This window comes from Leucopleurus acutus (genome assembly GCF_964270905.1).
Source record: "Leucopleurus acutus genome assembly, chromosome: 10".
NCBI lineage: Eukaryota > Metazoa > Chordata > Mammalia > Artiodactyla > Delphinidae > Leucopleurus > Leucopleurus acutus.
The window spans coordinates 14953221-15025309 of record NC_139153.1 but is presented as its reverse complement, the minus strand read 5'-3'; positions in this window follow the sequence as shown (position 1 = coordinate 15025309).

Here is a 72089-nt window from a genome sequence, read left to right as displayed (position 1 = left end):
CAGTCTGAATGTATTTTGCCAGCTATATATTTTAGAACAAAAAGAATCTAAATGCAAGAATATGGAATGATAATATTAAATACTCTAGTTTGCCAGCAAAAGTTTTTTTTCTAATGTTTATAAAAGGAGTACCTTGAAATTGGAAGGAAAAAAAGCCTATTATCAACATGAATCTTTTATTAGTTCATCTCAGACATGCTGAAGAACAAACATTTTAAAGATATCATGACAAGTAACTCTACATGAATTATTTTCTGGAATTTGAATTTAAGACCATTCTGTTAGATTTATGACCATTAAACAAGCAGGCCTTTTCTGTAAACTTACATTTTAAGGAAAACAAAATCCCAGCACTATTGCCTCTTTTGTCCAGAAGACAGGTTAACATCCAAAGGTAAAATGATTTGGACATGTTCATTGCCAAGATCAATGTTTAATTTATTCTTTTAAATTGATTCCTCCTTACTCTTTAAACCCACCTACAGTCTTGGCAGTCAGCATCCCCAGAATCATAGTGTTAGATGAGTTCTTAGTGGAAGAAAATTCTAGCCATTCCCAAACTGTAGTCTCCCGATAGGATGAAGTATGACGCTTTCAAGGTACATTCACTAGTTGATGAATAAATTGTATTGTTCTAGGAAATCTGTCATTTGGTTGTTTAGACATATGTTCACTATTCTTCATAGAAATATTGCTGAAGATGGTCCCCTCTACAGCCCACAAAAGCCAATTACTGGGCTTCCCTGGTGGTGCAGTGGTTGGGAGTCGGCCTGCCGATGCAGGGGACGTGGGTTCATGCCCCGGTCCGGGAAGATCCCACATGCCGCGGAGCGGCTGGGCCCGTGAGCCATAGCCGCTGAGCCTGCGCGTCCAGAGCCTGTGCTCCGCAACGGGAGAGGCCACAACAGTGAGAGGCCCGCGTACCGAAAAAAAAAAAAAAAAAAGCCTATTACTTCATGATGGGTTGACAGTCTAACATTTGGTGGGATTCAAAAACCCAATCTTAAAATGAAACCATGATTTTCTGAGAAAGCACATTTAGAATTCTGATGTGCCTTATGGGAAACATATCTTCCTCCTCCCGTATTTGCAACTTCACGGTGGGAAGAGGGGCTTCAGGACCACCACATGACAGGGTATCTCTCACGGTATGTAGGCAGAAGCTCCAGTGAAACATGAGGGGAAGAGTAGAAACAGAAGATCCTACTGAAGGAATTAAAATGACTGTAGGTAAACAGCTTTCTCTCAGTGAAATCCCCTTTATCAGATAAACACTTTTCTACCATATACTGTTTCTCCACTCTTGTCAGACATTTTCTTTCCTTATTTCCTTCTGCTATTTATCTCCACTTTTAATAACCTCTTTAAACTCATCTGTTACTATTCTAGCCTTTCATTTTTAGTGTTCTAGCAGAATAGACCTTCATTTCCCCTTCACCCATGAGCTGTAGCTCCATCTCACCACAGGACCTTTGCATATGCTATTATCTCTTCCTGGAGTTTCCTTTTGCCCTTGCTCATCTACCCTTGCTCCTTTCATCTAGTTAATTTCTATTAACTCTGATTAGGTAAACCCACCCTCTTATATTCTTCCATTGTAGCAATGTCATTCATTCCTAACACTCATCATAGCTACAGTTTTGTTGGGGTTTTTTACATTTATTTGTGTTATTTTCAATAACTTCCTATATTTTCCAATAAACTGCAAGATCCATGAGGACAGGGACCTTGTTTTTGGTTGATCAACACATCGCCAGTACCTAACACGGTGCTGGCACTTGGGAAGCTCTCAATGAATGGGATTTATTTAGAAACAAATAAGCAACAAATAATAAATGTGAATAAATATCTAACAAAATAAGCACACATTATTTAATCACAAAAGATGGAATTAATCATTGAGTTAATGACCATTACTTATATCTTTCCTGAAAGATTGTTCTGTTCTTAGAACCCAGCTTAGACTTTCTGCTAGGCTACTTATTCCTCAAAACAAGCAGACAGTTCTCAGATTTCATCATCTTTTTTATGGAACAGAAAATAACATGAAATTACAGAAGCTTTTATTAAATTATATTTGTAATGCCTATTTTATCTCACATCTACCTACATTTAAAAAAAATCAACCTAGTGGAAAAAAGGTGACAATATGTGACATACATAACTCTACCATCCCATAACCAAGACAATTCTTCCTGCTGACCTTCAGAATTCTTTTAAATACAACGCCACTATGACTAGGCATTGTCATAGTTGCCACTAAGGTTAACTATGAATAATTTTTTTTTTGGAATTATGAGATGAAATTGACTTGCAATTTCTCAAAACAGTAAAGAAAAAAGTCTCTTTCCGTGACCAGCAAGATAAACTTTTTTGGGGAATAACAAAAAGAAGAACACACTTCCTAATTACCCACATTGCTTTGGCTCCAACCATATATTAAGAACAGCTTTACATTTTTTCTATAAATTTGTCATAAAGGGTTTTCACAAAATATATATTCAGTTTAATCTCTTTCTTCTCACAATGTATACCAGACATTTTCTCAGTTATCTCAGATCTCTTAAACATGAATCCTGAAATGTGGGCTCCATCATTTAGATGATAGGATATCTCAGAACGGTCAGTATGGTAGGGAGAATAATGCTTCTTCCCTCCGAGGATGTCCGAGTCCTAATCCCCAGAACCTGTGAAATGTATCCATGTGGCAAAAGGGGCTTTAAAGATGTGATTAAATTAAGGACCTTACGGCATGGGGAGATTAACTTGGATTATCTAGATGGGTTCAGTATAATTAAAAGGATCTTTATAGGTGGAAGCTAGAGGCAGAAGGAGAATCAGATTCGAAGTGATTTGATGTAAGAAAAACTAGATGGGCCATGTCTGGCTTTGACGATGGAAATGGCCACAATCTAACAGATGCAGGCAGCTTCCAGAAGCTGGGAAGGCAAGAAAACAGATTTTCCTCCAGACCCTCCAGAAGGAATGCAGCTCTGCCAAAACCTTGATTTTAGTCCACTGAGATCTATTTTGTGTTTTTGTAAGTCGCTAAGTTTGTGGTACAGCAGTAATAGGAAGCAAATACAGTGAGTTTAAGAAACTTGCCAAGGGCTTCCCTGGTGGCGCAGTGGTTGAGAGTCCGCCAGCTGATGCAGAGGACACGGGTTCGTGCCCCGGTCAAGGAGGGTCCCACATGCCGCAGAGCGGCTAGGCCCGTGAGCCATGGCCGCTGAGCCTGCGAGTCCGGAGCCTGTGCCCCGCGACAGGAGAGGCCACAGTAGTGTGAGGCCCGCATACCACAGGAAAAAAAAAAAGAAACTTGCCAAGTTCATAGAGTGAATGGGGAATCAGAAATAAAACCCACACAGCCTGACAAAAAAAAACATTTTAGGTACTTCCCTGGTGGCACAGTGGTTAAGACTCCACCTGCCAATGCAAGGAACATGGGTTTGAAGATCTGGTCTGGGAAGATCCCACATGCTTTGGAGTAACTAAGTCCGTGCACCACAACTACTGAGCCTGCATGCCATAACTACTGAAACCCACGTGCCTAGAGCCCGTGCTCCTCAACAAGAGAAGCCACTGCACACTGCAACAAAGAGTAGCCCCCGCTCGCTGCAACTAGGGAAAGCCCGCATGCGCAGCAATGAAGACCCAACGCAGCCAAAACTTAATTAATTTTTTAAAAAAGAAAGAAAACCCATTTTGTGTACCTGCTAATTTAAAAACAACTCAAAACTGCACACACAGTGATGAATATACAGACATGGCATGAATATAAATGATTAGATAACTATATATGTTTTAGACACAAACACACACAGACACAAACACACCAACGCAGTACTGCCTCATTCATTTTGATTACCTGAAAATAGCATATCTTTATGATAACGAAAGTGCAGAGAAAAACTTGGTTTCAAAGTGCTACTAAATACTATTTATTACAGCTTGTTTCATGGGATGCTGAAGATACACAGCACACAGTAATAATCAAAAGAAATTACAGTTCTACCAGCATTATCCTCAGGTTATAAACTGATTGTGGATTATGGATTTTACTCTGTGTGTTTGTGTGCGCGCGCGCACACGCGCGCATGTGCACACATGTGTGTACCTACTTTCTTTTAAAGCTTTGGGAATGTTTATAACTGTAATTGTTACTAACGATTGCTCATCAATTCTTCATGATTTAGATATGAGGAATTCTGAAAGCAAAACTAACCACAATGGACAAGAAGTATAACCAGGTACTTAGGAATCTGTAGAGAAATAAGAGAAGGGTGCATCAGTACAAGAATGAGCTTCAGTAGCAAGCGTAATTGGAGAGATGCGTAAGCTCTCCTGAAAATCAGGCTTTGAAATAATTTGCAAGAAACTTTAAAAATGTTTGGAGAGGATCAGAGTGGCTCTCCACTTCCTAGAGCCAGGAAGAAGAGAGATCAATTTGCAACTCCATCATTTTCCAGCTGGCTGATATTGAACCATACACTTAACCTCTCTGAACCTGATTCTCATCTCATAGAAAGACACACTAATATCTACTACACAAGCCTGTCATAATGATTAAATGAGCCAATGCATGTAAATCACTTAGGAGAGGGTAGTTGTTCAGCAGATATTATTTCCTTTCTTCCTCTCATTGATCAAGTCTCATTGATACTTTCCTGCATTCTTTAGAGCAATAAATCCTAAAATCTGCTCTGTCAAATAAGATGTTTTCAAATGATACACAACTTAGGGTTCTATGTCCATTTTAAAATACGCAGTGTTGGGACTTCCCTGGTGATGCAGTGGTTAAGAATCTGCCTGCCAAGGCAGGGGACACGGGTTCGAGTCCTGGTCCAGGAAGATCCCACATGCCACGGAGCAACTAAGCCTGTGCGCCACAACTACTGAGCCTGTGCTCTAGAGCCCACAAGCCACTACTGAGCTCCCGTGCCACAACTACTGAAGCTCGCGCACCTAGAGCCCGTGCTCTGCAACAAGAGAAGCCACTGCAATGAGAAGCCTGCACACCGCAACAAAGAGTAGCCCCCGCTCGCCGCAACTAGAGAAAGCCCACACGCAGCAATGAAGACCCAACGCAGCCATAAATAAATAAATAAATAAACTTATTTTAAAAAAATTAATTAAAAAAATAAAAGCTAACCAGCAATAGACCTCATGCACAGACTCTGTCAACTTGGTAATCTCTGGATTTCCAGTCTATGAAAGGTTTTTTGAAGATATAATTTCTTCTCCCACAGAACAAAAGATGAATGTTACAATAGTGGAAGCATACTTCGACATCATCAAGTGAATGTAACTTATTTGGCCTTCAAGAGTCATTGTTATAGCTGGATAATGAGCCACGGCCTAGAGTTTATGCAGCTTCCCAGCAAATCTGCTTTAGAAATCCATCTTGTTGGACCCCCAGGGATAAAAACAGATGCATACAAATAGAGAGGGAAGTAATCTGTGGTTCTTGCTTGCTTTACTTTATATACTTAAAATTAGGTTCCTTTTAAGGGTCTCTTGAGATAGGAAATTTATGTTCACATAGGTCCCGGAGGGAATACACCATCTAAAATGACTCTAGCAGGCTCCTGAAGTACAACAACAACAATGCCAACTAAAGGATTTGTGTTAAAGTAGGCGGCAGACCACAGGAGATGAAATTATATTTTTGTGTCGGAGAATGGACCACATTGTTAAAGGCCAGTTGATAGAGGCTAGAATAATAATAGCAGCTCAGTTTTAGGAAAAGCAGCATGAATACGGCAGAGCACAAGAACATGTGGGCCTTGGGGTGACATCGGTTTAGGTTTGGGCATTAGTCATGTTGTCTTCTCATTGTGTGGAACTGGAAAAATTACTTAGAATCTCTAAATCTCACTTTAATTCACTATGAATAAAAAGGATAACAATGACACCTACCTCATCCATGGTACATACTAATGGTTAAATAATACTGATTTTTAAAAGTCACTGGTGTGCCTATTCCAAGTGCTATACATGTATTATACCTTCATTACTCCCTCATCTCTCCAAGGTAAATATACTGCCCTTCTTTTTTTTTTTTTGAAATTTTGAAAACTGAGGCTATTTACCTATCCAAGGCCTTGCTGCCAGTACATTTGAAAACTGGGACTTAATCTAACTCCTTCTGACTGTACAAAGTCAAAATTTTTTTCTCCATGTTATTGTTCCTCTGAATCATCATGCCTCTCCCAGAGGGAGGTGTGTGTATATGTGTGTGTGCGTGTGTTGTATGTATATGTGTAAGTGAGCAAGCATTTATGTGTGTGCTCAACCTCTTCCAAAGGAACAACAAAGCCAACATGCCACGCACTTAGGGGTGCTCTTTCAACAGTGGGGATGCATATGTTGTAACCTAGGAATGCTCTCTTAGCTTTAGTGACCCCCTGCACATTATAGTAAGGCAGCTGCTGAAGGAATCTGGTTACATTCACAGTTGCAGAACAGAAGGGAGATAATTAGGCTATGGAGGGAGCAAGCCCATTACCTTGGCCTCATTAGCAACATGCTTTAATCATCAGAGCCAAGCAACCACAAGTGGCTGTGCCCCGTGCAAATGTTCTGCATCTCATTTCCTGAAAATGTCAGTGTTTGAGATTATAAATATTACTTATAATCCTGGGATGATTGTACAGGTACTAATGGAACAGTTTTATGGTATTGATTTTCAATAGCTCATTTGCTGTAATCAGCTTAACTTCATCTGCTGGAAAACGAACTTCTAATTCCAGTCTGAAACATTACAAGAAAATGATTTTAGCCTAGCCTGCCACCACCTTGAATCCTTTATGGAAGTAGACTGGGTATAAATCTTAAATAAATAAATCAACTTTAGACTCTCCCAGATTTTCATGATCTCACAAGATTGATTTCCTTTCCTTTAATATGTTTCTAATAAAAGGGATATTTTCCTTTGAGACATGGTCCATAATCTTTTCCATATTTGTTATCATTCTCACAGACTTTCTCTTTTCAATTTCAAGAGAAGCAATGTTTCTCAGAGGAAGGCAGCTTTAATGAACCATTAAATCTGCACAGAATTGGAGGAATTCTAGGGAGAAGGAATGGTCTTTTGAGTGGACTGGGAAGAACAATACATGAAAGTATCAATAACACACCCCCTCCTCCTCGAAAAGTATGATACCATAGTTGTCTCTCTTACTCCAAGTCTTCTCTTATTTATATATCTAAAGAATTGAAAAGCTATTTGTCTATGAGAAGGAAAATGAACAAGAAATGTGGAAGGTGAACTGGGGTAGCAATAGATAGAACTAATAATAAAAGGCATTATTCAGAATGCAGTATGCACTTTACTAAAAGTTTTACCTACATTATGGTGCTGAATCACTCTAATACCCCAAGATTAAGACTATTATGATAGTCCTATCTTACAGATGTTTAGAGAATCAGATAAACTTTCTGAAAGTCGTTCAGCTAATATAATAGTGTCAGGACTCAAACCAAGGTAGTCCCACTCCAGAGCTCACATGTCTAACCATTGGACTTCACTGCTTGTGAGGATGCAGGATGGAGCACAGGTTTGGAGGTTACTTTTTGTTTCCAATTTTGTCTCTGGATCTTTGGGCAAAGCACATCACAACTGTGAGCCTCAGATCCTCTAGCTTTAAGCCGTAGATAATGCCTGTCTCCTACCGTTGAGATAATACATGTAAAACACTAAGGCTGCTGCCCAGCTCATGGTAAAAACTCAATGAATGGTAACTAAATTTGCTACTATTCTGTTATTAGCTCTGTGACTCTATACAACTTATTAAGCCACTTAAGCCTGGGGACTCTATTATTTAAATAAACATAAGCTTATTGCCTTTTTCTCTTCATCTTGCTGGTGGCTGTGAGGCTCCAAAGAAATAAGCAAACACCTTACAGAGTTGGAAGGTATTTAAAACTGAAAGTAAATATTTTACACAGAGTTGGAAGGCATTTAAGAGTAAAAATAAAGTGCATCTCTATTTGCAATAAATGGAACAACTGATCCCTGTTAATCAAACATCTCTACTCAGTAGGCCTAGACTCAATGGGTTGAGAATGGATTACTTTCAGTGGGGGACAGACATTGAGGGGGGTGTACCATGCTGCCTTTGGAGGTACACTATACACTAGAGGATAAATTCCTTAAGTGTAGTGATGTTATTCCTCTTTATATCATAGAACAGAAGGGGTGTGTGTGTGTGCATGTGTGTGTATATGCGTGCCTTTAAGAGAGAGAGACACACACAAAGAAAAATTGAAATTGATCCAGTCAGCTGATTATTGGATGAGTCAGAATGAGTATTCAATTTCATATCTGTCAAATTCCAAAGCCCATAATAATCATTTCTGAAATGATTATTATGTGCTGAGCTCTCTGCAAAGGGTTCATTCACACACACGTGCACACATACACACACACAGACTTTTTTGTTCAACATACTGCTGTTCTTATCCTCATTTTCTAGATATGGAAACAGACACCCAAAGTGGTTTACTTGCTCAAGGATTAACAAAAGCATATGGCAGAGTCAAGATTCAAATCTAAGTCCATCTGACCACCAAAGCTGTGCCCTTCCTTACCTCTGGAGCCCACGTGAGCCTTGTTGGTGCCTAACCACTAAGAGCACTGGGTGAAGGATCTCTGAGAGGGGGTGGGGAAATGCTGGGAGATCACTAAGCAGGCCGTAGGGCTTGGAGGTAAGGTGGGTGGGGCAGTGGATGAATTGCTGGCTTCTTAATTTTGATTGTGATAACATGGTTGTGGACTCATTTCAGGAGAGTATCAATTCCCTCTCCCAAAATCTCTACTGGAAGAGTGAGAGTGAGGTAAATAATTCAAATGCATGTTCCTGAAGATCAGTACAGTAATTAGAGCTTATAATGACTCCTTAGAAGCTCTCATAATATTAGTACTCCGTGGTTAATGTGTACTTGAAGGGAATGTGCTTTGATCCGTGTGATGAACGCAGTCCAGTAAAGGAAACAGATATTTAAACACATGACTTGGACTCCAGCAGGGTAACTGTTACGCCAGAGATGAGATCACAGATAGAGGAAGTGACCACCTCAGTCTTGGAAACTTAAGGATTCTCAGAGGAGGAAACATTTGATTCAGGACCTGAAAATTGTGTAAGAGTTTTACAGAAAAAGAAGGTGTTGAACAAAGGAAAGTGAAGAAGAAAAGGGGTATAGTGCTGATCAATCAATTAAATTTGCATGTTTAAAAACTATAGAGAACCTTGTAAATAAAAGGCACAGTAAGAAAGTGCTTTATATTTATTAAAACTATATATGGTGGGTATAATGCCTTAATTTTCAAAGTTATTTCATTTATAATATATCATCTGATTCACACAACCCTATGAATAGAAGGAAATGGTGTTCTCTAAGAGTTCTAGTCCATTTGGGCTGCTATAAAAAATATCTTAGTTTGGGTAGCTTATAAACAACAGAAATTTATTTCTCCCAGTTTTGGAGGCTGGGAAGTTTAAAGTCCAGGCACCAGTAGATCTGATGTCTGTTGAGGACCCTCTTCCTCATAGTCTTCTCACTGTGTCCTCACATGGAGGGGCGGGGAAGGGAGCTCTCTGGGTTTTCTTTTATAAAGACATGAATCTCATTCATGAGGCCCCATCCTCATGATTTAAGCACCTCCCAAAGGCCCCACCTCCTAAAACTGTCACACTGGGTGTTAGGTTTCAACATACGAATTTGGGGGACACAAACACTCATTCCATAGCACCAAGGGAATTGAAAAACTATTTAAATGACTGCATCATAAAACCACCAAGTAGTAAAGCTGAACTAGAATCCAGAACCCTTAAACTTTGATCCACTGCTCTGAGTAGATTTAATATAAACAACCTAATTATATTTTAATACTAGGAAAGAAAGCATTATCATACTTTTGGAAAAAAAACTGAGAAAGAAATAACGCATTTTCAGTTCTTTAACGACAAAGGAAAGAATTTCTTATGCCATTAAATTGAGTACTTTTAAAAGCAAGGGGCTTAAAAGTGAGAACTCTATTTCAGAAGCATCATATAATGATGTTCATAGTCAAGAGATGAATAAATTATTCACTCTTCTCTTTGAGAGAAAATCAAAGAACTGATTTTGAAATATTAGACATTTCATAGCAGTAGACTTTTGTGTCTAGTGCCCACTATAATAATTTATCTAATTTGTCTGCAGCTCTACACTCAGACTCTTGATTACTCATAACATCAAGATTTCTTTAGTTACTGCAAAGTCCTGTGTTGCATTGTTGACTTTTAGATTTGTAAGTCAGTCTGAAGTTTTTTCTAACATGAATTGCATTGTATTTTTTTGTAAAAAGTTTTTGTAAAGTTATTCAACTTACATTAGATGTAATCACTTTCTATTTCTTTTAATGATCTCAACTCAACTGTTTTACTCCTCTGTTGTGTATTTGTCACTGATAATAATGAGCTAGCATTAATTGAGCACTTACTACATAACATGTCCTGTGTTAAGAATTGGTTGTAACATTATCTAATAAAATCATCATAACACTTGGTTACTTTGTTGTATTTTACATCTTGCTATCAAAAAAGAATGCCAAGAAAGAGGTAGCTGTTTAGAAGCAGGAAAATTTCTGCCCTTAATTGTGGAGATATGAATTTGAATACCAACTCCGCTGCTAACCAGCTATACAGCATTAGGAAGAAGATATACTATAAACACAATAAAATCATTTTTTCTAACTATAAAACGCATATAATAGTCTCTGATGAGTATGTGAAATAGTGTATGAAAACACCTAAAATAATATGGCAAAGCAGATAGCTCTGTGTCTAGTATTCATCTGGGGCCTAATATTTTCAGTTGGGTTTATTTACCAGTACTTTAATCCACATGAATACTTAGTGTACATAATCCTGAAAATATAAATGAGGGTTTCATTCTCTGCCTAATTAACAGAGTTGACGTTGTAGATCTAATGAAATGATGCACATGAAATGGTTTGTATATTGCAAAGTACTGTGCAGTACTGTACAAATGTAGCTGTTACTACTTTCCCTTGAGCCTAACAGAAGACAGGTAGAAGCTACTTCCTACTTCAAAAATGCATTGTTAGGGAAAAAGTAATGCCAAAGGACCCAGGAATGTGTCCTATGCGTTCAAAACAGGAGAGGACAGTTGTAAGTTAGCCCAGAGAAGATACTATTAAGATGCAACAACTTGGATATATGAGCAATGTTCCCGAGAAGGGCACAGAACATTTTCTGGTTTTTGTTCACTGAAAACCCACCTAGAGAAAACAGGCTACAAAAGAGATTTCTGTGGGATATAAAAATGAACTTCTAGACACTGTCAAGTTGATAAAACCCTGGCGAGGATTATTAAATTAAGTTGTTGAGGCTCCGTCCCTGGAGAACTCCGAGAAGAGAACAGACATCTACCTGTTCTAGAAGGCTGAGACATTTAGCTGCTAGGGAGCAAATTAAAGACTTCCAGCTGGACCAGACGATTTTTCAAGGTCCCTTCCAGCTCAGTCATTTTCTTACTCATCAATTATATTACCTCTGACATCTTTTCACTTTTTAAAAGGGACTCACTATATTTCTTAAAGAATAGCTCATTTCTAAACTTTAAAATTATTGCCCCGATTATATTTTTCATTTACTTTAAACACAAAATAGATATAATGCTCTATAGCCAAATTTAACCTAGAACTCACATTTAGCATTCACTGCTATTTAATGAGTAGAGATAGTCAAACAGGGGACTCCACCTGATAATTCAGTATATGTAAGAATTCCACAATATAACACCTGAAATGACAGAATTATTGCAGTCCTATGATAATAGTTTATTTGGGATACATCTAGTGGTTCAATTTCCAAGTCATATATGATTATGCTTTAGCAAGGATTTATGTTTCCTTGGGATATTTTGTTTGTTGTTTTTTCTTATTTGAAGAACTTGAGTGTGACTTGCTCTGAATTTTACTCTACAATGAATCTTGGGAGATCCATCTTTGTCTCTGACAGCATTTCCTCTAAAAGACACTTCAATGTCCGAATCAATGAACCAAAATGCCACAACCCTGAGAAGAAATTAACTCAAAGTTGTTCATCTTCATAATCCATGTCTTTGGTGGTTTCCATGGTGATTCCCTGGCCAGCAGCATCTTTGCTTACCGATGTCTCACTGTTCAAATGCTCATCTGTCTTAGGAGTTTAAAGTTTGAAAACTAAAGTCCAAGTATAAGATTTTTTTTTCTAAATATCACAGGGAAAGAAAAAAAGACAGTAAAATTCATGTACTACTATAAAATGGGAGTGAGATGGAACAGAGAAATTGTCCTGTCACAGTTCAAATCACTGCATGAGAAATGATTCAGATTTGCACTGTGTTCTATGTTATAGTAATGAAAGGAGGTTTAATTATACTGGAAACAGAACTCTTACCTACTTGACAAACTTTATCTCCCTGTTGGCTCTATGATGTATAATATAAGTTCACATGGTAAGCCACTTATTCTTACCAAGTGCTGATTGTCACAAGTTCACCTGAAAGCTGATATTTGAAAGAAGCTTCAATTCAGAGGAGCCTTTTTGATGAAATGAGAGTACATGGCTGCCAAAGAGATACTACTACTTAAATATTGGCTTCCATGTGTAAAGTTCAGTTGATATCCTGCAACAAAATCACTTACCCTGTAAAATTTCAACTCAGTACCAGTTACCACTGACCTTGCCTCAACTTTGTGCTGCAGAATGAGAAAACAAAGAGCAGCGATACTAGCCAGTGAGGTTGGAAGCAGTGTAGGATCAGGTGTGAAGATGTGGAGAAAGGTTTAAAATCATAGCATGATACCTGGACTCCCATTCAGTGCAGTGCCTAGTGGTTTGTGGAGGCAGGGAGTACGGGAGGAGCTATGCTAGGCTGGACTCACTTGTTCACATTTCTCATCTAACAGCAGAGGAAACTTAGTGACGTAAGTAAATTCTTCAAAATGAGAAAAAAGTAGTGGTAGGACTAAAACTAGACTTAAGAATCTATTCTTTTCCAGCCCATGTAGGAGGAAATAGGTAATAGGGATCAAGAGTTTTGTACAACATAACCCAGATCTCTAGCATTTGTTTTTTAAAATCATGCCATTACACTATACTTTTATTTTGGTAATTATCACTGATTATCACCAGGAAGCCTCTCCTCACCACATCCCACCTCAAGTTCCTAAGTTGTCTGTTCCTTGTCCTTGGACTGAATGCTGGGGAATAAGGGAAAGCTGACTTGGAAAATCCATTGCTCTCATGCTAAACCAAATATGAAATATGTGAAAGGTCTTAACTTCATTGACTTTCTGATCAATGCTAACTTCTAAATCAACTGTACAAGAGCTATTTGCCAATCATACCCAGGAAGAGCACTGCACCAAAGTGTCAGGAAGCTGACACTCTGGGTGGTGGAAAAAGGAATCCTCCCATAAAAGGACAGAATAGCATGCTATTCTCATACGACATCCACAGACAGACAACACAATTTGTTAGGAGTCAGCCATAGGAGGTCAGAAAAAAGAGAGATACATTTCAGCTGGAATGAGGAGAGACTCTGTGGGGGATATGAGGCCTGAGAGAGGAATTGCATTGGGGAGGGAGTGGAGCATGCTGAATATTCATATATGTAAACTTGGGATTCCCACCTCCCAGAGTTATTAGGAAGATAAATTTAGGGATTCATATAAACCATTTCAGCACATTGCCTGTCATGTTAAAAACATTCAGTAGGGACTTCCCTGGTGGTCCAGTGGTTAAGACTCCTTGCTCCCAATGCAGGAGGCCCGGGTTCAATCCCTGGTCCAGGAACTAGATCCCACATGCGGCAACGGAGTTCCCGTGTGCCACAACTATGACTCGGCACAGCCAAATAAATAAATAAATATTTTAAAAAGTTATAAAAACGTTCAATAAATGTTATTTTTATTAATTAATGACCCATACAGAGGTAGAGTAGAAAGAATATTATATAGAGAATCTAAAGCTCTTGGTTCTCAACCCAGTAACTAACTGGGTAAAATGGAAAAATCATTTAATATTTTAGTAACTGTTTTCTCATTGATGATATGAGAGGTTTAACCTAGAATGATCACTAGGATCCACTTTCACCCATAAATTCTATGATTCTGGGACACTGAACCAATGCTTTATTCATCAGTGTTTGCCCACAGCAAGCGTTTTATCTCAGCTAGAGAGAATTTCCTCTGAATCCTGGACTGAGGACTAGTTCAGTCTATGACTTCTGTAACATCTGAACTTTAAACAGTTACATTCAAACATCAGAACACTATTTGCTGACATCACCAGCTGCCTTTCTCACTACCATTAAGGTTTTTTTATTCATCATACAATGGCCATTAATTTGTATTTCATATAAAGCCGAACAACCCAAACTGTTTAAGAAAATAAAAATCTCTATTCTATTTCTTGATGGAAAAGTTAAGTTACAATTCCAGAGAGAAAGAATTAAGAAAGAGAGTTAAAAATTCCATTTAGTGTGTAAGAGTTTTTTAAAGATTAGCCATCAGTGCATGTTGTGAAAATTAAGTATCTTAAATAATGTGGGAGGTTCTCCTTAACCTCCCACAGGAGAGGTTGTCAGGAGATTTTTTTTCCTTTTTTTTCTGTTTGTTTCTACTGAGTAACTATCTTTATGCTTTCCTTGTACCTCATACTGTGAAACAGAAGATTAGTGTTAGGTGTCATTGCATTAATGAAGATTATTATTTACAACAATGGCCAGAAAGTGATTGGAGGATTAACTCCAGTAACTTGAGCAATTAAAATGCTTGTAGGTTCCTTTGAGATTAAAAAATAATAATAATACAGGTTGATAAGAGGAATTTATCTATTCAAGATGTATAGGTATTGCCAGTGTGCCTTGTTCAGGGACCCAAAACTGACTCTCATCAAAAACTCCTTTTGGGGGCTTCCCTGGTGGTGCAGTGGTTGAGAGTCCGCCTGCCGATGCAGAGGACACGGGTTCGTGACCCGGTCCGGGAAAATCCCACATGCCGCGAAGCGGCTGGGCCTGTGAGCCGTGGCCACTGAGCTTGTGCGTGCGGAGCCTGTGCTCCGCAACGGGAGAGGCAACAACAGTGAGAGCCCTGCGTACCAAAAAAAACCAAAAAAACAAAAAACTGCTTTTGGAAAAGACCATGATATTATTATAATTAACACCTTAGATTTAAGAAAATGAATCCCATCTCCAAACAACAACTGGACTTCCACCCTCTTTTCAGATTCTATAATCATAAAATCTAAACATCTTAATAAGAGAATTCCAGGGCAATGTGACATAGAATTTTTAAAAATGAATGGAAATTTATTTTGAGATTTGAGATCGCCCATGACTTTCTGCAACTAAGACATTAATTCTGACCTCCTGAACTTCTTTGGTTACCATCTTTCCTGGGGCTTTGGTTGCTTATTTTTCTCTTCTTTTTTTCTGTGAATCCAGATGACTCCATGGGTGAATTCATCAAATACTTACGGAAGACATACCAATTGTAACTACATTCAGACAACAGAGAAAAAGTGAAAATCTCGCACTCATTTTATAAGGGCATTATACCTAATAATAAAGGATTAAAGGAGATATATATAAAATAATCAATTTATATTTATTATATAATTGATATAATAATATATATAATATCTAATGTTTATAAATATATGTAAATATTTTGCATACTATAATAAGATATAGATATTAAAAGAAAAATCTACAAACCAATACAACTCATAGGCACAAAACATAGGCATAAAAATCCTTTAAAATATAAGCATATCAAGTCTAGTGTTATACACACTGGATAATACACTATAACCAACTGAGGAATGTAAAATTGAATTAATATTTTAAAAAATCATTCAACAGAAATCACCCCATTAACAGAGTAAAGGAGAAAAAAACATCTTAACAGTGAGTAGATGCAGAAAGGCAACTGACAAAATTCCACACCTATTCATACTGAATAAAAGTGTTCAGCAAACAAAAAATAGAACATCTTTGAGATGTAGTGCATTTGCAACTATTCTAAAGCTAACATCATATGCAATTGATAAAGCAAATGCCGTTCTCAAAAAGATCAGGAAAAAACAAAGATGTTTTCCCAGACTACTTCTATTCAACCTTGTGCTGGAGGGCCTGGTTAATATAACAAAAAGGATAAAGAAATAAAAAACATAAAATAATGGAAAGAAGATAACATGATTGTGTACATTAAAAAATCCAAAGTAGGGCTTCCCTGGTGGCACAGTGGTTGAGAGTCCGCCTGCCGATGCAGGGGACACGGGTTCGTGCCCCAATCCGGGAAGATCCCACAGGCCGCGGAGCGGCTAGGCCCATGAGCCATGGTCGCTGAGCCTGCACGTCTGGAGCCTGTGCTCCGCAATGGGAGAGGCCACAACGGTGAGAGGCCCACGTACTGCCAAAAAAAAAAAAAAAAAAAAAAAAAAAAATCCAAAGGAATTTACAGAGAAGCTAACTGAACTAATAAGTGATTTTGGCCTAGGCATAGAATACAAAGTCAATGAAGTACACACACACACACACACACACACACACACACACAGAGTCAACAAACAATTGGAAAGTAAAATTTTTGAAATACCGTTTACAGCAGCATCAAAAAATAAACGAAAATACTGGGACTAAATGTAATGAAATGTGTGCAAGAAGACAATTATACTGAAAATGTTATATGAAAATACATAAAATATCACTGAAAAATAAAACAAATATAGATTTTTAGAACTGACCGAGACATGATTTAGAAGATTCAATATTAAGATACTGATTCTTTTCAAGTTGATTTACAGTATCAATATAGCCCAATAAAAATCCCAAAAGGCTTTAGAAATGAATGAGCTTATTATAACAATTATACGAAAATCCAAAGAACCTAGAATGTTTGAGGCGATCTTGAAGAAATATTACAAGCTTGAAGGACTTATAACTGATTTCATGACCCACTTTGAATCTACAATAATTAGGAGTGTGGTGTTCATATCAGGGTACACAAATAAATCAAGGATACATCACTCAGAGTACTGAAATAGACACATAGGAATGGTAAATTGATTTTAACATGTCACTGCAATTCTGCAGATAAATAAAAAGTTTTTCAACAGTTGATGCCAAAGCTGAATCTTGCTTTACACCATGCAGAAAAATTAATTTTAGATTTATCATAGACCTAAACATAAAAGCTAAATCTATAAATCTTCTAGAAGAAAATATGGAAGGATATCTTTATAACTGTAGTGCAGGCAAAGATTATTTAGAGAATTCTTTAAACATTAACTATGCAAAGAGTTGATAAATCAGACTATCTTAAAATGAAAATCTTTGCTCATGTCACAGATAAGAAAACAAGAGAGTAAACTCTAAACTGTGGGAAATGTTTGTAATAGATATCTGACAAAGGACTATTATCCAGGATACAAACCAATTATAATAAGAAAATAATCCAATTTAAAACATGGGCAAAACACTTGTGAATAAATATATTACAGAACATTATGAGCAGTCAATGAGCACTTCATATGGTGCTTGGCATTACTAGTTGTAATGCAGAAACAAATTAAAACCAAGAGGAAGTGTTGCTTCACATCCACTACAATGATTAATAGTAAAAAGTTTGACAAATACAAGAGCTGATGAGGATGTGGAAAACCAAACCTCTTCTATAAGGAAGGAAGGTGGAATGTAAAATGATACAACCAAATTAGAAAACCATTTGACAGTTTCTAATACAGTTAAAAACACAATACCTTATGATCCAATAATACTCAAGAAAATTGAAAGTATTGGGTTGGCCAAAAAGTTCATTCGAGTTTTTCTGTAACATCTTACGATAAACCCAAATGAACTTTTTGGCCAACCCAATATATGTATAAGAATGTTGATAGGAGATTATTTATAATAGCCCATGCTTGAAATATCCCAAATTTCCATGAACATAAAAGATTAGTGTTGTTCTATATTCATATAATCGAATGCCACTCAGGAATAAAAGGAACACATTCTTTAGTCACAGTCTTGCAATATGGATTAATTTTTTAAATATTATATTAAGAAAAAGTAGCCAGACACAAATTTGTACATACACTATGATTCCACATATATGAATTTTAAGAACAAGCTAGGGCTTCCCTGGTGGCACAGTGGTTAAGAATCTTCCTGCCAATGCAGGGTACACGGGTTCAAGCCCTGGTCCGGGAAGATCCCACATGCCATGGAGCAACTAAGCCTGTGCACCACAACTACTGAGCCTGCTCTCTAGAGCCCATGAGACACAACTACTGAGCCTGCCACAACTGTGATGCAACTAAGCCCGTGCGCCACAGTTACTGAAGCCCGCGCACCTAGAGCCTGTGCTCCACTACAAGAGAAGCCACTGCAATGAGAAGCCCATGCACCTCAATGAAGAGTAGCCCCCGCTCGCCACAACTAGAGAAAGCCCGCGCACAGCAACAAAGACCCAATGCAACCAAAAATAAAATAATAAATAAATAAAATTTAAAAAAAGAACAAGCTAAACTAATCTACAGTAGTAGAATTAAGGTTACAGGTTGACTCAACAGGTGGCTGGACTGACCAATAAGGATCATGAGAAAACTTTGTAGCATAAAGAAAATGTTCTATATCTTGATTTCAGTGATGATAAAGCCACATATATCCATTTATCAAAACTCAGTGAAATATACTCTTAACATCCGTGTGTCTTTCTGCATGGCAAATAACCATGCTAGACAAAAAACAGCAGATATACAAAGAGAGAGACATAAAAGTATATTTGTAGGTCATAAAATCATTTTCGTTAAAGCCATAAACAATGAAAATCTCTTGATAAATGTCTTTGTTAAAGAGATGAAGTAAAACAGAGGGTAGAAAGTTTTAGTTGGAAGAACCTTATTAGTAATAATAAACAGCTGGTATTTCTGTACATCGCTTTTGAAGAACCGACTTCTCTGGATTATGCCATGTTTATAAATGTTCTCAGAATAGATTTTCAAAAAAATAATATTTCTATTTTATAGAAACTAAGATTTAGTCCTCTGGGTAACTAAGATGCTATATTAGAATTAAAATGATTAGTTAATTTATAGAAGTGGATATCAGTTATTATTAATATCATTGTGTTATTAAAAGAATCATTCCTTGAAAATAATGATGCATATGCTGTATAGAAAAAATGCAATTTAATAAGTGGAAAACTTAAACACTTTATCAATGCAATATTAAGTGTACTCCCTAGAAAATCAAGATAGACCGAAGGTAAGGTTCTGACGAAAATGTTTTTCCCTCAATATCTGGAATGCTAATAGCAGTAAGATCCAAGTTAATTTTTTCCCCATCTCAATATCCTGGTAACTCAAGCAAAGCAAATTGTGGATAATTTGTTTTTGAAATCCAAGTTTATACACTCTGGGTATAAAGATAGTAATCTCTCTTTTTTTATAAGATGAAATATATTTCTCCTTCAATTTGTCAGATAATTTCCCCCATTGTCCCCACTGCTTAGAATGAAAAGGCTGAGTAGTTTACAATATGAAAAATAGTTGTACTCAGAACACACACAATCACATACACACAAACGCAACTGCTTATATACATATCCAGACTGCTTTGGGGGAGCACCAAAATCATAATAAAAATAGCATTTTGGAACTTAGAATCTTGAAACTCTTTTGTATTTATGATTCAGTTACTATTCTATTTACATATTCATGTAATGATTTTTTTCTCTCTTTTAAAAGTCTGAAAAGGTTTCTTTGAAATCCAGGGCTCTGATATTACTTCATGTATCATTATACTATGTATGCCTAGAATTATTTTCTCAACTTTAAATAAGGAGAGCTCTCAAAGTTGGTGTATTTCTATGAATATTACAACAAAAGTGGAAATTCATACAAGTATAGAACTGTTGGTTTGCTATATATCTGGTGGGCCTGTTTATCTGGTGACCCCAGGAGAAGTACCTTCTGAGAAAATTCAGAAAGTAGCATGGATCCTTGTACTAAAGTTGAGTTCCAAAGTCAGACCAAAGGAAATAAGAAACAGAACACTTCAGGAAATACATAAGAGCCCCTATTGGGTGAAATGTAAATATTTCATTTAGTGCTGAAAATGTGCTATGTCATCTGCACCCATAGTGAATGTTTTGTTAGATCACTGGTGAGGCTGCCTGCTTCTCTCTGACTTGATTTCACAGCTTTGGTCACTGCTGTCCACAATCAGACAAACATGAAAGGAAGCATTTAGCTGTTCTTCAGCACTGGAAATTTTTCTCCAGACTGAAAAAGGCAGCAGGGAGTGCCATTTGTCCTTCACTTTATTCTGAGCTATGGTAACTATGGTGGAGGGTTCCCTGGTTCCCACTGACCTGTGCAATACAGAATAGCAAAATTGGCTACTGACAGCCAGCTGGGGCAATCAGCTGCAAGACGTTGAGAGGGCTTCATTTTTCTTCCATTTTTACTAGGTCCGAAAGCTACCTGTGTTGCAACGGCACAAGGGCAGAAGGCAGAACTGTTGTTCACCATTGTAATCCCCAACAAAAGCATCATATTAATGCACACAATACAACTTTGCAAATGACTGAGGAAATTTGTCCACTATATTATTTTATAGTTGTTAATCTTTACAATTATGACTCTGAGTTCAGAGTTGGTCAGTAAAGAGTTGAGAATATTTTCAACTCCTGGCTTAAAATGAAATGTGTTTTGTATTCTTCCCATTGCCCTTACATAAAGCCACGCCTCCTTAGAATGACATACAAGACCCCATCCTAATTTATTTTCTAACCTAGTCAGCCAATATCCAAGGTCCAGACATAACGAACAATGTGTTTCATGAAGGTGCTATGTTCTCTCTGGAGTCTGAATCTTGTGCTGTCTTTTCCCTCTCCTGTAACAGTCCCACTCAATTCCGCTGGGAAACTTAGACTCAGCCTCTGAATCTCAGATTCAACATCTCTGTTTCTGGTGAAACAAATACCCCGAGCCTGGGCTGGCTTTCCCTTCTAAGTGCTCCCACTGAGCTGTGTGTGCCCCTTATCATCTTTCTTAACACAGTGCCCTGTTATTGCATGTCTCAACCACTAGGTCCTGTGTGTGAAGATGCCAGCACCTTTGCTGGACCTTGTTACTGCTGCTAACACTGTGCTCTCAGAACATCTCTGTTGAAAGGAAGAATGAACAAGTGAGTAGATAGATAGAAGATGGCCCTTTTGAGGGTTAATGGAGGCAATTAAGCTCTGGAATTTGCTGGTGGAGTCACTCAGAGGTGGAGAATGGCCAAAAGAATTCTGTGCTTTGAGACTCCAAGTAGATGTTTACGAATGAAGAAATGACAAAATTGAGTCACAAAAAATAAACTGTATTTTAAAGGTCTGCCTTTGACATATTAACATACACTTAACTGACAAAATGTTGGGAGGAAATCTCAAAATCTAAAAAAAAAAGATACTTGAAAATTTTCTGACCCAAGTCCCTTCTGGCCCCAGCCCCTTAATGGAAGTGATTTTCCAGAGATGCAGAAAAACACACCCCCTCCAGGCGACACTGAGCCCAAAGAGCCTCTGAGAGCACACAAGTACTCAGCAGCAGCTTAACCTTTCCCTTTCCATAGCCCAGGCCCAAACAGGCACTAAGGAATAGTTACCCTCTCTTCTAACTGCCCTCCTCTCCACACAGAGTCTTCCGGAGGCAGCAGGAGGCCTCCAGCAGTAATTCCACTTGGTAACAAGCTAGAGAATTTTGCTGCCCTACCTATGGCACCTCACCTGGGGTGAAGCTACCCAGGGCTTGTCCTGGAAGAGAGCGCCTTGGGGCAGGAGATGCTGGGGGACTAGAGGGAGCCTGGGAGCCCAAAGACTGAGGGAATTTTTCAGGCCTTCAGGGATCTTGGCATAACCTGTGGGGAGCTGAGGGCCTATGAGGGAGGCCAAGGGGGCCTGGAGGGTTTTGAATGTGTCTTAGGGAACTCGAGGGCATCTGTGGGGAAGATAATGGGGTCTGGAAGTCCTGAAAGTACTGCAGGAGCATTGGGTCATTGGAGGGAGAGTCCTGGGAGAGTCTGAAGGAAACTGATGGGGTCTGAGCATACTGAAACAATTAGGGGAGCATGGAGGGGCATGACTCCTCTCAGCAGACAATACACTGTTCAACATTATTCATTTTCAAAATCTCTACTGATGTAACTTCGAGGTTGACATATTTGTGGTGCTGCACCCAGTAATAGCACAGTCCAACTTGCAAAAGTCCAATGTAAGCAGAGCATCACATAGATTAGTTCTAGGAAGGAAATACTTGTTTATGTTTTTATTGTCTTTCCACCTCCAGGTGCCATCTGTTCCACCACTGTGTAAGGCCTAGCAGTGTGGAAACCTGAGTGAACTGGCATTTTTAAATTATTCTGGAGATAATTTAGTGCTCTTTTCATTCAGCTGTATAATTTGTGGAGCCCAGTGCAAACTGAAAATGTGAGGCCCCTTGTTCAAAAATAATAAGAATTTCAAGATGGCTACATCAGGACATTAAACTAAGGGCAGGGCCCTTCTAAGTGCGGGTCCCATACAACTGTACATGTCACACATTCATGAAGCTGGCCTTGCAGATGTTCCTGGCAGGTCTCTGGCTAACTTGTGGTCTGGAACTGTGGGAAATGCAGTCGAGGTGGACCTACAGGTTCACTTGCATACTCCCAGAAACTCTGTTCCTCTTTTATCCTTAGGGAATTAGCCAGGCTTTCAGTTATTCATTCATCACTCAATTGTGGGATTCACCCATTACCTTTCTCTCCTCTCAACAGCCACTAGTCATTCCCAGAAAAAAGTTTGGGACACTCAGCAGAACCCTATGGCAGAAGGTGTATAATGTAGTGGTGGAGAATCCCTATTCTCAAGGTCAGAATATTTCAACAGGTAGCATAACTGAGGTTTTGTTTTAAGTAGCTGAAAAACAACTTTGATTCATGTCTCGGCCATGATTTCCCAGAATTGAGCCCCCCAGCCAAGGCTGAATGAAGTAAAGGACCAGATGTTAAGTGAATGCCTGCTAAGTAGGATGGCCTGAAATCCAGGTTGAAGATGAAAGTAGCTAACGGCAGGAAAGAAAAGCATTAGACTAAGCCAAATGTGAAAATTTGCTGGCACATTCCTAGTTACCATACCTTTCTTCCTCTCTACATCACCATGGAGCTGGTGTATAAACAGATGCATAAATTAAAATCAGGCAATTAGCTGCCATGCTGACTACCACTGCTGCCCTAGAGCTGAGATAATGTTAACACTAGTTAAACAGCAGGAGAAACTATCACTGGCTAAATGTGTTCACTTCTGGAATCTCTCTCTCTTTTTTAAGTGTTTTAATAGATGAATGGCAGAGATTTGCTGTGGGTTTTATAACACAAGTCAGTTAATCACGTTGAAGACCAAATTGACTGGAAAAGGTGTACTTTAAAATGTACACAGAACACTGAAGGACACTAGGGTGGACAGCCAAAAGCTAAAATTGCTCAAGGTTTTGGAAGAGGCCATTTACATTGTAACACCCTAGCACAACAGTATGGTTTTTCTTTAATCACAGAAATTGCACAAAAACTGGAACTTTCAAAGTATTTCAAAACTGCTAACATTTCAGAATAAAGAATGAGATTCTTCTCTAGTGCTCTTTTAGGGTGAAAAATTAGCATTGGAGATGCACTTTTGTTGGTTCACATCAGTCCTCTAGAATTCCTCTCAATCTGTCATTAGGCTAAAAATATTACTTTGAGATGGAAACTCTAATTCGAAAAGATACATGCACCCCATGGTGCTCTGTGATGACCTAGATGGGTGGGAGGGAGGTCCAAGATGGAGGGGATATATGTATACATATAGCTGATTCACTTTGTTGTACAGCAGAAACTAACACAACATTGTGAAGCAATTATACTCCAGCAAAATTAATTTAATTTTAAATAAAGAAGAAAAGATACATGCACCCCAATGTTCATAGCAGCACTATTTACAATAGCCAAGACATGGAAACCCCCAAGTGCTCATCAACAGATGATTGGTTTAAGAAGATATATATATATACACACACACACACACACACACACATACACAATGAATATTACTCAACCATAAAAATAATGAAATATTGCCATTTGCAGTAACATGGATGGACCTAGAGAATATCATACTAAGTGAAGTCAGACAGAGAAAGACAAATATTATATGATATCACTTATATGTGGAATCTAAATAATAACACAAATGAATCTATGTACAAAACAGAAACAGACTCACAGGCATAGAAAACAAACATATGGTTACCAAAAGAGAAAGGAAGGGGTAGGGGTAAATTAGGAGAATGTGATTAACAAACTACTGTACATAAAACAGATAAGCAATGAGGATTTACTGTATAGCACACGGAGAAATGTTCAATATCTTGTAATAAGCTAAATAAGCTATAATGGAAAATAATCTGAAAAATATACATATATGTAACTGAATTACTTTGCTGTACTCCTGAAACTAACACAATATTGTGAATCAACTATACTTCAATAAAAATTCCTTTGACATTGTGCAATGTTTATATTTTAAACCCTGTTTTTCAGCAAAGTCTAAAGGAAGTATTTAATGTATAGGGTTGGGGAGAAGGAAGACAATAAAATCATTAGTGATGTGAACTAACTGTAAAATGACACAAACTCAGTACCATTACATTATTGAAATGTCACTTGAGCAGACTTCATTTTTCATCCAGAATCTCTGGGTACTGACCAATTTTACAGTGATGCATGAAGGCTTTTCATAAGACACACCGAATTTCAGGAAAAATTGAGATCTCAGAAGAATTCATGATCTAAATGCGTGGCTATAATAGTTACAATGTGAAGACAGAGGTATCATGCTTATTTAGAGAAGCACCAAGGGAGATCAAGATGATTATCATAGTCATCCTCCAGTTTGTTGTTTGAAATTAATGGCCCCAATGGACTATGGAGAGATGGTATGTAGTACTGAGAGACAAAACCAGGGTTCTTACCCCAGGTCACACTAAATGTGTAGACTTAGATGGATTCTTTAACTTTTTCCAGCCTCTGTTTTGTAATCTCTTAAAATGGAGATAATAGTGAATATTTATCTTACAGGCTTCTTTTGAAGGATTAAACAATTCATGTAAAGTGCTTAGCACAGTGTCTAACACTGTCATTATGTAAAGTGCTTAGTACAGGTCTAACACTGTCATTACGTATGTGACCTAATAGTTGATACAATGTTACCTCCTTTACCAATGCCTCTCCTCTACTGCATATTGAAATCCTCTGGAGAGGTTTTAAAAGCACTGCAGCCTGCGGTCCACACTCAGAGATTCTGATTTCGTAAGTCTTGGGTGAGACCTGAGCATCATGTACTTTAAAATCTCCCCATGTGATTCAGCTCTTCAGGCAAGATTGAGAAGCAATGCTTTAGACAATAAATTTTTCACGAATAATCACATTTATTTGTATTATGCAAGAAACTGAGCAGCCAGGCATATTCGAAGAATACTGAGTTGATCACTTCTCTCTAATGCTCATTTTTCTCTTTTTTGCCCTTTTGGAGTTAAAAGAGCAAATGAAAAGTCAACAAGACCTAGTGATTTCAGCTTAGAACCTAAGGCTCCTTGTAGTGTTCTACTTAATAGTAAATAGCAGAGGAATTCTTTGAAAACTATCTTTAGTGTAGATGCTAAAACCATAAAATGCAGAATTGGGTACCCATCCTTTAATGAGATCAAATATATAATTATTCCCCACCTCACTCCTTTTTTTTTAATCACATCTGAGTCTTTCTGAAAGAGTTTGGGCTAATCCTTGGATCTTTTGGTAATCCTGGGCAATCAGGAAGCAATACACACTCCTCAAGGAAAAGGACAAGCATATTTCCTCTCTCTCTCTTTTCTCTCTCCTCTCCTCTTTCTCTCTCTTTTATAAAAATTTTATTTTCCTTTAAAATTTTTTTCACTCTTTTTTAAGATGACTTCCCTTCCAGGTGAGAAGAAAAGAATTTCCAAGTGAGGCCAATTAAAGTTGCCCAGATGAATCAAAGTCCCCAGGGATCAATCAGAATGCCTACATAGATGAAAAAGTAGGAGCATGTCCTTTCTTTCTCCTTGTTAGAGTTTAGTTTCTGCCCTGAGGAATACTAGTTATTTATTTTCCATCAGAGAAAATAATAAGCACTCCACAGAGCTTAACTCTTTCCTAGCTGAGAAAGATAAAAATACCCATTTTAAAAATGAAAATATAAAATTCTCACTTTAACCTTGTGTACTTTCTCTCCTTAATTATACAGAACACCTCATTCACTCAGATTCTGCTTACAATTGCACTGTAAATGATGTTAAAGAGATTTACTAGCTGCCTGTTTAAACCAGGAGATTAGATTTATGGATATTCCCAGATTGTGTACTAGGGAACATTAGTGTTCACCAAGATATTAATAAAAAGTTTTGCGGTAAAATTAATTTGGGAAATGATGATTAATAGATAACCATTTCCTTCACACCCCTCTGAACCTTGCTGCTCAGAATTTACCTCCCACACATTGGAGGGGCATAACCTGGTTACCTGTTAGAAATGCAGGAAATGAAGAAGTATCAGGCCCCACCCCATGCTAGTGAATTAAAATGTTCCCTTTAACAGAATCCTGACGTGATTCCTATGTACATTACAGTTTCATAAGCAGTGCCTTAGAGGATCCCAAATCATATTAGCATGTTAGCAAAAAACAAATTAAGTTAATAATTTAAATATCCTTTTTAATTGTGTTTATCTCATAGTTTAATGAAATTATTTGACCACAGAAACATAGCTATTTTGTTTTTGAAACAGCTGGTAATATCTCATAGCCCAAAACTTTTTCTCGTAAGATAGTTAGGAAAAATCTAAGTCAAATTTCCAAAATTTCTTGTAATTCTCTTATCTTTTTACCTTAAGAAGATAGTAAAGGATATGCTTACTTCTTAGACTAGAAATAGTATTTAAGAGCATTGAATATCCTTTGTTGATGAATTGCCAATTAACATGGAAACTCTGGTCAGTGATAAAGAGGCTTTTTTCTAGTTTGGTCTGCTTTCATCTAAAATAGTAGACTCTGCAGATAGTGTATGTATGTATGTATGTATGTATGTATGTATGTGTGTGTGTGTGTGTTTTGGAAGGCAGTGTTCAGCTTTTCCTGGCTCCATCCACCATAGAGGATGTCCTGAAAGGAGGAGCTATATCTCCCTTCAGCCTCAACGACATTACTTTATCCCTGACCTTCTGAGTTGGGGTGGAACTTGGCACAACTTCCACCAGGGTGGTACCTGGATCTTGCCCCTCATCTAACTTTGATGGAATCAATGGAGCCACTGAGGTATACTTCCATACCTTCCAAAGACCACCAAGATTTGGGAGTTGCTGGGTCTTATTCCCTTTCCATTCCCAGGCACATAGAGGCTTTTCATATTATGTTGGCAAGAATTACTCCAGAATTCTTCTTGCTTTCATGAATCTCTTGACCAAGAGCAGACACCAGTCCCTGTTCTCATGTGTTGTCTCCTGAATTCAGGGACCTATTTCAAGCAGCACTAGAACTCCTTCTCAACAATTTCCTCCAACAAATCAAGAGTGGGCCTATGGGTTCTCATCTAATGGGGTAACAAAATATCTTTGTCCCCTCTTGAAAGATAGGGAACAAGATGTCTTAGTTCTTTTTTGAAAGGATGATTTCTATGTCTATCTATTATCATAAAAAAACAAAGCCAAGTGTGCTTCTCAACAAGCCATAATTTGATAAGTCAATAGAAAACAACTTTATACTTTGTATGAATACATCCAACATATTTTGACTCTCATCTTATTCTTCTGCCTTAACAAGGAACAAAAAAACATATATTTCTGAAAGAAAAAGTGGATTTGAGAATTTAGAGTGTTTTCTTCAATTTTCTTCCATGAAAATAATCTATTTTGGATTTATTTTGAAGGCAAGTAGACGTTCAGCATTTACAACTAAGTAGAATTTTAAAGTTATGTCTCTAGCAAGAAAGCACAGTACTGTATTTCTGAATACATGAATGTATTCTTCCTTGAAATAAAATCACTTACAAAGAATCTGTAATAAGTTGATCTTAGTCTTTAGGTTCACTAAGTCATACTATCTCAATCATGTTTTTAAATACAGAGATCATTTCAAGGCAGCATTTTATAATATGTCTGATTCCTATCTGTACTCATCAGTTTTGAGAAAAATTACGTCAATTAGAGAAGACAAAATAACTACTTGCTGGCTCCTTATCAAAATTTTCCAGTGTTCAGATCAAAAACATAACATTTTTCTCTGAAATTCTAATTTTTAAGAGGTGAAGGTTAGATATGTTTATTTATGGCATATTCATTCCAAAGAGTATTCTTAAGAATGCCCTTGCTGGAAAGATGTTAGGTCTGACAAATGAAGAAGAACTTGAAATCTATTTTTTGAGCTAGCAGTGAAAGAGTTTTCTATGTTTCAAGGTCATTTCACTGTGGAAGGAAATTGATAGAGTCTAATTAGAGTAGAAATGCTATAAAGTCTGCTCAGTAGAGACTCACTTGGCTAGCAAAGATAGCAGGGAGGAGTCGGAGGAAGTATGTAAAAATTTCTCTTATTGATTTGCATTTTCTATGGCCCAATGTGTTAAATGCATGTTCATATCACTTACAATGTTTTACCCTTGTCAGTGATTAATCTATGAACTTAGGGAGTTTTCTTCTGCTTACTTGTATTCAAACAAGCACTGAATTGTAGATTTAACTCCATATGAACTGGCTCCACTTAACAAAATCCCAAAATATTTACTCAGAAGTTGTTATACAAAAGCACAACTGGCCCCAAAGATGTATAGGACCTGCACCTCTGGCTTGAAGTGTCTATAATTATAATTATATATCCATATTACTTCTTTTCTTGGAAAGAAAAAATTTAATTTAGTGTATTTGTACCTGTGTTCTAAGTGGGATCGTGTATAATTCATGTTAGTGTTTATATGTATAATATAAATAACTGATGGGAATAGGGAAGAATAATTATAATTTTAATGCCTCTGCACATTTTATTTATGTCACTAAATAGTGAGAACCTGAGAAGATACCTGTTGTTTAACTGTTGTTAAGGCATCTTAATATCTGTTTCTGAATGTCCAAAAGTATAGCATGCATAATGGATGACATATTTCCAAACCTATTCTTAAGTAATTAATATTTTGATCTTGTGGATTTTGCTAATAAATAATACTTTGTTTTTAGAAGAATAGTATAGAGTTGAATTCCCTGTTCTAAACCTGTGATGTCTGGTACATATCTCTCATTCCATTTAATGATCCAGCTATCTTTAACTGAGGGAGAACAGAAGAAAATTTACACAGGTCTTTAAGATACTCTGTCTCTACCCCTAAAAGAACACCAGTGAAACTACTTCTTTGTAAAACCAGAGGATCACCATAGCCATAAACAATTTGGGGTCATTCATGGAGCGAGCAATTCTTTCTATTCTTGTCACATAGTTTGCTTTCTCTTCCCCCTAAGAGAAAGAAAAATTTTCCTATAAAGTGTTCTGATTGTCCCTTTTACAGAGAGGAGGAGAATCAACTTCATTTAACATCAGTATAATTTATCAGAGGGACTCTAGTACTATGCAGGCAAACTCTAAATTACATTAAATCCAAATTCTCCTCACTCAAGATCTGTCAGATTTACTGCCCATCCATTAATCCCACTAGACTTCACAGTGCTGTTTTATCTTCTAATAATGTTTTTATGAGATTGCCATTGCACACTAGCTTTTTCTGAGATAAGCCTGCATGGGAGGCAGATTTACTGTAGCTTACCCATTCCTGTTAATATTGGTTTAGACTCTGATTCCATGACCCTTTAAAGTGAGAGGCAGCCTTCCAGGAAGAGGAAATAGGTTACTTTGTAAAATGATCTGAAATCTTGTCATGTCAGGAGCCTGCATGTGTTGGGATACTTCACAAGGCACTTGTTGCCTGCAGTAACATTTCACTTCAAAAGCATGTTCTTTTAATACCATTTCCCAGTTCAAATGGACTTCAGCTGATGCAGCATGTAAGTGGCAGCAAAAGATTTAAAAATATAGTGTAGCGGTTAAAAGTGAGCATTCTTGAGACAGATTGCCTGGCTTCAAAACGTGCACTTACAGGCTGTGTGATCTTGGGTAAGTTAATACTTGACCTATTTCCTATGTTTAAAACGGAGAGAATAATAATTCCAAGCTTATAAGTTGTTGGAGAATTATGCACGTTTATACATGCTTCACACTTTCAATAATATTGTATAAACTGAGTAGTCGATACTTGCTTACTTCTGTTGTAAATATGGAAGAGGTCATGTAAAAAAGCTTCACCATTGTACAAATGAGCAAACAGGCTCAAATGTAAAATAACTGACCTAAGTGTTCTGGCCATTAGAATCCAGCTTTAGGGGATGTAAACTGGTGCAGTCACTATGGAAAACAGCATGGAGGTTTCTTAAATAACTAAAAATAGAGTTGCCATGTAATCTAGCAATCCTACTCCTGGGCATATATCCGGAGAAAACTCTAATTTGAAAAGATACATGCACCCCAATATTCATAACAGCACTGTTTACAATAGCCAAGAAATGGAAGCAACCTAAATGTCCATCGACAGATGAAAACATAAAGATGTTTATATATATATATATAAAATATTATACATATAATTATATATTATGTATAATTATTATAATATAATCTGTATTATATATAATTATTATATATAATATATATTATAATTATATATAATACACAATTAAACATTACTTAGCCATGAAAAATAATGAAATAATGCCATTTTCAGCAACATGGATGGATCCAGAGATTATCATACTTAGTGAAGTAAGTCAGACAGAGAAAGACAAATATCATATGATATCACTTATATGTGGAATCTAAAATATGATGCAAATTAACTTATTTACAGAACAGAAACAGACTCACAGACGTAGAAAACAAACTTATGGTTACCAAAGGGGAAAAGGGTGGGGGGAGGGATAAATTAGGAATTTGGTATTAGCAGATACACACTACTATATATAAAATAGATAAACAACAGGGTCTTACTGTATAGCACAGGAAACTATATTCAGTCCTGTAATAAACCATGATGGAAAATAATTTTAAAAAATAATCCAGCTTTATTTTCTCCTTCTCTGAAGAAAGTGTGAGTATAGAGGCGTTTTTGGCAGACCTGAGCTCAAGCTGCATCTCTACCTTGCATTTGTTGTATGACCTTGGGCAAGTCCCTAAATCTTTCTGTGAGACTCAAAAAGGCTGAGTAATCTATCCAAGCCCATAGAACTAGTAGGCAGAGGAATTTGAATTCAACTTTAGTAGGTTTTATTCCAAAATCTGTGTTTTGTTCTCCAACACCATCAAGAAGTCACTGTATGTGGCATGTCTGTACATATTACTTTTGGACAATGGAGAAACATGTTAAAAGTCTCATGCATGGTTATAGCAAATTTAGACAGAGCTCAGAATAGAAATGAAGTCACTGAGCGATCCGTTAAATGTTCTTCCCATTAGATCAGTCATTCTCAACCCTAGCTGCACATTAAGTTTACCAGGGGAGCCCACCTCAAGAATATACTTACCTGAGGCCCCACCTCAGACTGTTTCTTCAAAAGCTCACCTGAGACTATTTCTTCTTCATTTTAACGTGCCAATGGTAAGAACCACTGATCTTGACCCAAACAGTACAAACAGGATCATTTTCCCCAAACAGCCACACAACCAAGTTGCTCTGAAATTAATTAAACTCAGATCTATCTTAACACACAGGTGGCAGTGGTTCTAGCCCCACCTCTTCACTCTACACTCCTTAATATTTTTGGCATACTCTGTCTCACATACATGAGTAGCTGTGAAAAAAGTACTAAGAACAATCCTCTCAGTCCCTCAGGAACACTTTCCTGATTTCTTATTTCTTTTCTAATTTGTCTCCTTCTCTAACCTATTATACTCCACCTTTAGATTAGTCCTACTGACAGCTCTAATCATCCTATTCTATTGGAGTGCCTCAGTGATTCCTCCCTGCCTACAGACTAAGTTTAAGTTCCCCTTATCCAAAGCTACTAAGAGCTATATAATTTAGTCTTAAGTGACCTCTCCAAGCTTAACTCTGACTAACTCACCTTCATTTTACATGCTTTAGTGAGGGTTGTGATTTCATGGTTTTCTGAAAGTTCACTGTGCTGTCACCTTTTGTGCTTTTTTTCCTGCTGTTCCCTCTGCCTGGAATGCCTTGCCTTACACTTCTGTATATGGTATTGCACTTACTCCATGATTAAGCCCAAGCTGTTTTCTGCTTTTCCCATCTTCACTATTTATTCTTGAATCTAAAAATCCACCCAAGACTATTAAAAGGCTATATACTCTTGAATCTTGATCCCATTGATCCATTTTCCTATAAACACCCCCTTTCCGAGTCTCCATAGCATATTTTCTTAATCTATTTGATGAAATTCACCTCTTTGTAATTTATGTAATATTTAAAGGTAGAGATTCTTTTGAATTCATCTTTACAACTCACATTTCTCAAAACATAGTAAATAATGTTATGAAGGTTTCTAGGTTATCTTCTCCCATCTTTACCCAATTTCAAATGCACAGAGGTATACCAGGGCTTAAACCCTAAGGATGGAGCATGTGACTCTGGCGTAAGTCCCATCCTCTAAGCCATGTGGATTAGTTTCTTGGGATTTAAATCTGTAAGTGTATAGGTGTAGCAAGCTTCTGGTAATTATCTAGCAACAAAGAGGGAATAAATTATTTCAAGCAAGATTAAGAGATAATCTTAATTAAGAATGTTGTATACTAAGGACATATCTGGGCCCTCTCTGTCCAGATGGACCTAAAGCTAGACCTACCTCTAGAACCTCCAGTTATATGACACAAGCCAATTCAAGTTAGGTCTTTTGTACCTGGAAACCAATGAAATAACTAATACGAGACATTTATTCAGTAACTGTTAAATAACCAATCATCAGAATGTATTATCCATTCAACACCATTTCAACAGGGTTGAAGGAGTACACTCAACCATCTCCTCCGGTCTAATGTGACTAAATGTTTATTTTTTCAATTTTTGCTTCTTATCTCAGCCTAAAAGCTATAGTCCACTAAAATTTCCCTGACATAACGCTACAGAACACACAAATGATAGAAAAGACACTTATGTCCCTCTGTTCTTCTATCAACCCCATGCAGAAGGGGTCTGTGCTCATCATTTAGTTTGACTTTGCAATGTAGTATTTTCTACAATCTCCTCCAATCCACTTAATTGTAAATCAGGATATTCACTAAGACTCAAAAAAAGATCAAAGATAAAAGAAGGAAAAAGAGAAAGCTTCATGTCCAGATAGTGTTCCTTATCTTGAAAACAACTTGAATTCCTTTCAGGTATTTGAAAAGCAAGAGAAAAATCGATGAGAATGAAGGTCAGAGGAAATGACCAATCAGACTATTACAGGTTTATCATGTTTTGGGTACAAAGTGACTGTTGCTTACCCTGAGTCCATTATCTGTCTGGGGATGACAGCAAGTATTGTTTTTTTACTTTCAAATGCAGGACTAAGGTGGAGATAATGCTGTTAACATCGTGAGGCAATGTGAAGGGCTTAACAGCACAAGGAGCACAGTATTGCTTATGGAATTGTGGAGAGCAGGAAAAATACATGGGTGGAAAGATGCTATAGGATCACAAGAGGGAGATGGAGGGGTTCTACAGAACCATCAGGGAGGTACAAAGCTCTAGATATATTTAACACACAGCAAAAAAAAAAAAAAAGTTAGGGAAAAAAAGATGATGAAGGTTGTAAGAGTGAGGAGGATGAAGAAATGTAGACTGCCTTAAACAGCGTATTTTCTGATTTGAATAGATAGCCTCATTTCAATCAGTGATAGAATAAGCCTCAATGAACTGTCTGAAACTTCTCTTTATGAATTAACAATGGTCATGCTGAAGCTATTGTAACATTCACACATTTATCCACTCAACAAGCACCTTTTGATCCCATACTATCCATGTATTGGTGGTGGAGATAAAATTTTTTGGAACATGTTAAAAAGAAAGCTACTATCACATAGAACTTGAAATGCCACTTCAATTACTGTGCAAATTCTAATGATGCCAAGAAACCCACTCTCAGCTAAAGGGTCCTATGTGTGATTGATCTAAAATGTGGTCATATATACACTACCAAATGTAAAAGAGATAGGTAGTGGGAAGCAGCCGCATAGCACAGGGAAGTCAGCTCAGTGTTTTGTGAACACCTAGAGGGGTGGGATAGGGAGGGTGGGAAGGAGATGCAAGAGGGAGGAGATATGGGGATATATGTATATGCATAGCTGATTGAGTGCGTTATAAAGCAGAAACTAACACACCACTGTAAAGCAATTATACTCCAATAAAGATGTTAAAAAAAAAAATGTGGTCTTTTGAAGTTGCCAGAGAAGGAACAAATAGGCTGTGAATGCCTAGGGTCTGGTGTACCACTCATCAGCAACTTCTAAGACAAAACATTTGCAGGCCCAGAGAAATGTCATAGAATTGCCAAAAGGACATGAAATCCATTACATAAATGGTGAAATGTAGCTCATCATTGTACTTGTTTTTCGCCAGAGTTAGAAATTGTTAAATTTTCATCCATATAGAAAAGTGAAGAAAATCTGTGAGTGACATCTTCTACAATGATAGTCCTCTAACATGTCCAAAAAAATGTGTTTCCTTTAAACAATTTAGATCATCATCCGTAGGAAAAAGAAAATGTGTATACCTCTTATGGCACACAGGAAAGAAATGAAGAAGGAGGTAAACCCGAAAACATACTAGGCTTTTGAACTGGGAGAGTAATTATTTCAGGAAATTTAGTGTGGAATTGCCTGAGATTTATCTGGGTGTTTGATAACTATTATAGAAGCAGCACTCACACTTAACTAATGCAACTGCTTTGTTACATACAAGCTCTTTGCTTCTTTCATTTTCTCCCTTAGTATTTAATTAAAAAAAACAACAACAACTCTGTGTGTTTGTCTAGACAACCAGATAAAATAGAAAAATAGACAGATATATAAATACATGTGCATAGAAATAGGTATAGATACAAATATAGACAGATTAAAATGTCAGCCTATCTCAGAAAATAGGAAGGAGCAGGGGTTGCTTAGGACTAGACCAGGATTTAAAAGGTTAAGTAGCATGTCCACTTGGAGTAAGTAGTGGCAGTAACCAGGAACTGAGTAACCAGGAGCTGAGAACCCTTAGGAGGAGATGCCTCCAAAAAGAAGTAGACTGATGGCTCTCTCTCACTCTTCAAAGTGACTGTGATTTGCCCTCTAGTGTGCAGTTACAAGTTATTTTCCCTAGAGATAAATAACCGCTGCATTATTCTAACATGTCTGCAGGTAACCCTTATGCACCCACATGCCTGGAAGTCCCCCTTCCAGGGGTGGTCTCAAGGATCTGGGCTTGGTTTAACACAAAAGCCCCCCACATTTAATAACATGGATGTCCACGGTGCTGCCACAGTACTCTTCAGCCTGGACTAGGCCAGGCAATTTTGCCATTGACTTATCTAAGTTGCAAGGCTTAGCTTCTTCTTGAACTAGAATGAAACTTCCAATTCCAAATACATATTGAAACACTTAAAAACTACAAGACACATGGGTTATATCTATATAACTGAACACTGAACACAGTGTTCACTGTGAAATTCAACTTCACTAAAATTTGAAATTTATCATAATAAAACACTGGGAAAAAATAACAAGATGTTTTTTTAAAAATGAATTCTTATGTCACCCTTTGCCTGGAATGGGGCAAGGAAAACGGCAAATTCTGAGCCACGTCATTAAGAAATGGATATTATAAAACCCCTGCCAAAATGAAATATTTAACATTTTTTATAAAAACTGTGTGCTTGATTATGATAATAATTATTAACTTCCATCTATTAAGCTGTACTATGTGCCAGTCATCTGCATGCATTATCTAATTTAAGTCTGCGATCACTCTATGAAGTAGGTATTGTAATTCTAATCTACTTACAAATGAGCTAGGGGAGGCTTAGGGAGGTTAAAAAACTTGCCCAGTGTGCTCAGACTAACCAGAGGAGCCAGGTTTCAAGCCCATGTCCTATGCCCAATTAGGTACAGCATTATTAAAAAAAAATTACTTCCGTATGATGCAGCAAATAGACATTTTTCGTATATAATTGTGAATAAGAAACATTGCGGTAATACCACTGGGACTGCCAAGTAATGACAGAGAGGCGACTCTAGCAAGTATTTGAAACTATGATTGTATTTGAAACCTGCCAACCACTAAATAAACATCAAAGGCAGCTGCAGCAACCAGACGTGTTCTTTGTTTCTTCACCTGCGAGCCTGTTCCCTGCCCAGGAAGAATGGAGCAATGTCTGGACTAAAAGGCTATCTTTGTGGCCCATTCACTCGTTGGCCTTTGTACAAACACTGCCAGCAGTACATCACTTAGAACGGAGTGCAGCCAAGATTTCTATAACGGAAACATCAATCAATCAAATCCGGGAGTGAGCCAGCAAACACATTTCACTGAGATCACCAGCCAGCAATCATCACATAGATCATCAGATAATAATGGTTCTTGACAAAAAGAAAAAGAAAACTATACTAGCTGTGAGCTGCTGACTGAAGGGGCAAGGCCTTTATTTTTGTCCACCTGTTACCTACTGGTATACTAGAATCTTCTCTTGCTTTCGATTCCATTAGTCATATTATAACTGCAACACATAGAATGAATCTTTAAATTCGTTACTGAATGAATGGTGTGACTTTTATCCTTTTAGCTTCTTTTGCTTTAAGGCAGGAATTTTCTTCCTTATTTTTAACTCAATAGACACCTTATTTCATCATTTGAACTGGAATTATTAGCCCTATACCTGTTATCTCCCAAAGTAGTCAAATAAAAATATCCATATGTTTCTAACTTGCATAGTGATAAAAACCCGTATGTAGTTGGCAAGCCCCTATAATATACCTAGTACTGTAAGAACTAGTATTTCTTGAGAATTTTCTATCTGTCAGGCACTATTCAAAACAATTTATTTAACATATATTCACAGAGAGGTTAAGTAACCTGCCCATGATCACACAGAAAGTGGTGGACCTGAAATGTGATCCAGGCAACAGTGCTCCTGATCCTACCCTCTGAACACATTAATGAGTGATAACATAGTGACAGTTGTACTTTTTAAATATCACCATATGTCAAACATGTATTCAGCCACTTAATAACCGTTAAAAATTGTTAACAATTTTGAAAGCATGAGTAGAACCCTTTTAATACTAAGACAATACCAATACTAATGTTTGAAAGAAATTATTTATTCAGGTCTAAGCTTCGTACTTGAAAAAGTCACCCTATGACCAAATGAGCCTTTTGAGAAATGGAAGAGAGGAAGGAATAAGAGATTTCACATTAGTCACTGTCCTCTTTAAAATGACAGAAAAACTTGAATTTCATTACAATGGAGAATTACCTGCTGCCAATTGCAAATGTCTCAATTACTGAGCAATTCTTGGTGAGACAGACATACTCAAAAATTTCTCCATGGGCATCTAATCCTGATCAAGAATAATGACATCTCTAATTCCTCCCCAAATGTCCTACACCAAGTAGAAACAGGGAAAATATCAGGAAACACCTTTTTGTGTCCAAAGCATAATTTCTTGCACTGATGGCAGTAGGGGCAGCAAAATAGTCACTGCTTCTGGTCCAGAACTCAGGATTATTTCATTTACAAGAGTCACAAACCCAACTCAGACTATCTAATCAAGAAACAAAACTACTGAGTCATATAACTAAAGATTCTACAAGCATCCGAGTTTAGGCAACACTAGAACTAGATACAAAAAAAACCCCACGTCATTAGATATCTCCCTCAGCCCTACTTCTATCTGTGTTAGCTTTATTTTCAGAACATTCTTGATGGAATCAAGAAAAAACATCACCCCCAGTAAAACAATATTTTCACCAAAAGAAGGCAGAGATGCAGGTCAGTATGTAAAAGCAGATGAGAGTGTGCCATGATTTCTTAATTGATAACAGTCTTATTTTGAGGGATCAGTGGTTATCAGAGTTGGAGACTCTTCCCAACAAGCTGGGTGTTATAAATGACTTTTTCTCATCTTACAACTCTCACTTTGGTGTTCTTTATACCATTAGCACTAGTACACATGTGGTCACACAATCCAGAACCTTCGTGCTATTCCTCATTCTCACCAAGCCCTTTACTTCTTAAATATTGTTCAAATCAATCCATTTATTCCTATTACTGGTTCTCTCAGTTGGATAACAACAGTGGTGTTTAATTAGTCTCTCTGACTCATGACTTAGCCCATTAAACCCATTCTCTATGCGGGTGACAATGAAATCTGTTTAAAACATAAATTCTGCCATGCCACTTCCCTGTTTTAAAATCATCAAGGAAAAAAATAAAATAAAATAAAATAAAACAATCAAGGGCTTTCAAGTGTTGTCAGAATAATATCCAAGGGCCTTAGCCTACTGTACATGGACAGCATGCACTTCTATAATTTTGCTACACTAAATGATAGCCACTAGCTGCATGTAACAATGTAAATGGAAATTAATTAAAATCAAATAAAATTAATAATTCATTTCTTCAGCTCACTAAACATGTTTCAAGTGCTCAAAAGCCACATGTGGCTAGTGGTTATGTATCTATGTATCAGACAATACAAATATAGAACATTTCCATCATTATAGAAAGTTCTAATAAAACATAAAACATTGCTGTTTTGTGGCCTCATATCTGTTCACTATCCAATTGTTTTCTAAAAATAATGCTGAACCACTGGTAGGATCTGACCAATTCATACATATTCATGTCTCTGTAGTTTTGCTCATTCTACGTCTTCTTGGAATGCTTTTCATGTATCCCTACATAGTAATCAATATACATTCTTGAAGACCCAGCTAAGATGTCACCTTCTTTAGGATGGAAAACCTGAACTCTGGGGTTCAGCGTTAAGTGCTTTCAAGACACCCTGTGCCTACTTGTACCTTACCCATGCAGTGGTGAAATTATTGGTTTGTGCCTGAATTCCCATGTGACAGTAAACCTTGAAGTCAAGAGGTTTGGCTCTTTGTTGTTCTTTCAGCACCAAGCACAATGAGAGGCATGTAGGAAGAAATCTAATACAGTACACATTTGTTAAAATGTAATAAATGGAAATAGTAAAGGCAATCCTTTCGACTTGTTAAACAAAATACCCACTTCAATTTTTCAAATTAATGAAATTAATAGATATCCCTGACCGTTTCTGGCTGGTCTCCTCTGGTCCTGGCATAACCTCAGCTCACCTCTAACATCATACTTTGTCCTCAGTTCACTTCCACTTTAGAACTGATTCCAGAATCTACCTACTCAAAATAGGGTACATCTACAGAAGGGGTAGAGGTTCAAGGATGATCTAAAATGAACATCTTTTCCACGAATAACAATAAAGAAAGTTTAATAATTGCTGAAGGATTCCTTAGAGTGTCATAAATTCTACGGAATAATTTTACCTACGTTAGAGATAATGTCTTCGTTGTGTGAATCTCTGATGGATACAGTATTAACAAAAAGAAAAAAAGAAAAAACAAAGACCCCACACCACCAGAGATATAGCCATTTTGCATTTAAAACATGATGAGAAAATAGAAAACCCAGAATTTAAACTTGGAATTTTTCTGTCCCTTTGGTGTTGAGATTTTGCACCTGCCTTAATGCAGATAGGTGCCCTTCCAGGTGGCTATTTCTCCTTCCTCTTCCCTTCTAGATGAACCTGGGAAGGAGGTAGTATTCCAAATTGACTTTGCAGAGCTGTTGGATAAGCTTAGGTCAGTTTTACATGATTTGGAACCTAATAACCCAGCAATACAGTTAAACATTTTGCATGTCAGCCTTTAAATTGCATCTAAATCTTTTATTCTTTGACATTTAGCAACATTCTGTTTCAGTAAAGGTTGTTGCCTTTTTTTTGCAATGACTTTCTGACTTGTCTTTAAAGTTAGCAGTCCAATCAGTCTCCACTGACAAAGAAGAGTGACATATTGACTTTTACAAGAGATGAATCAAAAGGTGACAGAACATGAATAGATGGAACCTTAGCACTGAATTTTCCATATAAATGCAAGTGTCAACTAAACAAAGAAAAAGGCTCCTCTTTACATAGTCAATGCAGGTGCTCTATCCACATAATATATGAGTTATTACTGCATAGGCCTGGTGATCCCATGGAATTGTGGGTATTCATTTTTTTAATATAAAGTTGAATTTTACTCCCAACACTGGCTTACCTTAACTAGCAACATACTTGGAAAAGCTGATTATTAAAATCCGTCTCCCCATTTCTAATTTTAGCTGTGAAATGAAAAATTATTGAGACCTCAGACATTTCTAATAAATTGCAAAATATAGACAATTTAAGTTACTTTGTCTTTGGAACTTTCTTTCTTCCTGCTTTTTCTTTGGTGCTCTAACATTCTCACTATATCTCTACTAATTCTTCAGTGCACATACCTCGAGAAAGCATGAGACACGCATCTGGTGTTGAATTCTATTCCATGTTTTACTCTCAGAACACTTTGACTGCTTTAGGCTTTCTCTCAGTCTTCTTTCCATAATCCAGGAGACTTGCATTAATCAATAACTCATTAATATTACTCATAACTTTAATATTAGCAAAATTTATTGGGCATTTATGTATGTCAGTCTCTGAGCTCTAGGGTATACCTAAATTATCTCAGGTAATTCACAATATAGTTCTATGAAGAAAATATGTTACTGTATTTATCCCCATTATAGAGATAAGAAAACTGAGACAAAGGATATTTAAGTATCATGTCCAAGATCATGCATCTTGCAAAGCCTTCAAGTACAGGATTGTCTAACACCAAAATTCATGCTTCTGACCAGATTATTCCCATTTATTTTTTTGAAACATGAACGTATATGTTTTCATGCTTTAATATTTAAGAACATAACAACAATGTATATGATGTCAATCTTATCTTTAGAAAATTGTGTGGTAAAATACCACACAAATATTGGCTAATATAAAACATATTTACTTTTCATTTCATGCCTTTAGTATAGTCATAAATTCTTATACCTATAAAAATATTCAAATAACTAATACATATCAAGTATATTAGAAGTCAAACATTATATGACAGTAGATAACTTTTTCATTTTTTTACTATGTTTTTTATTTTATTTTTTTATACAGCAGGTTCTTACTAGTCACCCATTTTATACACATCAGTGTATACATGTCAATCCCAACCTCCTAATTCATCACACCACCATTCCTACCCACCATTGCTTTCCCTGCTTGGTGTCCATACATTTGTTCTCTACATCTGTGTCTATATTTCTGCCCTGCAAACCGGTTCATCTGTACCATTTTTCTAGGTTCCACATATATGCGTTAATATATGATATTTGTTTTTCTCTTTCGTACTTACTTCACTCTGTACAGCAGTCTGTAGATTCATCCACGTCTCCAGAAATGACCCAATTTTGCTCCTTTTATGGCTGAGTAATATTCCATTGTATATATGTACCACATCTTCTTTATCCATTCCTCTGTCAATGGGCATTTAGGTTGCTTCCGTGACCTGGCTACTGAAAACAGCGCAGCAATGAACATTGGGGTGCATGTGTCTTTTTGAATTATGGTTTTCTGTGGGTATCGGCCCAGTAGTGGGATTGCTGGGTCATATGGTAATTCTATTTTTAGTTTTTTAAGGACACTCCATACTGTTCTCCATAGTGGCTATATCAATTTACATTCCTACCAACAGTGCAAGAGGGTTCCCTTTTCTCCACACCCTCTCCAGCATTTGTTGTTTGTAGATTTTCTCATGATGCCCATTCTAACTCGTGTGAGGTGATACCTCATTGTACTTCTGATTTGCATTTCTCTAATAATTAGTGATGTTGAGCAGCTTTTCATGTGCTTCTTGGCCATCTGTATGTCCTCTTTGGAGAAATGTCTATTTAGGTCTTCTGCCCATTTTTGGATTGGGTTTTTTTTTAATATTGAGCTGCATGAGCTGTTTATATATTTTGGAGATTAATCCCCTCTCTGTTGATTCGTTTGCAAATATTTTCTCCCATTCTGAGGGTTGTCTTATCATCTTGTTTGTAGTTTCCTTTGCTTTGCAAAAGCTTTTAAGTTTCACTAGGTCCCATTTGTTTATTTTTGTGTTTATTTCCATTACTCTAGAAGGTGGATCAAAAAAGATCTTGCTGTGATTTATGTCAGAGTGTTCTTCCTATGTTTCCCTCTCAGAGTTTTATAGTGTCCAGTCTTACATTTAGGTCTCTAATCCATTTTGAGTTTATTTTTGTGTATGGTGTTAGGGAGTGTTCTAATTTCATTCTTTTACATGTAGCTGTCCAGTTTTCCCAGCACCACATACTGAAGAGACTGTCTTTTCTCCATTGTATATCCTTGCCTCCTTTGTCATAGATTAGTTGACCATAGGTGTGTGGGTTTATCTCTGGGCTTTGTCTCCTGTTCCATTGATCAATATTTCCGTTTTTGTGCCAGTACCATATTGTCTTGATTACTGTGGCTTTGTAGTATAGTCTGAAATCAGGGAGTCTGATTCCTCTAGCTCCGTTTTTTTCCCTCAAGACTGCTTTGGTTATTCAGCGTCTTTTGTGTCTCCATACAAATTTTAAGATTTTTTTGTTCTAGTTCTATAAAAATGCCATTGGCAATTTGATAGGGATTGCATTGAATCTGTAGATTGCTTTGGGTAGTATAGTCATTTTCACAATATTGATTCTTCCAATCCAAGAACATGGAATATCTCTCCATCTGTTGGTATCATCTTTAATTACTTTCAACAGTGGCTTATAGTTTTCTGCATACAGGTCTTTTGTCTCCCTAGGTAGGTTTATTCCTGGGTATTTTATTCTTTTTTTTGCAATGGTAAGTGGGAGTGTTTCCTTAATTTCTCTTTCAGATATTTCATCATTAGTGTATAGGAATGCAAGAGATTTCTGTGCATTGATTTTGTACTCTGCAAATTTACCAAATTCATTGATTAGCTCTAGTAGTTTTCTGGTGGCATCTTTAGGATTCTCTAGGTATAGTATCATGTCATCTGTAAAGAGTGACAGTTTTACCTTTTCTTTTCCAATTTGTATTCCTTTTATTTCTTTTTTCTTGTTTGATTGCTGTGGCTAGGACTTCCAAAGTTATGTTGAATAATAGTGGCAAGAGTGGACATCTTTGTCTTGTTCCTGATCTTAGAGGAAATGCTTTCAGTTTTTCACCATTGCAAATGATGTTTGCTGTGGGTTTGTCATATATGGCCTTTATTATCTTGAGGTAGGTTCCCTCTATGCCCACTTTCTGGAGAGTTTTCATCATAAATCAGTGTTGAATTTTGTCAAAAGCTTTTTCTGAATCTACTGAGATGATCATATGGTTGTTCTCCTTCAATCTGTTAATATGGTGTATCATATTGGTTGATTTGCATATACTGAAGAATCCCTGCATCCCTGGGATAAATCCCACTTGATCATGGCGTATGATCCTTTTAATGCGTTGTTGGACTCTGTTTCCTAGTATTTTGTTGAGGATTTTTGCATCTATATTCATCACTGATATTGGTCTATAATTTTCTTTTTTTGTAGTACCTTTGTCTGGTTTTGGCATCAGGGTGATGGTGGCCTCATAGAATGAGTTTGGGAGTTTTCCTTCCCCTGCAATTTTTGGAAGAGTTTGAGAAGGATGGGTGTTAGCTGTTCTCTAAATGATTGATAGAATTCCCCTGTGAAGCCATCTGGTCCTGGATGTTGCTGGAAGATTTCTAATCACAGTTTCAATTTCATTACTTGTGATTTGTCTGTTCTTATTTTCTATTTCTTCCTGTTTCAGTCTTGGAAGGTTATACCTTTCTAATAGTTTCTCCATTTCTTCCAGGTTGTCCATTTTATTGGCATATAGTTTGTAGTAATCTCTTATAATCCTTTGTATTTCTGCCGTGTCTGTTGTAACCTCTCCTTCTTCATTTCTAATTTTATTGATTTGAATCCTCTCCCTCTTTTTCTTGATCAGTCTGGCTAATGCTTTATCAATTTTGTTTATCTTCTCAAAGAAGCGGCTTTTAGTTTTATTGATCTTTGCTATTGTTTTGTTTCTATTTCATTTATTTCTGCTCTGATCTTTATGATTTCTTTCCTTTTGCTAACTTTGGGTTTTGTTTGTTCTTCTTTCTCTAGTTCCTTTAGGTGTAAGGTTAGATTGTTTATTTGAGATTTTTCTTGTTCTTGAAGTAGGCTTGTATAGCTATAAACTTCCCTCTTAGAACTACTTTTGCTGCATCCCATAGGTTTTGGATCATCGTGTTTTCATTGTCATTTGTCTCTAGGTATTTTTTTATTTCCTCTTTCATTTCTTCAGTGATCTCTTGGTTATTTAGTAACGTATTGTTCACCCTCCATGTGTTTGTGTTTTTTACGTTTTCTTTTCCTGTAATTCATTTCTAATCTCAGAGCATTGTCGTCAGAAAAGATGCTTGATATGATTTCAATTTTCTTAAATTTACTGAGTCTTGATTTGTGACACAAGATGTGATCTATTCTGGAGAATGTTCCATGTGCACTTGAGAAGAAAATGTATCTGCTGTTTTTGGATGGAATGTGCTATAAATATCAATTAAATCTATCTGGTCTATTGTGTCATTTAAAGCTTGTGATTCCTTATTAATTTTCTGTTTGGATGATCCATGCATTGGTGTAAGTGAGGTGTTAAAAGTCCCTCACTATTATTGTGTTACTGTTGATTTCCTCTTTTACAACTGGTAACAGTTGCCTTATGTATTGAGGTGCTCCTATGTTGGGTGCATATATTATTTATAATTCTTATATCTTCTTCTTGGATTGATCCCTTGATCATTATGTAGTGTCCTTCCCTGTCTCTTGTAACATTCTTTACTTTAAAGTCTATTTTATCTGATATGAGTATTGATACTCCAGCTTTCTTTTGATTTCCATTTGCAAGGAATATCTTTTTCCATTCCCTCACTTTCAGTCTGAATGTGTCCCTAGGTCTGAAGTGGGTCTCCTGTAGACAGCGTATATATAGGTCTTGTTTTCTATCCATTCAGCTAGCCTGTGTCTTTTGGTTGGAGCATTTAATCCATTCATGTCTAAGGTAATTATCGATATGTATGTTCCTATGTCCATTTTCTTAATTGTTATGGGTTTGTTTTTGTAGGTCCTTTTCTTCTCTTGTGTTTCCCACTTAGAGAAGTTCCTTTAGCATTTGTTGTAGAGCTGGTTTGGTGGTGCTGAATTCTCTTAGCTTTTGCTTGTCTATAAAGCTTTTGGTTTCTCCGTCGAATCTGAATGAGATCCTTGCCAGGTAGAGTAATCTTGGTTGTAGGTTCTTCCCTTTCATCACTTTATCATGCCACTCCCTTCCGGCTTGTAGAGCTACTGCTGAGAAATCAGCTGTTAACCTTATGGGAGTTCCCTTGCATGTTATTTTTCGTTTTATCCTTGCTGCTTTCAATAATTTTTCTTTGTCTTTAATTTTTGCCAATTTGATTACTATGTGTCTCAGCGTGCTTCTTCTTGGGTTTATCCCGTATGGGTCTCTCTGCACTTCCTGGACTTGGGTGGCTATTTCCTTTCCCATGTTAGGGAAGTTTTTGACTATAATTTCTTCAAATATTTTCTCGGGTGCTTTCTCTCTCTCTTCTCCTTCTGGGACCCCTATGATGCACACATTGTTGCGTTTAATGTTGAGAGGTCTCTTAGGCTGTCTTCACTTCTTTTCATTCTTTTTTCTTATTCTGTTCTGCAGCAGTGAATTCCACCATTCTGTCTTCCAGGTCACTTATCCATTCTACTGCCTCAGTTATTCTGTTATTGATTCCTTCTAGTGTATTTTTCATTTCAGTTACTGTGTTGTTCACCTCTGTTTGTTTGCTCCTTAATTCTTCTAGATCTTTGTTAAACATTTCTTGCATCTTCTTGATCTCTGCCTCTATTGTTTTTCCTAGGTCCTGGATCATCTTCACTATCATTATTCTGAATTCTTTTTCTGCAAGGTTGCCTATCGCCACTTCATTTAGTTGTTTTTCTAGGGTTTTATCGTGTTCCTTCATCTGGTACATAGCCCTCTGCCTTTTCATTTTTTCTATCTTTCTGTGAATGTGGTTTTTGTTCCATAGGCTGCAGGATTGTAGTTCTTCTTGCTTCTGTTATATGTCCTGTGTGGATGAGGCTATGTAAGAGGCTTGTGCAAGCTTCCTGATGGGAGGGACTGGTGGTGGGTAGAGCTGGCTGTTGCTTTGGTGGGCAGAGCTCAGTTGATAACTTTTTCTTAAGATTGTCAATGGCTCAGTGTAAAGGAAGGAGCAAGTGTGATACCAAGGAGTTTAAATTAATGAGTTATCAATATACTGAGAAGTTATATTGCTGCCACAGATAGAGGACTGCTGTATGATAGGTTCTTTATAAACCACTGAATTATTGATTGATTGATTTATTGATTGGCTGCATCAGGTCTTTGTTGCTGTGCACGGGCTTTCTCTAATTGTGGCAAGTAGGTCTACTCTTCGTTGAGGTGTGCGGCCTTCTCATTGTGGTGGCTTCTCTTGTTGCAGGGCATGGGCTCTAGGCACGAGGGCTTCAGTAGTTGTGTCATGTGGTCTCAGTAGTTGTGGTGCATGGGCTTAGTTGGTCCACGCATTTGGGATCTTCCCGGACCAGGGATAGAACCTGTGTCCCCTGCATTGACAGGCGGATTCTTAACCACTGTACTGCCAGGAAGTCCAAAATCATTATTTCTAACAGTACATTTTCAGGTAATACACACAATGAAAATGTCTTCATTTACGGTCACTAAAGAAAACTCATTCAAAAGGACTGCAATCTATAGATGTACTTTGCAACAAGCAAAAGTACAAAAAGGATGGGAAAAGGAGAAAACAATGGATAAGAAATGTAAATAAATTTGTGAAAGAAAGAAAATAAATGGAAGAGTGGCAACAGAATTAGCAAGGTGCAATACTTAAGAACCCAAAGCCTACAGGATATTGAGGTAAGACTTGGTGCTAAAAAAGGGGAGAATTGGTTTTAGGAGTGTTCACAAGGAAGGGACCACGTGATCCTCGCCTCACACTGTGCAGCAAGGTGACGATGACCCATCCTATCTCCATGCAGCAGGAGACAGGAGGTATACTTTCCAGAGTTACTAAAAGAGATTTCTGGTCTGGGGACACCATGTACAGTAGAAGTCCAGAGTGAAGTATGGTTCAAAACAGGGAGGAAGGCAGATTACAAAAGAATCTCAATGCCAAGCCATAAAACCTTGTTCCTAGGACACCAGAGAAAGGTTTTCAGAACCACTCCCATCAGCCCTCCTATACATACAATCATCCAAGTGACTGAAAATTAGAAAATATTTCTCTGGAAGAACTGCACAGCCTTAGAGAAACAACCTTTCTGTGTTGTCATTGGGGATGCAGCTGATCATGCAATAATTCAATCGTGAAGTCTACCAAACAAGAAACCCACCTATGCATATTAACCTCCAACCTTTTAAACATGCTTTCATTTTTCATTTTTAAATACACACAGGCATACAATAATGACCAGACAGTTGATGGAAGTCTCTAATTATAAAAAAATAGAGATAAGGACAAACTACCAACAAAGGGAAGGCAAAAGAGAAACATAATTATGTGAAATTAAAAGTTTACAGAAACTAAAATTAACATCCTTAACTACGAGAGAGTGAGACAGAGAAAGATAGATTGAGAGAAAGGGAACAAAAGATAACTCATAAATACTGGATAATCAAGTAAAAATTAAGGAGAAAAGTTGAATACTAGTATAATATTGTGGTTGAGAAATGTCCTAGTAAGTAGAATAAAAAGATCAATAAATGAAAGATAGTGGAACAATATGAGGAAGTTGAAAGATGAGTTCAAGAACTACAACATTTGAGGGATAGAAATCATACTAAAGGCAATTATATGTATTTTAAAAGTGGAAACGTTCCAGACATGAAGGAATGATTGGATTAACCAAAGATTAGCCCATTCCATGAAATTTCAGAAATCCAGGGATAAAGGAAAGATTCTAAATATTTTATGTTATGGTCTAAATTGTGTCTCCTCAAAATTTATCTGCTAAATTCCTAACACCCATTGTAACATGGAGTAAGGCAATGATTAAGATTGGAGTAAGGCAATGATTAAGATTAAGGCAATGATTAAGATTAAATGAGGTCTTAAAAGTGGGACTCTGATCCAATGAGATTAGAATCCTCATGGGAAGAGTCTTCAGAAAGCGATCTCTCTCTCTCTCTCTCTCTTGCTCCCTCCCTCCCTGTTATGTTATGTGACAACACAGCAAGAAGGGCTGTCTGTAAGCCAGGAAGAGCATTCTCACCAGAAACTGAATTGGCTGAAACCCTGATCTTAGACTTTCCAGTTTCCAGAACTGTAAGAAATATATTTCTGTTGTTTAAGCCACTCATTCAGTCTACAGTATTTTGTTTTGGCAGCCCAGCTAGTTTAATACACTTTCATGGGGGAAAAGTCATATACATCAGCTTAGGACCAGACTAGCATAAAACTTTCCAACACTAACAGTGGATACCACAATACAGTAGATAAACATCCTCAAATTTTTAGAGATAAACGACTTTGAACCTAGAATCATAACCAGCTAAATTATTAATTGTTAAAATATATTATATACATTTTGCAGAAATGCAAGGAGAAGAAACCAGGAAAATCTCATGCGTCAAGTTCCCCTTTTAGAAAACAAGTGCATAGTGAGTGTTAGGGAAAAAAATAAATAAACCAACAGAGGGAAGGACATGCAGGAATGCAGGAAACTTGTAATCCATTGTCAGAGAGCAACAAAGAGAATTCCCAAAGTAACAGTGCATAATTTGCCCCAGTGTGAAAACTGGAGCATCTCTCAGTGGATTTTCAAGAAAAAAATCTCCAGAAAATAAATAAAAATAATGAAAACATTATTTGATTAGTTTGAATATTTGGAAATAATTATTTATAATCATGTAACATATCTGTTAGAGAATCTGAGGAGAAATCAACACAATACATATTACACTAAGCAAGTTAAAAAATCACCTAAAAAAGAGGTGATTATTTACTCCAGGCTAAAAAAAAGGTATCAAATAGAAAATAAACATAATAATAGGTCACTTCTTCATCCAACAGTGAATGGTAATTTTATAGATACAAAAATGCACTAACTGTTCTGTAGACAATTGTGATAACTGGGAAGGATGAGGAGAAAATGTGAACAGGTTGGTTTAAAAATAATAAACCTCTGCCTAGGAAGTAAAAGGTAAATGCGTGGTATTTAAGATTGATTAATCAATAAATAACAGAATGAACATTTTATTAAAATGTTTGTTATTTTAAAATGTGGAGATAGGGACTTCCCTGGTGGCGCAGTGGTTAAGAATCCGCCTGCCAATGCAGGGGACATGGGTTCGAGCCCTGGTCTGGGAAGATCCCACATGCTGCGGAGCAACTAAGCCCGTGTGCCACAAGTACTGAGCCTGCGCTCTAGAGCCCGTGAGCCACAACTACTGAAGCCCTTACGCCTACAGCCCGTGCTCTGCAACAAGAGAAGCCACCGCAAGGAGAAGCCTGCGTACTGCAAGGAAGAGTAACCCCTGCGCGCCACAACTAGACAAGGGCCATGCACAGCAACAAAGACCCAATGCAGCCAAATATAAAGTCAAAAATAATTTTAAAAATAAATGTTTAAAAAGAAAATGTGGAGATAGACAAACATATACATAGACATTTATTAAAATAAGCGAATGAAAAGTATAAGCTATTCACGTCTGAGGAAAGACTCAGGTGAAGGAAAGATTGGGCAGGGAACACTTCTTTTTTGTTTTATTTTTACCATTAAAAATCTTTCAAAACATTGCGTTTTAAAAAAGTACATGCATGCCTTAGTTTCATGACAAAAATTTTAATTAGAAAAATGACTCTGTAAGAGGCAACTAGTGGAAGGCTGTGTTAGAAACTATTAGTATTTACAAATATTTGCTTCTACTCCCCGTCCTATTTGAGCATGTGACTTGCTTTGACCAATGAATATTTCAGAACCAACAAGTGGATCCGTACTGTCTTTCTCCTCTATCACGACATGTAACATTGTGTCCAGACTGAGCTTATTTCATTAGCTTGGGTCCCAGAGTGAGCAGATGTGTAGCAAGTAATTGACTTCTGTCATTTTAGGTTTAGTGTTTTGTTGCCATAGGAAAAACTACTCTATGCTGACCAGTGCAGAGATGAAATAGAAATTCATCATGTATCAACTAAAGCACTGACTGGGATATGTTGTAAAGGTAAGCAAGTCATTAATTAATATTTGAGAATTTATATCATATAATGTTACATTCTTTCTAGACATTACAATATTTCCATTTCTGGTATAAGATATACCACTTGTCTCCTATTTGTAACAAATTCACACCACTGTCACATAAAGACATTATCTGAAGAAGCAAGTTTTAAATTGAATTAGGTACTTTCTTTTCATGCCCTATGAGAGATTTATGATCCTAATACCTGAACATCTCCAATCATTTCTCAAGTTTCCTCAGATTTTCAGTTAATTGCTTAACTTTTCACTGTATCACACAGTATTCCCTTTTGGATAGTGACAGAATGATTCCTATCTCCTCTTTTATACTTTATTTTATACCTTCATTAAGAAACTTAAACTTACTGTCCAGCTTATCAATTCAATTATTACTTAATTAACTATAGTTTCTGGTTTGAAAGAGATGATATTTTGACATTTGAAGTGCTCCCAACTAACTTGTAAGTTTGCTTAAGGTAGAAAATATAAATGTTAATTCCTGTTTTGGGTCTTGCAGTTTCAAACACAATTGGTAGGCACAAAATAAGCACTTAATAAACATTTGCTTAATAGATTATGTCTAAGTCTCCACTAAGCACATGGGAATTTGTGTTTATTTACCCATAAAATGCCATTTCTAACTCGTGTATTACCTATCTTGTGAATTATTCCTAGGCTATTTCACCCTTCTTCCCAGCATGAATCTGAGTCATCTGACTACACCATCATGTGATGTGACCTGGGAATGAAACTAGTTTTAACACCAGCCCATGAAAAACATAAATATGAAAGTAAAAAATCCCAAGGCTAAATGTCAATGACTTCTTCTTTTCTAGGTTCATGCATTATCTCAGCCCCATTTCCCTTTATTAATTTGCAGATTATAAAATTATAGTGTGAAAAGGAGAAAGGGAGAGTATTTAATCCAGCACCTCATTTTGTGGATGAGGTGACATGACTTGTCTGTAGTCACATAACCTAATAATGGTAGCAGAAGTACCAGTATCATTAGACTCCATTACATGAATATTCCACCTTGAGAGTACAGTCTCTTGAGAGTTGGACGTCATTTTTCTTATTGACATTTCTTGCATGTCATGGCCCAGCCTAATGTTTACCATGAAACATATGATCTCATGTTTGTTGGGTTTACCTAATATAATGTTTAATTTTAGGAAAATTTATCTGTAGTAATTTAGCAAGATAGCTGAATGCTCATGTATATATGAAATGCTGGATACTGGGCAGCAAATCAAATTTTATTTCTAAATCTAGTTCTACCAAATTTTCCTTATATTTCTCCTTCCTATTTTCTATAAGAACAGACTAAAGCAAGAAGGTATAATATCCTGATCAAAATCATTTGTTCAGGAGGATGGGGGACCCCTAGAATTATTCAAACCAGCAATTGGGATGAGATAGTCTATATTATTAAATTAATTTTAAGACATTAATTAAGGTATTTGAATATTTAAATTTCATGGTAACACGTCCAAAGGTGATAAACTATTGAACTTTATTAGCTAATTGTTTGATGTAGTATTTATGGAATGCTGTTACTTATCCAGAAATTCAGTATTTATTGCATTTATTTTTCCTTACTGTTGGTTTTTAATGAATCTTACATCCTATTGTTAGACTTGCTCATGTTTGAAAAAGGGTGGAGTAGGAGCTACCTTTTTATTCCTTTAATTAGTCTCTTTCCTGAGGTCCATTAGCTGGCAATTCTTTCCTGTTAGATCAATGGCAAAACAATAATCTGTAGTCATTTTGCCTTGAGCAATAATCTGAACATCCCTCTTGGAAATGGTCCACTGTGGCCACTGGAATATTTGAGCAGTAGTTTTAATTGTGTTTTCATCAGATTCTGGTGTTGCTGAGCCCTGTTCTGACGGCCAAGACAGTATAGAAACAATTTAGCATATGTGACATTGCAGTCTGTGAAACTGGTAACAGACTGCACGTTAGTTTCAATGCTCTTTCCATACGGGTTTAATAATCAGAAAAAGAATGTTAACTCTTTAATAATTGAATATGTATTTAATATTTAAACACAGATCCTTCCAGTTGTTAAGCTAATATCAAAGTAGGATGGAAGCAGGCTACTTACTGGCAACTGTCCATCTTACAAATGTCTTTTGAAGTTCAGTGAGGTAATGGTATAGACTGCCAGGCTCAGGCTGGAGGGTGTTACTTCTAATAACGAGAACCAAAGACAATGCAGAAACTTTCTTTTCGTAATTATAGCCATGTAATAAAACCTATATGTGTTAAAACTATAGTATAACTCATGATTTTTTTAATCTCACATTTTGTTTTTTCATTCTTTATAACTATTGAATGCAGGAATAATTTTCCTGAAAATGAAAAAGAAAATAGGCAATGTTTACAGCAGATTATGTGGTGGGAATGATTTCACTTGTAATATATGTTCAAAATACAAGGAAGATCAGCGTTTACTTAAATATTTGTTATCCTAAAGTCTCCCTTTATTGCCCATGGTAATTTAACAATTATATTGAGGGGTAAGGGAAAGGAGTTATACTCTGGTGGGCATTGGCAATGCTCATATCCTGTGACTTCACTTTAGTGACCCCAGCCCACCTTCCAAATGACCTCTGGTGCACCAGAGACCCTCAGTTTACTCAGTCACAAGGCATTTTGTAATGTAACAGTTAATTTCACATATTTTATAAAGATATTTGACTACCTCTGCTAAAGCCTACTCCTAATTGAATATAAATCATAGGGTTAAAAAATCTTATATTTTTTCCTAAAACATCTGTTCTTGACATTTCTGTTCTAAAGTCTTTTTTTTTTTAAAGACCAAGGTGACTTTCAATTTCACTTTGTTGAATTCAGGCCCTATCTCTTCCACTAATGATTTTAGGTGACCGTCGTGTAGCTTAAAAGTTCCAGATGGACTTCAGTTTTCTTGGTGTAGTTTCTGTTTAGTTTTGCATAAGGAAATTTAAATGACTGTTTTATTCTTGATAGGAATTTCAAGTCAATCTTTGAGAAAATATATATCATTTTAAACTTTTAAAACAAGTAAAGATAGATGCTCCACACTCAGGAAATCTGATTCTGTACGCTCTGGGTAAGGCACCATTATACTTTTTTTTTTTTCAAGTCATTCTACTACCTACCATTGTTTGAGAACCACTGTTACAGACTAATTGTTGGAGATGAATTCCACCTTTATTTTTCTGTTCTCCTAATCACGTGAATAGGAAAATATAAAATCATAAATCAAATATTTCATGAAAAGAATGGGACAGCAGAATTGTAAGAACCTTAACCTACCATTAAACTTTAGATAAGATAGATAAGATTTATTATGTGCTAGGGCCATGTGACCCATGACCATTCTCTTCTTCCTTCTACCTTTATTTAGGACACAGTGCTCTAAAGACGATAGTGTTGAACTTTGTTTCTTGGTAATCCTTTTTATTTATTTATTTTTTAAAGGTGATAATGACTTTTTAAAAATTTTATTTATTTTTGGCTGCATTTTGGGTCTTCGTTGCTGCGTGTAAGCTTTCCCTAGTTATGGCAAGCAGGGGCTACTCTTTGTTGTGATGTGTGGGCTTCTCATTGCAGTGGCTTCTCTTGTTGCGGAGCACAGGCTCTAGGGGTACAGGCTTCAGTAGTTGTGGTACATGGGCTCAGTAGTTGTGGCTCACAGGCTCTAGAGCACAGGCTCAGTAGTTGTGGTGCACAGGCTTAGTTGCTCTGTAGCATGTGGGATCTTCCCAGACCGGGGATCGAACCCGTGTCCCCTGCATTGACAAGTGGATTCTTAATCACCATGCCACCAGGGAACTCCCTTGGTAATCCTTTTTAACACTGCAGTATTTTAGAACTGCCTTATCTGGAAAGGCTTTCTTATAGTTTTTCCAAATCACTTGTCATGATATATGCCCCTTACTACTCTTCCCATCATTGGAGTAGGGGAAAAGCTATTCTTCACTCCTGGATTTTATTATTATGAAGTTACATCTCAAACTTCCCTCCCAGAGAAGACATACAATTTATTTGAGAACAAAGGAATCCATAACTGAGATTTAATTTTTTCTGCAAACCTGAAAATATATTTATGCTTTGGTATTTCTCTTAGGTAACAGGAATGAAAATTTCCTAGCAAAAGATCATCATTTAAGTGGCTGTAGGAGAAAAATACTTCACGTCTGTGCAAACAGTAGTAAGTAGCATTTGATAAAATACATTCTCACCTTCCTAAGCTATTTTTTCCCTCCTGTTATGTGCTTAAAATAGCAAACCATTGGTGTTCAGTTTTTTCAACTTACCAAGTGATCCTGAAGGTCCACAACTCATGAATATTCTTCCCTTCTTCTGGTGCATGAATTTGAATCCTGAGTGTTTCAGGGTGGGTAAGTGCAGAGTGACTCACTTAGAAGGTGACTAGTCAGCACCAGCAACAAGCCCACATGAAGACACAATTTCAAACATGTACTTGCTTCTTCTTTGCATTTTTAATATGGGTCTTCTCTGAATTCGTTCTGGATTATCCACTGCCTAAGTGGAAAGAGAGGATGGTTAGAGCACAAGTGAAAAAGAAAGATTCAGTGTTTAGCTTCTGAGCTCCAAAAAAGGCCTTTCAAGCTCATTTTGAGGACAATCTTTGCACAAAAGCTGTTAATTTGCCAAACCCTGGCTCTCTGAAAAGAATGAACAAATATATATCTATATTGATATACACTGGAGTTTCTTCTATAATGAGAGAAAACTTGTGTTCTACAAAATCACATACTAAAATAACTGTATACTTTTAGAAAATAACTGAAGGCAGAGCACTAAAATCTATGTAACTTTGTAGCCAAAGTACTAATAAAAGCAATAATAATCTTAATATAAATATTATCAGAGTTAAATCTCAACTGGCCTTGACACCTAAGATGAAAATCCATCAGTTTTTTTCCAAGGTTCATGCCTCTTCCCCCAAGATAAACTTACTTAGAGGGATATACTCCCAATTGAGACCAGTTTTATCAAAATTAAAAATGTCACAGTGTGGACTTCCACCTCAGTTTTTTCTAAACACACAGGAAATATCTTTGCAGATTCATTTGCATTTGCAGTTTTGGCAGAGACATTATGGAAAGCTTAGCAGTTTTTAAAGCCACTAAACCAGCTAGTATTTGCACTAATAGAAAGCACTTATGTAGTATTTCCTACTTCCTGAAGGTTTCTCTTTTAATTCTGGGAAAGCATGTCCCAGACGGCTTCAAAATATTGGCATGTTGGGAAAATCAAGCACAGACTAATGCAACTTCCACATTTTATTAGTATTTTTCTGCTATATGCGAATTGTATGTGATCTAGTTTACATTACAGAAATACACATTGTAACAGAAAGGACACACAAACACACATACATATATATACACACAACCCTCCACATACATCATACATATATGTAAGTCACATATGCACTGCGAGAAGCAGATGCCTCACTGAAGAGATTTAGTGGAAGAAACACCTGTGATGGAGAAAGGGAGAAAGCATAGGAGGAGGCAAAATCTTCAGACCACAAGGCAGGTCTGAAACCTACGAAAGGAGAATGTGGAGGAAGGACTGGGTAGGAAGAGCCTCAGACCACAGCTTGGGTCTGAAAAATTTTCTGCCAGAACAATGGGGCGTCCTTAAGCAAGCTGCCTGTTAGCAGAATCCTTCACTGAGCAGGAATCCAACCGGCACTAGAAGCCCACCGTCCTTTGTCACTGCGGGGAGGCAACCCTTGGTACGTGAGGCTTCCAAGTTCTCTGGATTGGCAGCTTGAGACTCTCAGTCAGCTGCTCCCCGCAGCAAGTTCTCTTCAAAGAGATCTGAGTAGCGCAAATCCACGGCTTCCTCAACACTTACATACTCTCTGTCCCTCAGCCTCCCACACTTTTTGTCCAAATTGGAAAACTCTAATATAGCAGAACACAAAGGTTACCCATAAACACTACACTGAAAAGCAGATAGAAGAAAACATTTCTTGTTGAACAAAGTACAAGAAGAAGGAACATGAAGAGGATGCTTTTAAAACCTCCTTGGATTCAGAAAAACTGAGTTGAAACCACCCAATTTTTGCTCAAGAGAGCAACTGATTTCACAGCTGGTGTCAGAGATGACAGCAGGACCTGAGCCTTGCTACAAAAACCCATCCATCATGATTTTAATGGATTCTACACATTGCCCCCAAGAGAGGAGCTATGTTAACCACACTCACCCTGGTTTCTGAGAAGAGAATACCTGTAACAGCAGCTTGAATTTTGATCTTTTAGTAGAAATGCTGCCCCCATACTGTCTTTACAAAGTCTACCAACAGCTAAATATTAGGCAACCTCCTTACTCAAATGGCCCAGGAGACTTGCTATGGTGGGCTTTAGACTCATGGGTCTGGTGGGGTTGGGAGGAGCACTGGTATGGAAGGAAAACACCCCCCACCAAATAAATTCTTTACCTTGGTGCAATTGAACAAGAACACCTTGACATTCCTCTCTATAACCCTCTGTTTCTTCTCAGAGTTGGCCATGAATTGAAGTGGCAGAGGGGGCTTTCGGCCCCATCAAACGGGACACGCACACCTGAGCTGACCCATTACACTCATTTATGTTACCTCTCTTGTCCTTCTAGACATTTGTGTCTATGAAATAATCAAAAAGTATGTAATCCAAATGGAGCTGCATTTTTCTTTCCTTTTCCCAGAAGTTTGTCCTTTATAATTATATTTGGATTGAGTTAAATATTAAAGATCACATTCCCAGAGCACACATCCTTGCAAAAACTGATCACAGAACTGCTGCTTAGTGGGACTAGACTAATATTTAAATTTTCTGCACAATGAAGGTAACTTACACATATCTAATTGAGAATTTGTGGAATTTGACATCCTAAAAAAGTTCTTAGTTTAGTGGATGAATAAAAACCTAATATGCTATTAAAATTTTTTTCTACCTTATTTTGGTATTATACAGAGAAAAGCAAACCTGAAAACTACCTTGTTTTCAGAAAGAGAAGGTTGATATTTGTTGTATATGTTGTTGTTGTCATCAATAACCAATGAAAACTATGCTGGAAGTTTTAAGACGTTGAGATAGCCAAAAGTTAGTTAATACACAGCTGCCTTTCCAATCCTCAACTTAATTTTACCTTCATCCCCATTTTAGCACCAAATCCTGGGAATCTTCAATTCAGACACCTTTGCAGGTGCTACACATAACTAACCTTTCAATAAGATTAACTGGCAGACTGTGACATTTGATGTGTGATAATGCAAGGCTTTGTGAATTTTAAATGAGTCTGCAGATGAAGTTGGATACAATAAAGCCTTCTTAAAATATAATTTGAGGACCAGCCACTAGCAAACATTAATTGTTGGAACTTCTAAAGATATAAGCATAAAAGAGTTAATTTGTGGAGGAGAGACAAATATTTGGACATATTTCATGGGGTGTTTTAAATAAAAGGATTTCTACAGATGGGGTAACTTTAACTGCCATCATTATTATGCCACACTTCATACTGAACATTTACTGGGGGAGAGAAAATGGTGCAATAATCTTCCTTTACACACTGAAAAAGTAATAGTAACAACAACAGAAGTAGCAAGGACTGATTGAAAAGAGTTTTTCCAGGTACTGTCTTAAGGACTTTATGTATATTAATTCCATCCCCATAATTACCCAATCATCCAGCTTCTTTTGAGTACTCATTTTAGAGATGAAGAAACTAAAACCCAGAAAGATTAAAAAACTGGATCAAAGGGGTGCAACAGAAAGTCTCATTCAGTCTGTTCCTCTGGTTCCAGGGCTGATCTTTTTAATCCCTGAACAAGGTGTTCCCCAAATTTTCCTGATGTAAGGAAAGAATCTTCCCTACAGACTCTGATTTACTAATTGCTTGGGAATGCGAATTAGTTCAGGCAACCCGGAAAGCAGTGGCCAACTTTATAGGGCCACATAGCTAAGAAGTTTACCTCCAGAAAGATAATCCTAACACTCACTTCAAATCAGGGCAAAAGATAACCATTTCAATATATAAACACAGAAACCATTTCTGACTGAGGTTTGAGGGATGTTTACTTCATTAGGGACTAGCCAAGTTTTTTTTTTTTTTTTTTTTTCCCAGTACGCGGGCCTCTCATTGTTGTGGCCTCTCCTGTTGCGAAGCACAGGCTCCGAACACGCAGGCTCAGCGGCCATGGCTCACGGGCCCAGCTGCTCCGCGGCACGTGGGATCTTCCCAGACCGGGGCACGAACATGTGTCCCCTGCATCGGCAGGCGGACTCTCAACCACTGCGCCACCAGGGAAGCCCTAGCCAAGTTTATAACAGAAAAATATTTAAGAATATCTTTTCAGATTTACATAATTTTTATTTTCTATTTCTATTCTATATGCCAAGAAATTATAGATGTGTCTCTCAAATATATATTATCTGATAAAATCCTCACATAAGTCCTGGGTTGATGTCTTTTAATTCCCGTTTTATAGGTGAGGAGGAAGGTATATTTGATTAATTTCAAGCAGGAATAAGAAATAATTCACCCGAGTGCTCCCTTGTTTTAATTTATTCAATGTTAAGGAAAAGTCAAACAGTGCACCTCTAGGTGGCAATTTTGAAAATGCTTTGTCACCATCCACTATAATCCATGCTTGGCCCTTCCCATACCAGCTACTCTTACACTGCCGACCTCCACTCACCATGCTTAGCAGAGCCTCAACCAACCAGCCAATTAAGAGTCCACTAATAAAATGGACAGATACTGCCCAATTGTTTCATGCAAAGCAGAAGAAATCTGTGTTTAAAATAGACAAACAATAACCATAGTTGAGAACTCTGACTCTAAACTAGCACTCTACAGAGAAGGATTAGCAGTCATGTAAAGAATAAAAATTTTTTGGATGTCCCTGGGTGCAGTGGATAAGAATCCGCCTGCCAATGCAGGGCACACGGGTTCAAGCCCTGGTCCGGAAAGATCCCACATGCCTCAGAGCAACTAAGCCCATTCTCCACAATTACCGAGCCTGTGCTCTAGAGCCCACGAACCACAACTACTGAGCCCGCGTGCCACAACTTCTGAAGCAAGTGTGCCTAGAGCCCGTACTTTGCAACAAGGGAAGCCACCTCAATGAGAAGCCTGCACACCGCAACAAATAATGCCCACTCGCCACAACTAAAGAAAGCCTGCACGCAGCAACAAAGACCCAACACAGCCAAAGATAAATAAATTTTTTAAAAAAGAATAAAATTTTTTAAATTATATTTTATATTTAATAATCAAGACAATGCTCAACATGGAAAAATCAGAAGGTTTGTTTAAGTAGAAATATAAAAATGAAAATCATTCATGGGTGAAGATACAAAAGGTAGCCATTGTTTAATACTTAGTATACTTCATTATTTTATGGATAGGATATGTTCTGCACACAGAAATACATGGGAAATTGTGTCGATACTGTTTATTTTAAATTTTACAAGTGAAGAGAAGGATATATTTGTCATGCAGCTATGGAAAAGAAATCCTTTCACCAATTGACCCCTTGTTTTAATTTGTGCCAAAGAAGAATGAATATTTTTAACAAAAAAATTAATTCACATACCATAAAAGCCACCCTTTGGAAGTGTAAAATTCAGTGAAAAAAGTTTTAAACACCAAAAAGTAACTCGCTTGTTTATCAACACCTTTTCATGTTGCTAACTGTGTTCTACATTGTCAGTGCTTTTAAAAAATGCTTTCATACTATTCCATTGATGGTATTCCAATATTTTATTTCGTTAATTCCATTTTTTAAGACATTTAGTATGTATCATGTGTTTGCCTTTAGATACAATATTTAAATGAATATCTGTGTAGCATAATCTATTTTTAAAATAACCATCCTTATTACTTTATTATGCATTCTTATGCATGAATCACTGTCCCAAAGGTTTACACATTTTTAACCTAAGGGGAATAATGTTATAGTCTTAGAGTCCATTTTCAAAACTGTCAGAGACTTCTGGCAAAAATGAGAAAATACGCATTTATAAAATAGATGAAGTGATGTTAGAAATATGAATTTATGTTGATTATTTTATAATATGTAGAGAATAGGTACCTTGTAATATCCAATAATACTTTAGAGCCCAGTATTTAATAGTAAAGGTTATGTACGGTGTTAGGAGAGTTAGGATGAATCTAAATTTTGGCTCTGTCACTAACTAATTGGCTGATCTTGAGCAAGATCCTTGTTTGACTAAGTTCTACTTTTCTCATGGACAATATGAATAGAAAACAAGGCCATTTCTGGAACATAACAAGCACTTTAAAACTTGTAGGGTTTTTTTGTTAAATCTTAGTAATAATAATCATAGGCATATAGTTAATATTGAAATACATGCTTTCCAAAGATAAAGCTATATTCTGTAAGCCTTCTTTTTATATTATGTTTAACACGAAGGATCTCTTGGAACAAATCCAACCACTATTTTACATTCTTTTTTCATGAGCCAGTTCTCCACGTGATGAATGCAACTTTTGTGAGTGAACTATTAGGAGTTAATATAGCAAAAAGGAAAGAAAAATTTTAAATATGGCCTGATAACTTTAATATGCGTGAAAAGACATGCTTTCTAATACAGAAGCAGAAAACCAAAAGAAGATAACAGATTGATATGAAAATATTACTTCATGAGATGAAAGGATGATGAATGTAAAAAGAAACACTTGCAAGGAAACCAAAAACATACTAGATGACTTAGAACACCATCAGAGGCAGGACTGAAAAGAAATATCAGTGCTGTAAACTAAGTCAATGACATAGGGACATATGTTGGCCACTACTGTATTTAATTTTTTAAAACCTATATCTATAATTCAATTGGCTTTTAATTCAGTTATTTTAGATTATCCTTATCTCAGTTTGGCATTAGAACTATGTGACTTCATAAAATGAATTTATAAATGTCCCATTTTCCTGTAAATTCTGGAAAAACTCATATAAGATAGACTCTGAAATTTTGGTAGAACTCACTTCTGAAGCCACCTGAGGGTGATGATTTTTCAAGAGGGAAATTTTAGACCATCACTTCAGTGTCTTTATTTATTTATTTATTTATTTATTTATTTATTTTTATTTTTGGCTGTTTTGGGTCTCCATTGCTGCGCACGGGCTTTCTCTAGTTGCGGTGAGCAGGGCTACTCTTCATTGCAGTGTGCAGGCTTCTCACTGCAGTGGCTTCTCTTGTTGTGAAGCTTGGGCTCTAGGCGTGCAGGCGCAATAGTTGTGGCTCGCAGGCTCTAGAACGCAGGCTTGGCAGTTGTGGCGAACGGGCTTAGCTGCTCCATGGAATGTTGGATCTTCCAGGACCAGGACTTGAATCTGTGCCCCCTGCATTGGCAGATGGATTCTTAACCACTGCACCACCAGGGAAGCCCACTTCAGTGTCTTTTATAGGTTTTTATTTGTTCAACATTCTATTTATTTGGTGGTTAAATCTGGTAATTCACAATTTTCTAGAAGGTTATCAATGTATTCTAGGTGTTAAAATTTATTGGTGTAACTAACTAATCAAATATTTAAAATTTTAATATATACTGGTTTTCTTTCCTTTCTGCACTCTGCAAAATATTCACATCTGCTTTTTCTTTTCCCTTGATGAGTCATGTCCAAGGTCTGTCTATAATACAGTATTCATAATCATCTCTTTTGCTTTTTGTCATTTCAAGCTATGATATTAATTTTTGCATTTACTGATTTTTTAATATTTTATATAACTTTAATATTAGCTTTTTTGATATTTGTTTTGTTTGTTTCCTTCCCTGCTGTTTCCTCTCTCAGTTTTAATTTAAAAGTTTAATGCAAGGGGTGCCTTCAAGATGGCAGAGGAGTAAGACATGGAGATAACCTTCCTCCCAACAAATACATCAAAACTATACCTACATGTGGAACAAATCCTACAGAACACCTACGGAACGCCAGCAGAAGAACTCAGACTTCCCAAGAGGCAAGAAAATCCCCACATACCTGGGTAGGGCAAAAGAAAAAACGAAAAACAGAGACAAAAGAATAGGGATGGGACCTGCACCTCTGGGAGGGAGCTGTAAAGGAGGAAAACTTTCCACACACTAGGAAGCCCCTTCACTGGTGGAGACAGGAGTGGGCAGGGGGGAAGATTCGGAGCCACAGAGGAGAGCACAGCAACAGGGGTGAGGAGCGCAAAGCGGAGAGATTCCCTCACAGAGGATCAGTGCCGACCAGCACTCAACAGCCTGAGGCTTGTCTGCTCACCTGCCGCAGTGGGTGGGGCCTGGGAGCTGAGGCTCAGGCTTCAGAGGACAGATCCCAGGGAGAGGACTGGGGTTGGCTGCGTGAACACAGCCTGAAGGGTGCTAGTGCACCACAGTTAGCCAGCAAGAGGTCTGGGGAAAAAGCCTTGAACTGCCTAAGAGTCAAGAGACCATTGTTTCGGGATGCGCGAGGAGAGGGGATTCAGGGCACGGCCTAAATGAGCTCCAGACATGGGTGTGAGCCGCAGGTATCAGCGCAGACCACAGAGACGGGCATGAAATGCTAAGGCTGCTGCTATAGCCACCAAGAAGCCTCTGTGAAAGCACAGGTCACTATCCACACCTCCCCTCCTGGGAGCCTGTGCAGCCAGCCACTGCCAGGGTCCCGGGATCCAGGGACAACTTCCCCGGGAGAACGCATGGCGCACCTCAGGCTGCTGCAACGTCACACTGGCCTCTGCCGCCGCAGGCTCGCACCGCATTCTGTACCCCTCCCTCCCCCCGGCCTGAGTGAGCCAGAGCTCCCTAATCAGCTGCTACTTTAACCCCGACCTCTCTGGGTAGGGAACAAACACCCTCAGGTGACCTACACGCAGAGACGGGGCCAAATCCAAAGCTGAACCCCGGGAGCTGTGTGAACAAAGAGGAGAAGGGAAATTTCTCTGTGCAGCCTCAGGAGCAGCGGATTAAATCTCCACAATGAACTTGATGCACCCTGCATCTGTGGAACACCTGAATAGATAATGAATCATCCCAAAATTGAGGCAGTGGACTTTGGGAGCAACTGCAGACTTCTGGTTTGCCTTCTGCATCTAATTTCTTTCTAGTTTTATGTTTCTATTAGTTTATTATTTAGAACTTATTAACACTGGTAGATTTGTTTATTGATTTGGTTGCTCTCTTTTGTTATTTATTTTATTTATATATATGCTTTTTTTTCCCCTTTTTCTCTTTATGTGAGTGTGTATGTTTCTTTATGTGGTTTTGTCTGTATAGCTTTTTTTCTTGCTATTTGTCCTAGGGTTCTGTCTGTCTGGTTTTTTTTGTTTGTTTGTTTGCTTAGTATAGTTTTTAGTTCTTGTAATCATTGGTGGATTTGTTTTTTGGTTTGGTTGCTTTCTTCTTTCCATCTCTCTTTTTTTAAATTACTTTTTATTTTTTCATTTTTAATATTTTTTTCCATTTTAAGAACCTTTTAATTTTATTTATTTGTTTATTTACTTACTTACTTATTTTTCTCTCTTTTCTTCTGAGCCATGTGGCTGACAGGCTGACAGGGTCTTGGTGCTCTGGCTGGGTGTCCGGCCTGACTCTCTGAGGTGGGAGAGCCTAGTTGAGGACATCAGTCCACCAGGGACCTCCAGCCCCACGTAATATCAAACGGCGAAACATCTCCCAGAAAACAGCATCTCAATGCTAAGACCCAGCTCCACTCAACAACCAGCAAGCTACAGTGCTGGACACCATAGGCCAAACAACTAGCAAGAAAGGAACACAAACCCATGCATTACCAGAGAGATTGCCTAAAATCATAATAAGTTCACAACAAAACACAGCACCGGACATAGTCCTGCCCACCAGAAAGACAAGACCCAGACTCAGCCACCAGAACACAGGCACCAGTCCCCTCCACCAGGAAGCCTACACAACCCACCGAACGAACCTTACCCACTGGGAGCAGACACCAAAACAATGGAAACTACAAACCTGCATCCTATGAAGTGGAGACCCCAAACACAGTAAGTTAAGCAAAATGAGAAGACAGAGAAATACACAGTAGATGAAGGAGCAAGGTATAAACCCACCAGACCTAACAAATGAAGAGGAAACAGGCAGTCTACCTGAAACAGAATGCAGAGTAATGATAGTAAAGATGATCCAAAATCTTGGAAATACAATGGAGAAAATACAAGAAACGTTTAACAAGGACCTGGAAGAACTAAAGAGCAAACAAACAATGATGAACACCAAAATAAACGAAATTAAAAATTCTCTAGAAGGAATCAATAGTAGAGCAACTGAGGCAGAAGAACGGATAAGTGATCTGGAAGATAAAATAGTGGAAATAACTACCACAGAGCAGAATAAAGAAAAACAATGAAAAGAATTGAGGACAATCTCAGAGACCTCTGGGACAACATTTAATGCACCAACATTCGAATTACAGGGGTCCGAGAAGAATAAGAGAAGAAAAAAGGGACTGAGAAAATATTTGAAGAGATTATAGTTGAAAACTTCCCTAATATGGGAAAGGAAATAGTCAATCAAGACCAGGAAGCACAGAGAGTCCCATACAGGATAAATCCAAGGAGAAACATGCCAAGACACATATTAATCAAACTATCAAAAAGTAAATACAAAGAAAAATATTAAAAGCAGCAAGGGAAAAGCAACAATTAACATACAACGGAGTCCCCATGAGGTTAACAGCTGATCTTTCAGCAGAAACTCTGCAAGTCAGAAGGGTGTGGCAGGACATATTTAAAGTGATGAAAGGGAAAAAAAACTACAACCAAGATTACTCTACATAGCAAGGATATCATTCAGATTTGACGGAGAAACTAAAAGCTTTACAGACAAGCAAAACCAAGAGAATTCAGCACCACCAAACCAGCTCTACAACAAATGCTAAAGGAGCTTCCCTAGGCAGGAAACACAAGAGAAGGAAAAGACTTACAATAACAAACCCAAAACAATTTATAAAATGGTAATAAGAACATAAATATCAATAACTACCTTAAATGTCAATGGATTAATGCTCCAACCAAGATATAGACTGCCTGAATGGATACAGAAACAAGACCTGTACATATGCTGTCTACAAGAGACCCACTTCAGACTTAGGGACACATAAGACTGAAAGTGAAGGGGTGGAAAAAGATATTCCATGCAAATGGAAATCAAAAGAAAGCTGGAGTAGCAAGTCGCATATTAGACAAAAATAGACTTTAAAATAAAGACTATTGCAAGAGACAAAGAAGGACACTACATAATGATCAAGGGATCAATCCAATAAGAACATACAACAATTGTAAATATTTATGCACCCAACATAGGAGCACCTCAATACATAAGGCAAATGCTAACAGCCATAAAAGGGGAAATCGACAGTAACACAATCATAGTAGGGGACTTTAACACCCCACTTTCACCAATGGACAGATCATCCAAAATGAAAAGAAAACACAAGTTTTAAATGACACATTACACAAGATGGACTTAACTGACATTTACAGGACATTTTATCCATAAACAACAGAATACACTTTCTTCTCAAGTGCTCATGGAACATTCTCCAGGAGAGTTCATAACTTGGGTCACAAATCAAGCCTTGAAAAATTTAAGAAAATTGAAATCGCATCAAGTATCTTTTCTGACCACAATGCTATGAGACTAGATATCAATTACAGGAGGAAATCTGTAAAGAATACAAACACTTGGAGGCTAAACAATACACTACTAAATAACCAAAAGATCACTGCAGAAGTCAAAGAGGAAATCAAAAAATACCTAGAAACAAATGACAATGAAAACACGACAACCCAAAACCTATGGGATGCAGAAAAAGCAGTTCTAAGATGGAGGTTTATAGCAATACAATCCTACCTCAATAAACAAGAAACATCTCATATAAAAAAACTAACCTTACACCTAAAGCAATTAGAGAAAGAAGAACAAAAAAACCACAAAGTTAGCAGAAGGAAAGGAATCATAAAGATCAAATCAGACATAAATGAAAAAGAAATGAAGGAAACAATAGCAAAGATCAATTAACCTAAAAGCTGGTTCGTTGAGAAAATAAACAAAAGTGATAAACCATTAGCCAGACTCATCAAGAATAAAAGGGAGAGGACTCAAATCAATAGAATCAGAAATGAAAAAGAAGTAACAACTGACACTGCAAAACTACAATGGATCGTGAGAGATTACTATAAGCAATTATATGCCCGCAAAATGGACAACCTGGAAGAAATGAAGGAATTCTTAGAAAAGCACAACCTTCTGAGACTGAACCAGGAAGAAACAGAAAATATAAACAGACCAATCACAAGTGCTGAAATTGAAACTGTGATTAAAAAACTTCCAACAAACAAAAGCTCAGGACCAGATGGCTTCACAGGCGAATTCTATCAAACATTTAGAGAAGAGCTAACACCTATCCTTCTCAAACTCTTCCAAAATATAGCAGAGGGAGGAACACTCCCAAACTCATTCTACGACACCACCATCATCCTGATACCAAAACCAGGCAAAGATGCCACAAAAAAAGAAAATTACTGGTCAACATCACTGAAGAATATACATGCAAAAATCCTCAACAAAATAGTAGCAAAGAGAATCCAACAGCACATTAAAAGGATCATACACCATGATCAAGTGGGGTTTGCCCCAGGAATGCAAGGATTCTTCAATATACGCAAATCAATCAATGTGATAAACCATATTAACAAATTGAAGGAGAAAAAACATATGGTCATCTGAATAGATACAGAAAAAGCTTTAGACAAAAATTCAACACCCATTTATAAAAACCCTCCAGAAAGTAGGCACAGAGGGAACTTACCTCAACATAATAAGGCCATTTATGACAAACCCACAGCCAACATCATTCTCAATGGTATAAAACAGAAACCATTTCCACTAAGATCAGGAACAAGACAAGGTTGCCCACTCTCACCACTGTTATTCAACATAGTTTTGGAAGTTTTAGCCACAGCCAACAGAGAAGAAAAAGAAATAAAAGGAATCCAAATCAGAAAAGAAGAAGTAAAACTGTCACTGTCTGCAGATGACATAATAGTATACATAGAGAATCCTAAAGATGCTACCAGAAAACTACTAGAGCTCATTAACGAATTTGGTAAAGAAGCAGGATACAAAATTAATGCACAGAAATCTCTTGCATTCCTATACACTAATGATGAAAAGTCTGAAAGAGAAATTAAGGAAACACTCCCATTTACCACTGCAACAAAAAGAATAAAATACCTAGGATAAACCTACCTAAGGAGACAAAAATCCTGTATGCAGAAAACTATAAGATGCTGATGAAAGAAATTAAGAATGATACAAACAGATGGAGATACCATGTTCTTGTATTGGAAGAATCAACATTGTGAAAATGACTATACTACCCACAGCAACTTACAAATTCAATGCAATCCCTATCAAACTACCAATGGCATTCTTCACAGAACTAGAACAAAAAAATTCACAATTTGTATGGAAACACCAAAGACCCCGAATAGCCAAAGCAATTTGAGAATGAAAAACGAAGCTGGATGAATCAGGCACCCTGACTTCAGACTACACTACAAAGTTACAGTAATCAAGACAGTATGGTACTGGAACAAAAACAGAAATACTGATCAATGGAACAGTAGAGAAAGCCTATTGTCACCTTATCTTTGATAAAGGAGGCAAGAGTATACAATGGAGAAAAGAAAGCCTCTTCAATAAGTGGTGCTGGGAAAACTGGACAGCTGCATGTAAAAGAATGAAATTAGACCACTCCCTAACACCATACACAAAAATAAACTCAAAATGGATTAAAGACCTAAATGTAAGGCCAGACACTATAAAACTCTTAGAGGAAAACATGGGCAGAACACTCTATTACATAAATTACAGTAAGATCCTTTTTGACCCACCTCCTAGAGAAATGGAAATAATAAAAAAAATAAATAAACAAATGGAACCTAATGAAACTTAAAAGCTTTTGCACAGCAAAGGAAAACATAAACAAGACCAAAAGACAACCCTCAGAATGGGAGAAAATATTTGCAAATGAAGCAACTGACAAAGGATTAATCTCCAAAATATACATGCAGCTCATGCAGCTCAATATCAAAAAAACAAACAACCCAATCCAAACATGGGCAGAAGACCTAAACTGACATTTCTCCAAAGAAGATATACAGATTGCCAACAAACACATTAAAGGATGCTCAACATCACTAATCATGAGAGAAATGCAAATCGAAACTACAGTGAGGTATCACCTCACACCAGTCAAAGTGGCCATCATCAAAAATCTAGAAACAATAAATGCTGGAGAGGGTGTGGAGAAAAGGGAACCCTCTTGCACTGCTGGTGGGAATGTAAAATCATACAGCCACTATGGAGAACAGTATGAAGGTTCCTCAAAAAACTAAAAATAGAACTACCATATGACCCAGCAATCCCACTACTGGGCATATACCCTGAGAAAACCATAATTCGATAAGAGTCATCTACCACAATGTTCACTGCAGCTCTACTGACAATAGCCAGGACATGGAAGCAACGTAAGTGTCCATTGACAGATGAATGGATAAAGAAAACATGGCAATATATACGATGGAATATTACTCAGCCATAAAAAGAAATGCTATTGAATTATTTGTAGTGAGGTGGATAGACCTAGAGTCTGTCATATGGAGTGAAGTAAGTCAGAAAGTGAAAAACAAATACCGTACACTAACGCATATATATGGAATTTTAAAAAGCTGTACTGATGAACCTAGTGGCAGGGCAAGAATAAAGACGCAGACATAGAGAACGGACTTGAGGGCACGGGGTGGGGAAGGGGAAGCTGGGATGAAGTGAGAGAGTAGCAATGACATATATACAGTACCAAATGTAAAACAGATAGCTAGTGGGAAGCAGCTGCACGGCACAGGGGGATTAGCATGATGCTTTGTGTCCACCTAGAAGGGTGGGATAGGGAGGGTGGGAGGGAGATGTAAGGGGGAGGAGATATTGGAATGCATGTATATGTATCACTGATTCACTCTGTTATAAAGCAGAAACTAACACACCATTGTAAAGCAATTATACTCCAATAAAGATGTTAAAAAGGTAAAAAAATAAAAATAAAAAGGGTACATTAAAAAAAGAATTTAAGATAAAAATACAAGTTTAATGCATTTCATAACTGAAAATCAAGTTTCAGGGTTTTTTCTTTAGTGTATTCAGAGTTATTTTTGTCAGTGACAAGTACTAAATGAATTGCATCTGTCATTTCTCTACTCTGTGTCTTCACTGTCATTCAGCCTGAAATAGTTTGTGTTTTCTCTCTTACCCCAGTAATTATTTTTAAAAAATTTATATCTAATTTTATCTATTATTTTGTTATTTGTCTCTAATTTTACCGCAGTGTGGTAAAAGAACGATAATCAGTAGTGGAGCAGATTTGTTGTTGTTTTGTTTTATTTTGAGTCTTTGGAATTCACCAAGGCTTTCTTTGTTATCTAGCAAATGCCTGACTTTTCTGTGAATGGGCCATGGGTGTTCGAAACATAGTTAAGTTTTCTCTGTTGTACACAATGATCTCTCTCTGTGTCTTTCTGTCTATATATCTACCAACCAAGAGTGATACACACAGACTAGATGACACAATTAATCATGTTATTTGTACTTTGTATCTGTGCATATTTCTATTTGATCATATCAGGTTCCAAGCGGGATTCACTATAATAACTACTGAACTATAATTATTGATTTTGTCTCTCTCATATATACATAGAATTTTAGCATATAATTTGATAGTTTATCTATTTGGGACTATATTGAGATAGGCACAGTAGTGTGCTAGAGACAGTTCATACCATCTCATGAGAGACAGTTGTTAATTATCAGGAATCTTGTGAGCCAGTGGTCAAACCTAACCATTATTAAATATTAAACTATATTAACTTATGATTAAATGTATTATAGTAAAAGATAAACATTCAAAATTCATACTTCCTAACTATTCTCCTACATTTATAAGAGAAATAATACTTTTACGATGCATTGATCCGGCAGACCCCAATGTATTCAAATGGTCAAATTTAGCATCACTAACAACAGAACAAACTAACAGTAGGTACCCTCTGAGGTGATACAATAGAAAGTAATCAACAATACCTACGTGAAAGCATCTATGTCTTTACACTGAATCTAATCTTGAGAAAACAATCAGACAAATGCAAACTGTTAGACTACAAGACAACTAGCCTAGATTTTGAAAACATCAACCTAATGGGAAAAGGAAAGAAAACTGAAACAGAACTGTTCTCAGGTGAAGAGATTAAAAAGGTATGATAAACAGCAGCAAAAAACTATGTGATTTTTGATTATCTAAAAAGAGAAGAGAAGAGAAGAGAAGAGAGGAGAAAAAAGAAAAGAAAAGGACAAAGTAGCAAGCCTGAAGGGCTCACACTAACCAATCCTGACATAGGTATAGTAATAACTGATTCAGGTCAAGAACACTTTTGAATACTAAAACCAATGGGTGTAAAGTTTTTGAGAAACAAAATATTTACAGGGTTGCAAAGATCAACCCATACACTACTAATTAATTCAATTTGCTATAATCTATGCTCTTGAGGTTATTTCTATCTATTATGTCTGTATGATGGAAATGCTAAGTATTGGAGGGTTATTGCACATCCCTTCCCAGCTCTATGTTCAGTGACATCATGATGATAGCTTAAAATCATCCATAATGGAAGTTTTTACATCATCAAATTAACAACTGCTACACATCGGGGCTTGATTTATTGTTTTGTTGATTATCTAGCCTTACATGTAAATTGCAGATAATATTTTATGAATGTTAAATTTCTTGGATGTGACAATAATATTGTGGTTATGTACGACAATGTCCTTCTTTTGGGAAAGATAAATGCTGAATTATTTTCTGGTGAAGAGGCGTGATGTTTGCAATTTTCAAGTGAGTCAGTAAAACAAACACACTTTTATCTTTTGTGTAAAATCCCGTCCATCACGCACACAGACACATACACACACAAAGTCTTTGAGCTTCAGTATAGGAAACTACCCTATAGCTATGCTTCATCTCTCTCTTCAGCTATGTGGCAACTTCTCCTTAAGGGAGAGTGCTACCAGCCCATGACCATATGACATCTTTTTCAGATTTAAAAGTTTGCACCACTCTTATATTCAAACAATCAGCATATAGTAAGTGATTCATACCATATGGTCTCAATTGTGAGAGAAGAGCATAGTACACCAGGATGAAATGTATAAGCTAAAAGATATTAATTATAGTTATTTTAATTTTGAGATATAAATTATACTCAGTAAATTACAAGCATAGTAAGTGTACAGTGTGATGAGTTTTGACAGTTGTATATACCAGCTCAAACAAGATACAGAAAATTTCTATCATTCCAGAAAGTTCTCTAGTTTGGTTCTCAGTCAATCCTCTTCTTCTTCCCTAG